Genomic DNA, 69,396 nt, shown 5'->3' with positions numbered 1-69,396 from the left:
ATAGATTTGCCACATGCGGGGACATTGGCACTAGTTTCGGCATTTTTTATTTTTCATGACTTGGTTCGGTATAGCAGTGAGCCCTCCATATAATTAATATAATTATTGAAGATATTTTAACCAACAATGTTACTCTTTACACTCAAGACTATATGCGCATATTGGATGAAATTTGTTCCGTTTTTCCTCTTGAAAACGAAATGAGGGTAAGATTAACAATATAAACAACGTATCTGATTATGTAGTTTCTTAACTTATAATATGTCTTTATTTTTAGGATTATTATTACATTTCAAGAAAAGGAAAGAACAACGCAAGCGGAAAACTTTATGCCAAGTATAGAAACAAGAAGTCCAAAAGAATAAAGCTTTTGATTTCCGAGCCTAGCACAAGCAAAGCAGCAACTCACACATCTCCTAATTTTTGTAACAAAGATGTTCCAGAAATTGATGAATCAGTTGAAAATTCATTGAAAGCTTCCTTACTAAGAGAATGTAATGATTGGGGATCGATCTGCGAAAAATGGAAAAGATCTTTTAACATACGGCAAAGAGATATAAAAAATTTAAGTAGCCATACATTTCTCCTAGAATGGCCGAAGTTGTCCGATGCAAGAGCTTCAGAATTGGTAAGTAGCCATGAGCTATTTATTTGTATATGGATACTAATGTTTCGTTTTAGGTCAACATTGATTTCGATATTATGTATCCACAGAAAGGCAATCTTCTACTTTCTAAATGGGACCAATTTAAGAAAAAAATTTACAATTATTATGGGAAAAATATTCATAACGAACATTGCAAACAACTCTTCGCAAATGTTTTGACGGCAAGCAGCATAGGTAAATTTTAATTCCTGATTTATCATAAACATTAAAAGTAATATTTATTTTATATTTCGGTTGCAGATGCTCAAGATTATATATACGCAATACTGTTGAATTCAGTTTTACCATCACCTGCTAGGTTTAAATGTGGAAACGGTAAATTACGAAAAAAAGTAACAATAGTCGATTCGCAGGAAAGTTTCGTACTGCGACTACCGACAATTAACGATTATAAAAGGCAAATTGATACTGTCACTGAAAAGTATTACAATGCTGGATTAACTATACAGCCATTTATAATTGTGGAGGGTTTGTCCGATTTCAATATAAAAGGTTTTTATGTTTTTTTTAACCACAATTTGTTAAAATTTCAATCGTTCCTCGAATGTTTAGATACATGTTTTAAAATTTTTCATGCACTTTCTTTAAAATATCCAAATGCCTGCCAAATTCCATGGATTTTTATCCAAAAATATTTTTATGAAATTAATACTGTATATGATATAAAATCAGTTAATTTGACTTCACTTATTAATTTCTGCAACAATATTTAAAGTTCGATTCAAAATGTATATTTGCTTTCGTTGCCGTAAGCATTTTGATAAGGCAAATCTTTTAATAGCTCATTTGAAAACAGACCATTTAATGTCAACTAAATTTTTAAAAGTACAATGCGTTCAGGACAACTGTAAGCAAACATTTACAAAATTTACGTCATTCAGAATTCATTTAGAAAAACTTCACAAGAATCACACAAAAGCTCCACCAATGGCTAAAGCCATTAATGTGCCAGTTGAAATGTCATCATCAAATGAAAATGATTACACAAACAGTGAAACTGTTATTAACAACAATACAATAGAAAAGGATTTAGATGTTATGAAAAAGAAAACCTTATATCTGTCTTTACAATTACATGGTCAAAGCTATATGCCTAGAAATCATGTTATAGAAATACAACATTCTGTTTCAATTCTGCTTTCATCCATTTCAAGTACAATTGAAAAATATATAACTGATCATCCAAATTATGAAGACTTAAGGTACTTACTAAACTTTTGTAAAAATCCTTTCGAAGAAACTAGAACGGAATATAGACTTTTAAAAATTTTAAAAGAACTAAACTTTTATGATGATCCAAAGGTTTATGTAATTAGCAATCAAGTCTCGGAAATTGTTATCAGCGGAAATCCCAGTTTAGGTCCAAAGTTATCCAATATTTATATAATGCCACTGAAATTCATGATAAGTGCCCTTTTTAAAATTCCAAATCTCTTAGATTTGACATTAGAAAACTCCAAAAAATTCCTAAATTCACCTGTTTTACAAAATTTTACAAACGGTGAGTTATATAAAACTAAATTATTAAAATATCAGTACAATTTAGTTATTCCCTATGTCCTTTACATGGATGATTTTCAAATTAATAATCCTCTTGGAACCCATACATTTTCCATATGTGGTTGTTATATTAGCTTTCCTTCAATGCCACAGCACTTGTTGTCAAAACTTGATTATATATTAACTGCTGCGTTTATACCATCAAAGGATTTAAAAGAACGTGGAAATGAAGTTTCATTTCACAATCTTGTAGAGGAGTTAAAAATTCTAGAAGAAGGGGTTGAAATTTGTGTTCAACAAAGTGTTCAGAAGGTGCATTTTATTTTAGGTGTAATTATTGGAGATAATTTAGCAGTTAATAGTATTTTAGGCTACGTGCAATCATTTAACTCTAAAAGATTTTGCCGGGTATGTAGAAGAAAAAAGTCCCAAATGCAATCCGACGCAATTCAGCATTTAGATGGTTTAAGAAACCAAGAGAATTACAACTCAGATGTATTGGAAAATAATTTTCAAGAAACAGGTATTAAAAACAAGTGTATCTTCGAATCTTTACCAAATTTTAACGTCACTGAAAATTTTTGTTTTGATATTATGCATGACATTTTCGAGGGCATTTGTGTCTACGATATGTCTAATGTAATTCTCGGGCTGATTCAAGAAAATATTGTTACGTTAGATTGTATTAACAGCAGAAAATCTTTATTCCAATTTGGAGAAATTGAAGTGGGAAATAAATCTGGACCACTAGATTTATGTAGATTGAAAAACTATAACTTAAAAATGACAGCTAGTGAAACTATGTGTTTTACTCATTTTTTACCTTTTATGGTAGGTGATTTAATTCCTTTCTCCAACGATCACTGGAAAGTGTTTATAATATTATTACAAATAATCGATTTACTTTTAAGACCAAGTTATATAGGAGACGATTTAATAAAATTGGAAGAATTAATTAGAGATCACCATTCACTTTATATAACATTATACGGTTCGTTAAAACCGAAACACCACTTTCTTGTCCACTATCCCACTGCTATCCGAAAATGTGGTCCCCTTAAATATCTCTGGAGCATGAGATTCGAAGCTAAACACAAGGAAGCAAAAGCCTATTTAGGAAATACTACATCAAGAGTAAATCCCTGTCGTTCATTATCTATTAAGTCTGGATTGAAATTTTCCAATTTTTTATTAAAACACGAAGATAACTTAGAACCAAATGTTATCATTAATACGCATACCATCGAAGATTTGGCAAAAGAGGAATATTGTTACAAAAAACGTAAGCCAGTTTTAAATTACCAAAATTGCAAAGTGTCTGATGACATTTTTTTTAAGGGAACTAGGTATAAAAAAAACTATTATTTAGCAACAAATAATGCCGCAATTGAACTTTTCAAAATTAAACATTTAATAATTGAAAATGAAAATGTTTACATTTTATGTAACCAAGTAAAAGTTAAAAACTTTGATTATCATTTACAATCGTATGAAGTTGGTTCTCTGAATGAGGATACAATTTTTTTAATACCAATTTTAGATTTTATTACTTACCCATTTCACTTATATCCTATGAATAATGGAAAAGTTTATTTCAGATTTAAGTTAATTTAATTTGTTTCTATACATTGAATATATGTAATTCGAATTGTTTTGTTAAATCAAATATGTATTTATATTGAATTTATGTAATTGGTTTCGTTAAATAAAATACTTTTCAAAAAATTTCGTTTCTTCTACTAAGGGTATAAAATGGAAAAGGAACGGATATCAAAAAATGACCACCATTGATTTCAATCTGACAACGGGCGTTGACAATCCGACAACGGAGCGTTGACAATCTGACAACGAAGCGTTGACGATCTGACAACGAAGCGTTGACAATCTGACAACGGGGCGTGCTCGAAATGACCACGTATGTGCTCATTTCATGCACATCTGTTGTTGAAATCGTTGCCAAAATCTCGGTGTCAAAATGACAACGGCGTGCTCATTTTGACACCAAACGTGGTTGATACACTATCATACACGGATGTGGTCATTTCATACACGGATGTTGTCATTTTTTCTCTGGGTGTACTCATTTGTTATTTTATTTATAACACAAAAATTAATTATGCTGCACATCAGACATTTTGGGTGGACAGGTTGCAAAAATCTTACAGCGTGTGTGCAACTGTCATTCATTGCCAGTTAACATGTTACAACAATTACGAGTAAATATATTGGAAGTGACAAGTTCATTGTATTATAGCAAAGTAAAATTATAGCAACCTGATCTAGATGGAAATGAAATCGAAATGATGTGCAGTTCAAAACGATGACTAAGTGAAAAGGAGAGGGAAACCCCATAATTTTGTAAGTATGTAGGTGTGGGTTTTCTTCAAGAAAATTGCAAATTCTTCTGAAAATTTTTAATAACGCACAGCAAAATAAGTTGGGATTATAGAAATAAAATTTCGTTTTCGCCATGAGGGGTTTTGCCATTTGCCAACGCACGGTGTTACTAAAGCCCTGCAAAAATACTCATTACGAATCGGCTTACCCATTCATTATGTTAATAAGGGGTGCCACATGCATTAGTAGTTATAAACAAGTAAAAACAAGTGAAAAACAGTAAATTCGGCCGGGCCGAAACTTTAATACCCTCCACCATTTGGAAGGAATTGGGAAATTTTCAAAGAAAAAAAAAGAAATAAATAAATAAATAAATAAAATAAAATCCATTAAAAATTCTGTTAAAACCTTAAAAATACCGAATATCGGAAGGTGCCGATATATGGGGGATATACGATATTGTTGACCTATAAAGACAATTCTATTTCAGGGGGTAAAGTACCCACAAAGAACTCTATGTGTAGAATTTCAGACAATTCCATTGAAAAATCTGGCTGAAATCAGCAAAATACCGAAAATTTGGGGGGTACCGTTATATGGGAGCTATACGGTATCGTGGACCGATATAGCCCATCCTCGAACTTGACCTGCCTGAAGACAAAAGACAGATCTGTGCAAAATTTTAGCTTCCTATTTTTATTCGTTTTGACTGTAGCGTGATTACAACAGACGGACGGACTGGTCTAAATCGTCTTAGAATTTTACGCTGATCAAGAATATATATACTTTGTTGGGTCTACAATTATTATTTCGATGAGTTACAAACGGAATGACGAACTTAATATACCCTCCATACTATGGTGGGTGTAAAAACATTAAGTTCGGCCGGGCGAACTTTTAATACCTTCCACCCTTGCGTAAAGAAAATATTTTTATTTTATATAAAAATATCTGAATTCAAACGTGTTCCACTTTAAACTACAAATACCAGCCAGAACGTTTGTATAATGCGGCTAAACTTTTCAAAAAGCCATAAAGTGGGTGATGGGGACCATACCAAAAACTCTATATACAATTTTATACTTTAAGGATTGTCATCTACAAAATCTTCTTAAATACCAAATTTGAAACAATTTCGTGGGTAAATGTAACTAGTATTATAAAAATACCGAATATCGGTGCGAATATGTCCGCTATAGGAAAACGTGGACCTAAATATGAAATTTTCTGCTACCGGAGCTATAACGCATTATGAACTATAAATAACACTTTTTAGACAAATCCCTGAAAAATGGTGGTAAAAATAATCAACATACCTAATATCAGGAGGTACCATTATTTGGGGGCTATACGAAAACCTGGATCTTTATATACTTTGTTCCGCCACCGGAGCTAGAACCCATTGCGAACTACAAATACCAATATTTCATCAAAATACCGAATATCGGATGGTACTGTTATATGGGGGCTATACCAAAACGCGGACCTATATATACTATGTTCCGACATCGGAGCTACAAATCCCAATTTTAAGACAAATCCGTGAAAAAATGTGGCAAAAATCATCAAAATACCGAATATTGGGAGGTAACGTTATATGGCGAGGGCCGATATATCTCTTTTCAATATCAACCATCCTAGACACAATACAAATTGTTCTGCAAATTTTGAAGCTCTATGTCAAATAGTGTGACAGACGGACATCGTTATATCGACTTAGAATTGTATGCTGATTATGGATATATATACTTTATGGGGTCTACCCGGAATATTTAGGGATGTTACAAACGGAATGATAGAGTTAATTTACCCTCCTTTTCAAGTTGGAGGGTATAAAAATGGTTCGATCTTTACCATCTTTGTAAGAGATCTTTTTTTGATGGACATATTGACCAAATCTGAATGGAATCGGATGTTAATTTCGCTCTTTATGCATTTCATGGATATTCAAAATGTTGACCCTTGAGGGGGAGGTACCAAAAGGAATGGTCCGATCTCTGTCATCTTTATAACAGATATTGTGTTAATGGATATATTGAGATGTGCCAAGTCTGAATGGAATCGGGTTTTAATTTCGCTCTTTATGAGTTTCATGGATATTCAAAAATTTTACCCTATGTGGGGGAGATGCCAGAACGAGTGGACCGCTATATTCCAACTTCACACCCGACCCTGTGTTAATAAAAATATTGTAATGTGTGTAATTTGAAGACAAACGGACTCTGACATGCTATTTTATAAAAGATATAATTATTCCAAATTATAACCCTTTGTGAGAGAGGTACTTGATGAGGTGGACCGATGTTGTACATTTTCGCACCTGACTTAGCACTGATGAAAATATTAGGATTTGCAAAGTTGAAGCAAAATCGGATTATCCTTTCACTTTCGATAATAGAGCTATCGAGGGCACCAGCCAGACAGATGGATGAACGGACACCCCTAGATCGAATCCAAATATCCTGTTTCAAAGAGACCTAGGGTCTAAAACCATTATTTCGACAAGGAATGTCTTGGCCGTATTAAATGATATATACCCTCTGTAGCCATATGACTGAAAGTATCAAAATCTGGCTTAAATCATCAAAATACCGAATATCGGAGGAGGATGTGATTGAATAACAATACAAATCCAAGTACCGAATTTTAAGCAATTTCGTTTGAAAATATGGCCTATGTGGACAATGTTCTGTCATAGTGGGTAGAATCCATTATGAGTTGTAACTGCCGAATTTTATGCCAATACGTTAGAAACTGAGGCTAAAATGATCAAAATGCTGAATATGAAGATGCACCGTTATATAGGGGCTATAGGAAAATATTGGACCCATATATACCATTTTCTGTTATGGGAAACATAATCTATTATGAACTACAAATACCGAATTTTATGCTTTTCCGTTAGAAACTGTGGCTAAAATCCCCAGAATTCCGAATATCGGTAGGTACAGTTATATGGGGCCATACAAAACCACTTTTATGTACAATTTTCTGTGGCAGTAATTAGAACTCATTATGAACTCCAAATACCGAATTTAAAGCTATTCCACTGGAAACTAAGGCTTAAATCATAAAAACAGCCAATATGGGGAGGTAAACAATGTTCTACCATGGGTAGAACTACAAACTCTAAATACTGAATACCAAACTATACCATTAGAAAGTGTGACTGATATCATCAGAATCCCGAATATGTTGAGGTAATATTATATGGGGGGCTATAGGAAAAAAATGGACATCTATAGAGAATGTTCCGCCACGGAAGATAGAACTCATTATGAACTCCAAATACCGAATTTTAACCAATTTCGCTAGAAACTGTGGCTAAAATCTTCAAAATACCGAATATGGAGAGTTAAATTTATATCGAGGCTATACAAAGACGCTCATGTTCAAACTTGACTGGCCATTCGCACTCTAGCGCGATTGCACTAGACAAAGAGACGGACGAACGGACATGAAACTGAGTTAGAATTCTACGCTAAAATGATTATTTCGATGTGATACAAACAAATATACCCTCCATGACATACCTTCCGCACCATATATGTCTAGGATCTGTGCAATTCTGAAGAAATTGCATCGACGAGCATTGAAGTTTTGCCTGATGGCCACAGGTGTTATTAAGGGGTGATAAAAGGCGTGATTTTTGGAAATTTGTTTTTTAAGGATATGAGAAATAAGGTATGTCATTTTATTGGTATAGGATGGACGAATCGAACTAGAAACATGGCACTACAACTGGCATTGGAATGTAAGACTTTGTACTGTACTATAATTTGACTTTAAGCACTATATACGAATAGATCTGGAATTCTAAAATTTAGTACTAGGGACAACCTTTGCGTGTAGTGTTGAGATGAAGAGGTTATCTTTGAATTTAATACTAAAACTTTGCCAGCTGCAGAAACATAAAAGCACAAATGTTTTAACTGAACATTTAAATGTAATACGTAGTCTCCATCACTGTGCTTAGTTGGGCTTACTATGTGGTTTTCTTAAAAAACGTCCAAAATGCCACATTTTAAGCAGAACCGAAACTTCATTCATTCATTGCATTTCACATATGCTTTATCGCAATAAATTTGAAATAATTACGACTTATCAACCTACGACCTTGTAAGCCATCCACCCCAAATATGCCTGATTAGTGGGTAAGCGCGTGGCATATTAGAGAGAATGTACGATAATAATCTACCCGGCATTCTTTTAACGCTGCGAATTTTGGATCATTGGGAAAGAGAAATAAATAAACAAAAATGTTAGGTCACCCGGCGAATTTTGTGTTTACATCCGGTGAAGTTGAATGATTTTTGTTGCTGTTGTTTTTTTTTTTAATATAAATTAAGTACAAATTTGTATACCCTCAGTCATATGTTTACAGAGGGTATATATCATTTGAAACATCCAAAATGTGTCACAACCAAAAACTTTTTTAGATCTCTTGGAGACACTATCCGACTGGAAATAATTTGGGACAGTGTAAACTTGGGTGTAATTCGAAGATAAGTGAGGAGGTAAAGCTTGTACATGTGAATAATTCTTTTGTGTCTCGTATCATCGCTCGTTACCGTGATACTGGTAGCGTAGCCCGACGTCAAGGAAGTGGGTGGAAGAAAACAGCAACATCAGCAGAAATGGTTCGGAAAGTAAAGAAGCGACTTGATCGAAACCCGCATCGCAGTGGCCGAAAAATGGCTCGTGAGCTAAACATATCGCAATATTCAATTCGACAAGTATTGAAAAATGAACTCGGGGTAAAACCATTGAAATTCCAAAAAGTGTAAAAACTTACACCGCAATAGAAAGAAAATAGACTCAAAAGAGCTAAAGAGTTGCTTCGCTTGGCCGAAAGTGGTGAACTGCCGAATTGGGTTTTCTCCGATGAGAAAACATTCGTTGTCCAGCAGTTTATAAACAAACAAAATGATCGTGTTTACTTGCCAAAGAGGTCAGCTGAAAATGTGCACCTTCGGTTGGCCAACAGAGCTCAAGCGCCGGCCATGGTGATGGTGTGTGCCGACACTTCCTTCTGGTACCTCCCACACAAATGCTAACAATTTTAAAATAATAACAAGTAAGCAAAGGCTACAGTCGAGCGGGGCCGACCGTTGAATACCCTCCAACACTATAATAAGTGATACAGTTTATATAGGCGAGATACTCGAAAGAATTGACAAATAATAAAAGAAAACCATCAGGTTTCGTTCTCTAATTTTCGAATAATAGGAACTTAAACTAATTTGCTCATTTCCAATTTATTGGTAGATGTTGCACATAAATGGTCTTCCCAGATCTGGAACCAATATTTCCCAAAGATCTATAATCTCTTAACATTTATTATTGGTTTTTGACTGAAACGCATCTATATGAGATACAGACATTTGACTATATTCTTCCACGAAATCATCGTTAACGAAATAGTCAGAAGTGCGTCTTTCCTGTATTTGTGAATTCTCCAAAAAGTCACTGGAATGGACATTTTCGTATTTTGTCTACAAAAGTTGTGCGTGAGGGTCGGGCGATAATTACGACCTGCCGACAATTTTGCATTTTTTGGTCCATTTCAACCCCTAAATATATGGCGATCATCTCCAAACAGAGTAGGCTTCTATTCTGACCCTCATCTTATCCCCATGCAAAATTTCGTAAGGATCGGGCCATAAATGCGATCTGTATATGATATCCTGATATCCTAAATACTTAGTTTTGTTAGCTGTAGAAATATTACCAAATGTTTAATTCAAATGCCAAAAATATGACAAAATTGAAAAAATATGAGAAAATTTTACAGAATCAATATTTTCATCTTAAGAGAGATATTTTTATGCGTTTTTTTAGACGTTTTTTCTTTCCTGCCAAGAGGCCATTCTGAATTAATGAGAACTGTTGAAATCAGTTCAGCCGTTCTCGACATATAAGAGATCTTTCAAGCATATCTTCTTTGATTGACATATATATCACACATATTTTGCTACATATCCGATTTGTTGGATGTTAACATCAATGTAAAGGTCAGAAGTAACCTTGTGATGGCTTTGTGATTTCGCCGGGATTTAAAATATTCACGGTTTAATGAAAAATTTCGAATTTTTCCAACACAAAAGATATGGTATATTTTACCCGCTAAATATTATCCGATGACCACCCAAATTGGTAGGCTTCTTCCCTGCCCTAAACTCTAAAATTTTCTCATTTTTTTCAATTTTGTCATATTTTTGGCATATTTTGAATTAAATATTTGGTAATATTTTTACAGCTAACAAAACTAAGTAGTTGGGATATCAGGATATCATATACAGATCGCATTTATGGTCCGATCCTAACGAAATTTTGCATGGGGATCAGATGAGGGTCAGAATAGAAGCCTACTCTTTTTGGAGATGATCGCCATATATTTAGGGGTTGAAATGGACCAAAAAAACTGCAAAATTTTCCGCAGGTCGTAATTATTGCCCGATCCTCACGCATATTTGAATGGGGGTTACCGGGAATTGCAAAAGCCAAGCAGTTTTGGATGGCCATCCAAAAATATTCAACTTGTAAAATAGTTTGCCAACTTTTGTAGACAAAATACGAAAATGTCCATTCCAGTGACTTTTTGGAGAATTCACAAATACAGGAAAGACGCACTTCTGACTATTTCGTTAAGGCTGATTTCGTTGAAGAATATAGTCAAATGTCTGTATCTCACATAGATGCGTTTCAGTCAAAAACCAATAGTAAATGTTAATCTTTTGCTACTTCTGAGAGATTGTAGGTCTTTGGGAAATATTGGTTCCATATCTAGGAAGACCATTTACGTGCAACATCTACCAATAAATTGGAAATGAGCAAATGAGTTAAAGTTGCTATTATTCGAATATTAGAGAACGAAACCTGATGGTTTTCTTTTATTATTTGTCACAATATCTTTTGGAATTCTTTCGAGTATCTCGCCTATATAAACTGTATCACTTATTATAGTGTTGGAGGGTATTCAACGGTCGGCCCCGCTCGACTGTAACCTTTGCTTACTTGTTTTACTTAAATTAGTATAGCCCCCATATAACGGTACCTCCGGATATTCGGCTCTTTGTTGATTTTAGCGATATTATTCATCGAAATTTTTTCGAATTTGGTATTTGAAATGAATACAACAGCCTATGACAGAAAATTGTCTGTGCAGGTCCACGTCTTCGTATAGCCCCCATATAACTGTACTTTCCGATATTCGGTATTTTGTTGATTGTAGCGACATTATTAACCGGAATTCTTTCAAATTTGGTATTTGATGTTCGTGGTGGATACTACAGCCCATGACAGAAAATTGTCTATGCTGGTCCAGGTCTTCGCACATCTCCGATATAACAGTACCTCCCTATATACGATATTTTGATGATTTTAGCTACATTATTCACCTTTTATTTCAAGTTTCGAATTTGAATATGGTATTGGTATTGATATTGGTATACGTCGTATAGACCCCAATATAACGGCTATATTCGGTATTTTTAAAATTTTAACAGATTTTTTTTTTTTTTTTGAAAAATTCCAAATTCTTTCTAAATAGTGGGAGTATTCAAAGTTCGGCCCGGCCGAACTTACTGCTTTTTAACTTTTTTTTTTGTTACGGGAGTCTACTAAACACGCATAGGGGTGCAGGATAAGTCGGCCCGCCCGACTTTTCTTGTTTTTTTTTTTTTTTTTGAAAAGTTTTCCCCTCTTTGAATCAATAATTTATTGCAAAACTCACACAGATTAGAAAATTAGGGGTTTAGGGTTTCAGGGAAAATGTATCACTACATGGGGACTTCAGAAAAATACAACTTTTTTACTTTTCTTTGAATCTTCATAGCTACTGAGTCACTAACATGTCATATTTTCAAAAATGTACAAATATCTGTTCATATCTTAATAAAATACCAAAGAGGTTAGACAATTCGATGACATTGTCAACCTCTAATGATTAGTATGAAACACAAACCAAATATTTTTCAATGATGTGAAATTTATTTGAAAAAAAATCCAATTGCGTAGAAACAATGCGAACATTTCAAATTCTTTATTTCAAAAAAAAAAAAAAATAAAATAATAATAATAAACATTTTACTAGGAATTTTGTAAAGTACCTGCCTGTCATTTGTGATGGACTGACTAAGTGATGGCTTAATAATGACAAGTTTATTGAGATAATATTTTTTTTAAATACCAACATCTCGAACAATAAATAAACAAAATAATTAATGGCCATTAAAATAGGAAGAGGGTAGGTGAACGGCTTGCACAATGAGTAATTTAAAGAAACATTGTTGAACATAAATCAAAACTAGTTTCTGAATTATTGACATAATGAACCCACGAGTAGTGATACATGCCGTGGAATTTGTTACACTTTCGAGATTGCACACACACACACACACACGCCCGCACTCAGATGACAAATCGCATGGAATTCCTGGTTAAGTCTCATGGGGAAGACCTTGAAATTTTTCCATTTTCCTTTCTACGACTGTGACACAACACTTTCTTCCACAGAAGAATAAAAATGACTTGATTAAAATTAAAAATTCCAAATATAGCAGTTCCGGCGTAAAACGCTGACGATTTCGATGTCGTTTTCCCAAAACATCCAAATCATATAGTTTGGAATTTTACGTTCGTTCGGTCATTCGTCCGCCGTCTATTAGTCATGCCTAGAATTGAATGATACAATTTTCAAGATGTTCTGTTTCTGTATTTTTTTGTTGTGCGAAATACGACATTGAAACAATGTGCGGTCTCAATTGATTGCCATTTTATTTTGAGCCTTTTTACTATTACGGTCACATCCGATGGGTGGATAAAAAACGAATGCATTTGTTGCTACGTGGAAGCCATGTCTTTTTTCAAATATTGGCAACAGAAGTAGAATTTTTCAGTTTAGTTTAAATTAAATGAAATATTTCATGCACGCTACCAAACTAAAGACTTAAGCAACAAGCGTAAGTAAATACTACCTTAACACAAGCTTTTTATGCCCTCCACCATACAAACTATGGAAGATATATTAACTTTGTCATACCTTTCGTAACACCCCGAAATACTTATGTTATCTGGAATCTTAAAATTTGATATCGAGGTCCCTGTTGTTATCCGGAATTGAGATATGGATATGGTTTTGGAAATAATATAATTATACGAAATGGTAATTATATAAAAAGTACGAAATGGTACTAAATTTGGTAATTGGGGAAATTATAGAGCTGGATTACCAAACTTTGATATTGAGATCTCTGTATTGAGATATGGAGATCGTTTTGAAAATGTGTACTTAAGTGTACGAAAAATAACTAAATGTTACATTATGGGTATTGAGTGAAGAGATGGAGCTAAAATCCCGAAATTTTTATATGGATGTCACGGATGGTGTCTGTAATTGATGAATGAAGTTGTTTTTGAAAATTCATACTATGAGCGTAGGAGTGGAAAATGCCACAAAATATACCGTTGGTTCTTGGGATACAGTTAGAATTCTGAAATTTGGTATCGAGTTCACTGCTAGTGTCTAGGGCGGAAAAAGAAGGTGGTTTTGGTAATGTATAGTATAACTGTACGAAAAGTATGGTAATAAGTTTGAAATAGGGTCTGACAATAGAACTGGAGTTCTGAAATTTGGCATTGAGGTTTCAGTTGGTTTTGTGAAAAAGTGGTGGATTTGGGAATTGTGGGAATTTGCAAAACAAAAAACCTTTGGTACATTCATCTTACACTCCATCAGTGACCTCATTTCAAATTTAATAGTTCTAGCTCTATGATACCATATTTAGTACTTTACGTACCGTTCTAGTTCGGATTTCCAAAATACACACAAAATTTCTTAGTACACGCCTACGCACCAAGCTGACCCTTGTGTGAAAATTTCAAGATTCTAGCTTCAGCTTTGATTCTCGGTCAGCCAGTCAGTTATTTCATTACTCTTTCATACACATATATAGATAAAATGGAATAACTCAGTCTACTCTTTCTGTTCCTCCCCACAAAACTTCAGAACTTATAAAATATATGCACATAAATCATATACAGGGTGAGAAAAAAAAAAACTGCAACTAACTTCAAACTGCTGACAGCTCATTATATTGTTTACAAGCGTAAAAAAGTATTTTGGTGAGAATCTTCCAGAAAAAAAAGTTATTCGTGGTGAAATTTAAGCGTGATAGTGTGATTTCTTCATATTTGGCTGGAAAACTACAAGTGGCTATCGTTAGAGCACTCCAGCATTTAAATGTAAATAATATATACTGGTAGAGTAGCCCGACGTTAAAGAAGTGGACGGAAGAAAACAGCAACATCAGCAGAAATAGTTCAAAAAGCAAAGAAGCGACTTGATCGAAACCCGCATTGCAGTGGTAAAAAAAATGGCTCGTGAGCTGAACATATCACAATATTCCATTCGGCAAATATTGACAAATGAGTTCGGGGTAAAGCCATTGAAATTCCAAAAAGTGCAAGAACTTACACCGCAACAGAAAGAGAATGGACTCAAAAGAGGAAAAGCCTGTCGAATATGGTTTTCTCCGTTGAGAAAACATTGCCAAAGAGGTCAGCTGAAAATGTGCACCTTCGGTTGACCACCAGAACTCAAGCGCCGGCCATGGTAATGGTGTAGCCGCTCGTGTTAATTGACCGTGGCATAAGAAGAGATACCGAATATTATCGCGAAAATATTCTGGAGGGTGTATTAGAGCTTTGGGCACGCAAACATTTTGACCGCAGACCTTGGACATTCCAACAAGACTCAGCACCATCGCACTCAGCACGCGCCGCACAAGAATGGTTACAAAATGAGGTCCCTCGCTTCATTTCCAGCGTACAATCGCCACCAAAAGGTTGGCACTAAAAAATACCGAAGTGTCGATCACCTCAAGCAAGCGCTTCGCCGGGAATGGGCCAAAATACCGCTGAACAACATTCGGGCAGCGTGTGACGGTTTCATTGGCCAAAGGCTATAATTCGTGCCAAATGGGACCAATTCGAACAAATTTAAACGTGTTCTAAAATTTGATGCTATTTCCGACATTTTATGCTTTCATTCAATAAAATTAAAAAAATAAAAATTATGGCGTTTGGCTTTGTTGCAGTTTTTTTATTTCACACTGTATAGTGAATGAATTAGTCTGGCACATCCCAATTTTATATCAGACTTGCGTCAGATGCGAAATAGAAAATATTGGTCCACTCTTTCTGTACCTGCCCCATTAAACGACAAGATTTTGGATGAGCATAACACAAGTCAAAATATATTTAAATAAACATACATACGTTGAGGGATATATATGTCGGCTAAACCGATGTCTGTCTATTGAAATCACGATACGGTCCACATTATTTGACGTAGAGCTTCAATATTTGGCAGACCAATTTGAATTGTGTCTAGGATGCTGGGTATTGAAAATATATGAGATACTAGCTGGCCCGGTCCGCGTTGCCTCCCGGTACTTTGAGGCTGTAATGTATATTTTTTTCTCCGAAAATTGAAAATTTTATGCGATTATCCCCTTAGCAACAATTAAAAAAAAAATGGCCAACACCCTGAAAATAGCTTAAGTCATATGATGGTTATACCAAAAAGCGATCATTTTTGCAAGGATGGTTTCTTCTCAAATTACCAATACCAATACCGAAATTAGTATGTATGGTATGGTTAAAATGTAAAGTATACATGAAATCGGGTTTAAAAAAACGGCAAAATGGATTTAAGGTGTCTTGAAAGTTAAGGAAGAATTTCTTAAAGAATAGAAATCCCTTTCCTACTAAATGTCCAATTCGATTTACTATTTACGCCCTTTATGTTCGGTATTTCATTTATTGCAGTCCCAATGATTATACCCTACACCACAAGGTGGTCAGGGTATTATGTCTTTGTGCATTTGTTTGTAACAGGCAAAAGGAAACGAGATAGACCCATAGTTCCTTTTGATGATCTGCATAGAATCACTTTCTGAGTTGATTTATGCATGTCAGTCCGTCTGTCCGTCCGTCCGTCTGTCCATGTATTCTTGTGAACAAAATGCAGGTCGCATTTATTATCCGATTGAGATTAAATTTTGCAAACAACATTTGTTTGGCCCAAGGACGAACCCTATTGAAATTGGAGATAATCGGTAAAAATTTAGATATAGCTCCCATATATATTCGTCCGATTTGCCTTTTATTGTGCACCAAACGCGTAATATCAGCCCGAATAGTATGGAATGCCAAATTTTATGGAAATCGGTTCAGATATAGCTATAGCTCCCATATATATTGTTCATCCGATTTGTTATTTTTGTCCTCCGCAGCCGTAATATGCACTCCGTAACAACAATATTTGGGGAAATATACCAAATGCAGCCCAGAAATACCTTTGCTAAATTTTATCGAGATCGGTTCAGATTTGGATATAGTTCCCATATATATTTTTATCCGATTTCAAATTAATTTCGCACCAAATGGGCAATACAAGTCCGAATTTAAAAGATACAAATGCTTCGGCATATTTAGTCCTTTGAATTTTAAATTATAATTATAATCATAGCGTGTATGATTGAATTCTCCCATAAAACTTTTAATTATTAAGTGGAGCTCAACTAAGCAAAGTGGTGTAGGGTATCATAAAATCGGCCCCGCCCGACTTTAGGACTTTCTTTACTGGTTTTTTACTGCAAATGTTTAAAGGTCATAGCGAAGTTTGTCAATAGAATGTACTACAATTTTAAAAATCGATTCCATTGAATTTTTTTTTCGATTTTTTTCCAATTTTAGAATTTTTGCAATCAGTTAGTCTCTTTTTATACCCTACAACACTATGTGTTGGGGGTATTATAAGTTTGATTGGCACAAAAATTATGTTACACCTCGAAATATTGGTTTCCCAAATAGGAAAGTATATATGGATCTTACTCTCTCGCCGAGCTGAGTCGATCTAGCTATGTGTGTCCGTCCTTCTATCCGTCTGTCCATGTTAATTTGTAATCACTCTACAGGTCGCAATTATGGCCTGATCTTCACGAAATTTAGAGGTGTGGCTAGAGCCAGAGTAGAAGCCTATTGCTTTTGGAGGTGATCTCTTAATATTTGGGGGTTGAAATGTACCAAAAACTGAACAATTTTCTGACTTTGCAGTTGCTCTACAGGTCGCAATTATAGACCAATCGAAACGGAAGTTAGCATGGGCCTAGAGCTTAGGGCTGGGCAGAAGCCTTCCAATTTTGGTCATCGGCTTATATTTAGTGCGTGAAATAGACCATTACATTTGTGTTAAATAAAAGTGTCAAATTTTCCATTAAACCGCGAATATTTGTGATCCCGGCGAAATCACAAATAGACGAACAGGTCAATTCTGCCCGTTACATAGATGTCAATAGTAAATACATCGGATATATATAGCGAAATATATACAATACAATGTATACACCAAGGAAGGGGATGTTAGCTAGAATGCTTATATCTCAAGAATGGCTGGACCGATTTTGACAAATTTTGTCAATTCAGAATGCCCTCTTTGCATAAAAGTATAACATTTTTTTCAATTTGACTTATATTATTGTATTGCATAATTTGTCACATTATTTCACTTTACAACACAGGTTGGGGTTTTTTGTATACAGATTACAATTATCGTCCGATCCTCACGAAAATTTTCACAGGTGTAGGCTCAGAAGGACTAGGCCTGTTGTTTTCAAAAATGTCCGCAATATATAAGGGATTGAAATGGACCAACAATTCTGTTTTGCAGCCGTTATAAAGGTCACAAATAGAAACCAAATGACATGAAATCTGCATGAAGTTAAAGTTTAGAACAGCGGGTAGAATGGGCCACTACTTTTGTGTGAAAAAAATACCAACATTTTCATTCTAACGAAATGCTGAAAATAACTTACAGGCGAACTCCAAAATACACATAAGGCGAACTTCTGGCTATTTTATGCTGATTTCGTTGACGAATATAGCCAAATATCGTAGACAAGCAAATCATATAAATGATTTTAATGTTTTTTTACTTCTTACAACATATTTTGAGGCGCTACGCACAAACATAATATATATTAATGTATTCATAGTATGAATAATATAAACTAATGTATGTGTATTATATAGCATTTTAAAGTTTAAAAATTGTTGGGTGCGCTTAAAAACCCACTACTAAAATCTTAATTATAAAAAAATCACTTTTCATATGACACAATGCCTTTACGAATATTCATTTTGACAAGAGACGTTGTCTAAGGCATAATTTCGAAAAATTTGTAAGAATATGAATACAGAAAGATATCTTCTTAATTTTATCATGGCCTTTTGCTATAAATTTAAATCTACCATTTACAATTGACACGTTTTATTATTATTTAAATACAAAGGGAATAAAATAAAAAAAAAATATAAAAAATGTGAAGTTCTTAATATAGTTGTATTGTAAATATTCCTATAAATGCGTTTACATATGTATATGGATTTGGATATGTACAAAATGATGATATTGGCTATTAAACAAATGACTATTTTTTGAGATAAAACAATAATTGTTTTCTTCAATATCACATCGTTTCGATTTGTTCCACAATCCAATCCATCCAATGTTGGGTGCTAATATAAATTCCTGGCACCTTGCCGCAGCCATGGCCATAGGAGACGACACCAATCAAGTAATAACGGGTAACACCCTTGTATAACTATAGGCGACAAGAAGAAGAAAATATGTTTACAATCAATCATTTCAAAAAATCTTAAACAAATACTTACTTCAGGTATCATCAGTGGACCACCAGAATCGCCTTGGCATGTGTCGGTTCCGCCCACCGTGTAACCTGCACAAATTATGGCATTGCCATAATCTTCATCGGGCACACTTGGCGCCAATCTTTTGTAGATCTGACGACAGACATCGTTCTCCAATACCGGCAACTGTGCCTCTTTCAATACCTGCGAAGAAGTTCCACTCTGTTCCGTATTACCCCAGCCGGCAACAAATGGCATACTATTGACATAGGATTTGGAACGTAGCTGTACGGAATTGGGCATACAAATGGGAGCGATAAGATCTAAAATAGGAAAAAATATATAAATTAGTATTTTTTGATATTTATTATTAATCTATAAATTTTTACGTCATAGCACGCGAAGAGAGTAGCAAACTTTGATCAGTTACGAAAGAAATGGTTCGAAAAGTAAAGAAGCGACTTGATGAAAACCCCCGTCCTAGGGATCGAAAAATGGCACATGAGCTGAACATTTCACAATATTTCAATTGGAAAATATTGAAAAATGAGGGTAAATCGGGATAAAGCCATTGAAATTCCAAAAAGTGCAGGAACTTACACCGCAACAGAAAGAAAATAGACTCAAAAGAGCGAAAGACTTGCTTCGCTTGGCCGAAAGTGGTGAACTGCCGTGTTTGGTTTTCTCCGATTAGAAAACATTCATTGTCCAGCAGTTTGTAAACAAACAACATGATCGTGTTTACTTGCCAAAGAGGTCAGCTAAAAATGTGCACTTTCAGTTGGCCACCAGGACTCAAGCGCCGGCCATGGTGATGGTGTGGGCCGCCATAACAGCCGATGGTCGCTCTCTGCTCGTATTAATTGACCGTGGCATCAGAATAAATGCCAAATATTATTGCGAAAATATTTTGGAGGGTGTATTAAAGCCAGCACCATCGCACTCAGCACGAGCCACCCAAGAATGATTACAAAATGAGGTACTTCGCTTCATTTCCAGCGCACAATGGCCATTAAAATCTCCGGATACCAATCTGTTGGACTATTGTGGCTGGAGTATTTTGGAAAACAAGGTTGGCACTAAAAAATATCAAAGTGTCGATCACCTCAAGCAAGCGCTTCACCGGAAATTTGCCAAAATACCGCAGAGCAAGATACGGGCAGCGTGTGATGGTTTCATTGGCCGTTTGAAGGCCATAATTCGTGCCAAAGGTGATCAAATCGAACAAATCTAAACTTGTTCTAAAAATTGATGCTATTTCCGACCTTTTCGCTTTCATTCAAAAAAAAAAAAAAAATAAATAAAAAAATGTAAAAATTATGGCGTTTGACTTTGTTGCAGTTTTTTTATCTCACCCTGTATATTCATTATCAGCATAAAATTCCAAGTGGATTTAACGATGTCAGTCTGTCCATCTGTCCGTTTGATGCAGAGGTTACAAATTTGGCAGAAGAATTTGGATTGTGTCTAGGATGGGTGGTATTGAAAATGAGTTATATTGGTCTACGTTTTGATATAGTCGCCGTATAACGGTACCTGCCAATATTCGGTATTTTTTTTGATGATTTTCGCCACATTTTTTCACGGATTTGTCTAAAAATTAGTATTTGTAGTTCGCAATGTATTTGTAGTTCGCAATGGATTGGCGGAACATAGTATATATGTATGTCCACGTATAGTCCCCATATAACGGCACTTCCCGATATTCGGTATTTTGTCACATTTTTTTTCACGGACTTGTCTAAAAATTGTTATTTGTAGTTCTTAATGGGTTCTAGCTCCTGTGGCGGAACATAGTTTACATAGGTCCACGTTTTCGTATATCCCCCACATAATGGTACCTCCAGATATTCGGTATTTTGATGATTTTTGCCACATTTTTCCACGGATTTTTCTAAAAATTTGTATTTGTAGTTCGTAATGGGTTATAGCTCCGGCGATAGAACTTTGAATATTTAGGTCCACGTTTTCCTATAGCGCACATACCCACCGATATTCGGTATTTCGATAATCCTAGTCACATTTACCCACGAAATTGTTTCAAATCAAGGTTTGGTAGATAAAAATCCTTGAAGTATAAAATTGTCTATAGAGGGTTCCCGTTTTGATATGGCCCTTAAACGACAGGCTCACATACATTATGGTTTTTTTGAAAAGTTTAACACCATTATCCAAACGGTCTTAGTGGTATATGAAGTTTAATACAATGTATATATGCAAAGGAAGGGGATGTTAGCTAGAATGCTTATATCTCAAGAATGGCTGGACCGATTTTGACAAATTTTTGTCAATTCAGAATAAAAGAATAAAATCTAAAAAAATCGCATAAAAAGATGCCAATAATGATGTTAGTACAGATTTTGTAGTATTTTGTGATTTTTATACCCTCCACCATACTATGGAGGGTATATTAACTTTGTCATTCCGTTTGTAACTCCTCGAAATACTCATATCAGACCCAACAAAGTATATATATTCTTGATCAGCGTAAAATTCTAAGTCGAATTAGCGATGTCCGTCTGTCTGTCTGTCTGTCCGTCTGTCTGTTGTAATCACGCTATCTTTCGAATGAATTGAGATAGATGACTAAAATTTTGCACACATGTTTATTTTTCCAGTAGGCAGGTTAAGTCCGTAAATGGGCCATGTAGGTCTACGTTTTCATATAGCCACCATATAACGGTACCTCCCGATATTCGGTATTTTGATCAGTTTAGCGACATTATTCACGGGAATTGTTTCAAATTTGGTATTTGAAGTTCAAAATGGATACTACACCCTAAGACAGAAAATTGTCTGTGCTGGTCCACGTCTTCATATAGCCCCCCCCCCCCCCCCATATAACGGTACCTCCCTATATTCGGTATTTTGATGATTTTAGCGACATTATTCATCGGAATTGTTTCAAAATTGGTATTTAAAGTTCGTAATGAGAACTACAGTCTGTGACAAAAAATTGTCTGTGCGGGTTCAGGTCTCCGTATAGGCCCCATATATCAGTACCTTCCTATATTCGGTATTTTGACGATTTTAGGTACAATACCCACCGAAATTGTTTGAGATGTGGTATTTGAAGTTCGTAATGGATGCTACAGCCTGTGACAGAAAATTGTCTATGTTGGTCCAGGTCTTCGCACAGCTCCAATTTAACGGCACCTCCTTATATACGATATTTTGATGATTTTAGCTACATTATTCACCGTTTATTGCAAGTTTCGAATTTGAATATGGTAATGGCTTATGACAAACAATGCCTATGTATGTCCACGTCGTATAGACCCCAAAATAACGGCTGTATTCGGTATTTTAAAATTTTAACAGAATTTTTTAAGGATTTTATTTTTTAAAAATTTCCAGATTCGTTGCAAATGGTGGAGGGTATTTAAAGTTCGGCCCGGCTGAACTTACTGCTTTTTAACTTGTTTTTATTTGTATACCCTCCACCATACTATGGAGGGTATATTAACTTTGTCATTCCGTTTGTAACTCCTCGAAATACTCATGTCAGACCCAAAAAAGTATATATATTCTTGATCAGCGTAAAATTTTAAGTCGATTTAGCGATGTCCGTCTGTCTGTCTGTCGGTCCGTCTGTCTGTCCGTCTGTCTGTCTGTTGTAATCACGCTATCTTTCGAATGAATTGTGATAGATGGCTAAAATTCACACATGTTTATTTTTCCAGTAGGCAGGTTAAGTTCGTAAATGGGCCATGTAGGTCCACGTTTTCATATAGCCCCCATATAACGGTACCTCCCTCTATTCGGTATTTTGATGATTTTAGCGACATTATTTACGGGAATTGTTTCAAATTTGGTATTTGAAGTTCAAAATGTATACTACACCCTAAGATGGAAAACTGTCTATGCAGGTCCACGTCTTCGTATAGCCCCCATATAACGGTACCTCCCGATATTCGGTATTTTGATGATTTTAGCAACATTATTCACGGGAATTGTTTCAAATTTGGTATTTGAAGTTCAAGGTGGATACTACACCCTAAGACAGAAAATTGTCTGTGCAGGTCCACGTCTTCATATAGCCCCCATATAACGGTACCTCCCTATATTCGGTATTTTGATGATTTTAGCGACATTATTCACCGGAATTGTTTCAAAATTGGTATTTGAAGTTCGTTATGGGAACTACAGTCTGTTACAGAAAATTGTCTGTGCGGGTCCAGGTCTTCGTATAGGCCCCATATATCAGTACCTCCATATATTCGGTATTTTGACGATTTTAGGTACAATACCCACCAAAATTGTTTGAGATGTGGTATTTGAAGTTCGTAATGGATGCTACAGCCTGGGACAGAAAATTGCCTATGCTGGTCCAGGTCTTCGCACAGCTCCAATTTAACGGCACCTCCTTATAATATCGTATATAAGGGTAAGGAATTGATGATTTTAGCTACATTATTCACCGTTTATTTCAAGTTTCGAATTTGAATATGGTAATGGCTTATGACAAACAATGCCTATGTATGTCCAAGTCGTATAGACCCCAATATAACGGCTATATTCGGTATTTTTAAAATTTTAACAAAATTTTTTAAGGATTTTATTTTTTAAAAATGTCCAAATTCGTTGCAAATGGTGGAGGGTATTAAAAGTTCGGCCCGGCCGAACTTACTGCTTTTTAACTTGTTTCCTATTATTTATGGCATGCGATTTTTATACCCTCCACCATACATAGTATGGAGGGTATATTAAGTTCGTCATTCCGTTTCTAACTCATCGAAATAATAATTTTAGACCCAACAAAGTATATATATTCTTGATCAGCGTAAAATTCTAAGACGATTTAGCCCTTTCCGTCCGTCCGTCCGTCTGCTGTAATCACGCTATAGTCAAAACGAATTAAGATAGGAAGCTAAAATTTTGCACAGATCTGTCTTTTGTGTGCAGGCAGGTCAAGTTCGAAGATGGGCTATATCGGCGATATCGTACAGCTCCCATATAACGGTACCCCCCGATATTGGGTATTTTGATGATTTTGGCCACATTTTTCAATGGAATTGTCTGAAATTCTACACAAGAAGTTGCTTGTGAGTACTTTATCCCCTGGAAGATAATTGCCTATATAGGTGCACGATATCGTATATCCCCAATAAAACGGTACCCCCCGATAGTTGGTATTTTGATGATTTTAGCTACATTTTTCAATGGAATTGTCTGAAATTCTACACAAGGAGTTCTGTGTGAGTACTTTACCCCCAGAAATAGATTTGTCTATATAGGTTCACAATATCATATAACCCCCCAATATATCGGCACTTCCGATATTCGGTATTTTTAAGATTTTAATAGAATTTTTAATGGATTTTAGTTTTTTGAAATTTTCCTAATTCGTTCAAATTGGTGGAAGGTATTAAAAATTCGGCCCGGCCGACCGAACTGTTTTTTTACTTGTTTTAATTTGACTTATAATATTGAAGTATACATTTTGTGATATTTTTTTACCTTACAACACAAGTTGGGGTTAGTATATACAGATTGCAGTTATTGTCCGATCCTCGCGAAAATTTTCACATGGGTGGCGTTAGGCTCAGAATGACTAGGCGTTTTGTTTTCAAAGATGTACGCAATATATTTTGGGGTTGAGATGGACCCACAACTAAAAATGTTCCTGATTTTTGAAGCCGTTATAAAGGTAACAAATATAAACTAAAGGACACAAAATCTCACATGAAGTTAGTGTTTAAAACAGCGGGTTGAATGGACCACTACTTTTGTGTGAAAAAATACCAACATTATTTACAGATAATATCCGAAATACACAAAAGGCGAACTTCAGGCTTTTTTATGCTGATTTCGTTGACGAATATATCCAAATATCGTTGAGAAGAAAATCATATATATGAGTCTAAATTTGGAGATACAGAGGGGCTTCTTGTTTTTGGAGATGATCGAAAAGTATTTAGGGGTTGAGGAGAAAACAGAAAACATTTCCAGATCACACAATTGAAGCCAATCGACACGTCTGTGAAGAGAGTTAAGGACAGGGAAGAAGTCTAGCATTTTGGATGACCATTGGATTATATTTTGCTGTAAAATGGACCACAACAACGAACAGCACGACGGAGAGCGTAAATATTGGGCAAATGGCCGTGGTCAAAATAAAAAGGCTAATATCTGGGCTGTACTCCGTGACATAATTTTAAAAGCGAAATCTTCAAAAAAAATGGATTTGGACATAAAGGGGCTTCTAACATATTGTAGTGTTGTAGGGTACCACATGGTCGGCCCCGCACGTCTATAGCCTTTGCTTACTTGTTTTTTATTTTAACTCAATGTAAATTCCAATAAACATTACTCCAACACTTAATACTACATACACATACACACATACATATCTACATACATACCTGAAAATTGTACAACTGTTTCCAATAGCAAGATCGCCAAATCTGATCTTCGGTTTTTACCAAATTGGGGATGCTTTGAATGCTAATTACACGCCATGGTCGTCATCGTCATCATTATCATCGATTAATTGGCGGTGAAAATAATGCAAATATAGAATAAAATAATAATTTAATTTTGTGCACAAAAAATGTATATCATTAAATTATTTAAAATGCACAAATGCGCACAACAACAACAATGCATACATTTACAATCTGTCCAGAATTGCAAACATTGTATTCAGATCACTGCAAGTCATTCAAAATAAATGATGAATGCAAAATTGCCTATGAGTGAAAATTTCGTCACTTGATGCGGACCTATTAAGACAAATCGATCTCTGGGTGTAAAGTACTCACAAGGAACTCCTTGTGTGGATTTTCTGATAATTCCATTGGAAAAAGTCAAACTACTGAATATCGGGGGGAACCGTTATATGGGGGATATACGATATTGCGGACCAATATAGACAATTCCCTTTCAGGGGGTAAAGTGCTCACAAAGAACTCCTTGAGTGGATTTTCAGACAATACGATTTGAAAATGTGGCTAAAATCATCAAAATACCGAATATCGGGGGTACCGTTATATGGGTGCTATACGATATCATTAAACTATATAAAGAATTCTCTGTCGGGGGGTAAAGAGCTCACAAAAAATCCCTTGTGTACAATTTACGTTGAAAAATGTGGCTAAAATCATCAAAATACCGTTATATGGGGGCTACACGATATCGTGGACCTATATAGATAATTCCCTGCCGAGGTATAAAGTACCCACAAGGAACTCCTTGTGTGGATTTTCAGACAATTCCGTTGAAAAATGTGGGTAAAGTTATCAAAATACCGAATATCGGGGGTACCGTTATATGGGGGATATCGTGGACCTATATAGACAATTCTCTCTCAGGGGGTAAAATATTCACAAGGAACTACTTGTGTTAATATTCAGACAATTCCATTGAAAAATGTGGCTAATATCTTCAAAATACCGAATATCGGAGGGTACCGTTATATGAGGGCTATACGACATCGTGGACCGATATAGCCCATCTTCGAACTTGACCTGCCGGCAGACAAGTCTGCTACTGACCAATATATCCCATCTTCACATCAGATTTTGCGTTAGTAAAAATATTGAAATGTGCACAAGCTGGGCAAAATTTTATGATTCTTTCTTGTTCTATAAAGTAAATTATTTTCGGGCCGAAGTTGCTTGACCGATCTTAGTTTTGATTATAATATTACAATGTACCAAGTTTGGACCAAATCGGATACTCCCTTCGAGAGTTATAGTGCGCACCAACCAGACAGACTGACGGACGGACGTACACCCCTAGATCGACTACAAATGTCATGAAACGGATTTAGTCCAAAGAGACCTAGGCTCAAAGACCGTTAGTTCGATAAGGCCAAACGTCCGTATCAAACGATATAAAGGGGCGAATATAGCCATATGTCTTAGGGTATAGAACCACTTTACAAAGTGAGATGAAAAAACTTCAACCAATTTCAGACTGCTGTCATTTCTAAGCCACTCGTCCGTTATTCGCGATGGAATTCAAGCGTGATAGTGTGATTTCTCTATATTTGGCTGGAAAACCACAAGTGGCTATCGTTAGAGCACTCCAGCATTTAACTGTGAATAAATCTTTTGTGTCCCGTACCATCGCTCGGAAGAAAACAGCAACATCTGCAGAAATAGTTCGAAAAGTAAAGAAGCGACTTGATCGAAACCCGCGTCGCAGTGTCCGAAAAATGGCTCGTGAGCTGAACATATCGCAATATTCCATTCGGCAAATATTGAAAAATGACGGTAAATCGGGGTAAAGCCATTAAAATTCCAAAAAGTGCAATAACTTACACCGCAACAGAAAGAAAATAGACTCAAAGAGCTAGAGTTGTTTCGCTTGGCCGAAAGTGGTGAACTGTCAAATTTGGTTTTCTCCGACGAGAAAACATTCGTTGTCCAGCAGTTTGTAAAAAACAAAATTATCGTGTTTACTTGCAAAGAGGTCAGCTGAAAATTTGCACCTTCGGATGGCCACCAGAAATCAAGCGCCGGCCATAGTGATGGTGTGGACCGCCATAACAGCCGACGGTTAGAATAAATGCCGAATATTATCGCGAACATATTCTGGAGGGTGTATTAATGTCTTTAAAGCCACCTAAACATTTTGACCGCAAACTTTGGACTTTCCAACAGGACTAACTATTTCGATTAGTTACAAACGGAATTACGAAGTTTATATACCCCCTATACTAGGTATGGTGGATGTTATAAAAATCGATAACAAATCCATGATCTGAAAATCCATTAGAAAAAGTCGACTTTGAGTTTTTACAACAAGCGAATGTCGACTTATACTCTGGGAATATTCAAAAAATATTCAAACGTCGATTGATCGAAAATCGACTTATGTATCCCCAGGCTCGTTGTTTTACAGGGACCTCGGTTCCTTATTTGGACCGTAGTCCAAGTATTGACTGTGAATTAGAGGTAGTCAAAAACTGTCGTGGTTGCTAGTTCCAACCTCCTTGTCAGTAGCGACGACCAAAAAAACTACAGTCGAAAATCCATACAGTAAGCGGCCGAACTTATGACTTGACTTGCTGGTAGAATACACACATGTGCAAAACGTTAGTCTTCCATCTCAATTGGTTCGCAAGACAGCGTGATTGCATCATACAGAGGGTTGAACAGACAGACAGACGGACATAGGCAAATTGACTTCGAATTTTACGCTGATCAAGAATATATCTACATAGTTGGGTCGAACATCAGTATTTCGAGGTGTTACAAACGGAATGGTAGTTGGCTGGAAATAGATTCATTTAAAATATTGTCTATCTGACGCAGAGTGAAAATTTTGCGCTATATCCCTGAGATGGCAGCGTTTGAGGAAATAAAAACGAAATTACTTAATAACTAATAGCCTTCTTTTTAAACTTACCTTTACGACTTTAACGTCCAAATATGTGGTTTCTGTGTCCGTAGACAAATCGAATTCGCCCAACCTTACAAAAGATCTAGAAGCAAGCGAAGAAAATAAAACAATTACAACTTTTTATACAAAAACAAAATAATAATAAATAAATAAAAGAAACTGGTATAGGAGCAGCCAAGCTGGGCCGAACTTTTTATACCCTCCACTATGCAGAAGCAACTTGAAAAATTAAAAAACAAATCCCTCGAAAAATACCGCTCAAATGAAAACTTTTATATTGGAGCTATACGAAGACATGGTGCTGTGTAAGTAATTTTTTGTGGTAGACTGTAGTAACGATTCCGAACGCAAAATACGAAATTTGACGCAATTTCGGTGTCGCGAAAATCCTGGAAATACCGAATATCTCGGGGTAGCGTAATATGGGTGCTACAACGCTACCCCTATCTCACCTATAAACATGTTGAGATGAAAAAACTGCAAACTATTTTAGACTGCTGTCATTTCTAAGCCACTCGTCCGACAGCTGTTAAAATTATTCCAGTGACAGCTTATTATATTGTTTACAAGCGTACAAGAGCATTTTGGTGAGGATTTTCCAGAAAAAAACTTATTCGTGATGGAAATCAAGCGTGATAGTGTGATTTCTTTAATATTTAGCTGGAAAACCACAAGTGGCTACCGTTATCGTGAATAAATCTTTTGTGTCTCGTACCATCGCTCGTTACCGTGATACTGGTACCATAGCCCGACGTCAAGGAAGTGGACGGAAAAAAACAGCAACATCAGCAGAAATGGTTCGAAAAGTAAAGAAGCGACTTGATCGAAACTCGCGTCGCAGTGCCCGAAAAATGGCTCGTGAGCAATATTCCATTCGGCAAATATTGAGAAATGAGCTCGGTGTAAAGCCATTGAAATTCCAAAAAGTGCAAGAACTTCCACCACAACAGAAAGAAAAAAGACTCAAAGGAGCTAAAGAGTTGCTTAACTTGGCCGAAAGTGGTGAACAGCCGAAATTGGTTTTCTCCGATGAGAAAAAATTCTTTGTTTAGCATTTTGTAAACAAACACATTCGGTTGGCCACCAGAACTCAAGCGCCGGCCATTGTAATGGTGTGGGCCGCCATAACAGCCGATGGTCGCTCTCCGCTCGTGCTAATCGACCGTGGCATCAGAATAAATGCCGAATATTATGGCGAAAATATTCTGGAGGGTATATAAAAGCCTCAGGCACGCAAACATTTTGGCCGCAGACCTTGGACTCAGCACTCGCCATCCCAAAATGGTTACAAAATGAGGTTCCACGCTTCATTTTCAGCGCACAATGGCCACCAAAATCTCCGGATACAAAGTGTCGATCACCTCAAGCAAGCGCTTTGCCGGGAATGGGCCAAAATACCGCAGAGCAACATTCGGGCAGCGTGTGACGGTTTCATTCGTGTCAAAGGTATTCTAAAATTTGATGCTATTTCCGACATTTTTGCTCTCATTCAAAAAATTTAAAAAAAAGATGTAAAAATTATAGCGCTTGACTTTGTTGCAGATTTTTTTTTATCTCACCCTGTACACAATCCTCTTCCAGGGGATAAAGTACCCAGATAGAACTCCTTTTGTTGATTTTCAGACTATTCCATTGAAAATGTGGCAAAAATCTTCAAAATACCTAATGTCGGGCGACGCCATTGTATGGGGGCTATACGATATCGTGGACCTATATAGAAAATTATCTTTCAGGGGGTAAAGTACTCACAGAGAACTCCTTATGTAGAATTTCAGACAGTGCAATGAAAAATGTGACTGAAATTATCAAAATACCGAATGTCAGGAGGTAGTGTTATATGGGGGCTATACGATATCGTGGACCTATTTAGACAGGGGGTTAGATACTCAGAAGGAACTTCTTGTGTGGATTTGAAGCCAATTCCATTGAAAAATGTCGCTAAAATCATAAAAATATCAAATATCGCCGGGCACCATTGTATGGGGGCTACACGATATCGTGGATCTATATTCGGGGTTAAACTACTCACAGAAAACTTCTTGCGTAGAATTTCAGACAATTCCTTTAAAAAATTATATAGCTTATCTTCGAACTTGACCTGCTTGCAGACAAAATACAGATCGGTACAAAATTTTAGCTTTCAATCTTTATTCGTTTTGACTCTAGCGTGATTACAACAACGGACGGACGGACGGACCGGTCTAAATCGTCTTAGAAGTGTACGCTGATCTAGAATATATATACTTTGTTGGGTCTAAAATTATTATTTCGCTGAGTTACAAACGGAGTGACGAACTTAATATACCCTCCATACTATGTATGGTGGAGGGTATAAAAACGACGTAATATGACATAAGAGATTTTTTTCCTGGAATTTTTACTATCACACCAATATGCATTTTCTTTTTGCGTAATCGAAACAAATAAATTTAATCAGCGTTTGCTCTCCTCCCTTTTGATACTCACAAATCATGCCGTATGCAGTGGGCCGCCGTTATCACATGTCGATTAGAGATTAAAGTTCCACCACATTTAAACGGTCGGGTACTGTAGGGATCATAGCCGATTAGGGCCATCCATGGCCAGGCACCGATTTGACTTTCATCGCCGCCCACAATTTTCGGTGCCGTCTGATTGACTAGACCACAGCCATCGGCTTCGCTGGGTAGTGAATGTGAATTGGAATTGGCCATTTGACGACGATTCAAATTCTTGCTGTTTGTTGTTGTAGCCTCCGAATCATTGTCGGTAGGGCAGCAGACCATGGTACTTTCATTGCCGCAACGATCATGAGATGTTCTTAGATTTGCTTTGATTTCTTCATTATTTGGATCTCTTTGCAATTGTTGTAAAAGCCGGGGGCACTCTCTCAAAGCTAAAAAGGAAGAAAAAATGAAGGAAGCAGGGTAAATAATTGGAAATGTGTTATAAAAAGCTAAACCGTATTTATACTCTAAGCCAATGGCGGTATATTTATTATATATGGACTTGCGTTATGATTATTCAAAATGTTGACCCATTACTTACACTTTTCATACCCTACACCACACTGTGGTCAGGCTTTTATGTCTTTGTGTTATAGGGAAGGAATAGTTCGACAGTTCCTTCTGAGGATTTGCATTCTGAGTCGATTTATGTATGTCCGTCCGTCCGTTTGTCAGTCTATGTTCTTTTTTTTTTGTAAAGTACACGTCGCATTTATTTTGGTCCAAGGACGAACCCTATTGAAAATGAGATAATCGGTCAAAATTTAGATATGGCTCTCATATATATATTTGCCCGATTTGCCTTTTATTGTGCCCCAAATGTGTAATATTAGCCAAAATAAAATGGAATTTTGCGCACATAACCAAATTGAACCTAGACACAAGTATGCCGAATTTGGTGGAAATCGGTTCAGATATAGCTATTCCTCCTATAAATATTCTTCATTCGATTTTTTAAATCTATCCTCCACAGCCCTAACAAGCAAACCCGTAACAACAATATTCGGAGAAATTTTTCAAATACATTTCAGAAATATTTTTGCCAGATTTTACCGAGATCGGTTCAGATTTGAATATAGCTCCAATACAGGGAGATGTGGAAAAACTGCAACCATCTTCAGACTGTTGTCATTTCTAAGCCACTCGTCCGACAGCCGTTAAAATTATTACAGTGACAGCTTAATAAATTGTTTACGAGTGTACAAAAGTATTTTGGTGAGAATTTTCCAGAAAAAAGTTATTCGTGATTGAATCCAAGCGTGATAGTGTGATTTCTTTATATTTGGCTGGAAAACCGCAAGTGGCAATCGTTAGAGAGCTCCAACATTTAACTGTGAATAAATCTTTTGTGTCTTGTACCATCGCTCGTTACCGTGATACTTGTATCGTAGCCCGACGTCAAGGAAGTGGACGAAAGAAAACAGCAACATCAGCAGAAATAGTTCAAAAAGTAAGGAAGCGACTTGATCAAAAGCCGCATCGCAGTGGCCGAAAAATGGCTCGTGAGCTGAACATATCGCAATATTCCATTCGGCAAATATTGAAAAAATGAACTCGGGGACAAGCTATTGAAATTCCAAAAAGTGCAAGAACTTACACCACAACAGAAAGAAATTAGACTCAAAAGAGCTAAAGAGTTGCTTCGCTTGGCCGAAAGTGGTGAACTGCCGAATTTGCTTTTCTCCGATGAGAAAACATTCATTGTCCAGCAGTTTGTAAACAAACAAAATGATCGTGTTTACTTGTCAAAGAGATCAGCTGAAAATTTTCACCTTCGGTTGGCCAGAACCGGACCAGAACTCGCCTGTCATGGTGATGGTGTGGGCCGCCATAATAGCCGATGGTCGTTCTCCGCTCGTATAAATCGACCGTGGCATCAGAACAAATGCCGAATATTTCGCGAAAATATTCTGGAGGGTGTAAAGCCTTGGACACGCAAACATTTTGGCCGCAGACCTTGGACATTCCAACAGGACTCAGCACGCGCCACCCAAGAATGGTAACAAAATGAGGTTCCTCGCTTCCTTTCTAGCGCACAATGGCCACAAATTTTCCGGATACCAATCCGTTGGACTATTGTGTCTGCAGTATTTTGGAAAGCAAGGTTGGTACTAAAAAATACCAAAGTGTCGATCACCTCAAGCTAGCGCTTCGCCGGGAATGGCCCAAAATACCGCAGAGCAACATTTGGGCAGGGTGCGACGGTTTCATTGGCCGTTTGAAGGTCATAATTCGTGCCAAAGGTGACCAATTCTAACAAATCTAAACTTATTCTAAAACTTAATGATTCTTCCGACATTTTTTGCTTTCATTTAATAAAAATAAACAAGTTTAAAAGCAGTAAGTTCGGCCGGCCGAACTTTGAATTCCCTCCACCATTTGGAACGAATTTGTAGATTTTCAAAAAAAAATCATTAAAAATTCTGTCAAAATCTTAAAAATACCGATCACAGACATTATATTGGGGTCTATACGACGTGGACCTACATAGGCTTTGTTTGTCATAAGCCATTACCATATTCAAATTCGAAACTTGAAATAAAAGGTGAATAATGTAACTAAAATCATCAATATACCGTATATAGGGTGGTATCGTTGTATTGAAGCTATACCAAGACCTGGACCTGCATAGACAATTTTCTGTCACAGGCTGTAGCTTCCATTACGAATTTCAAATACGATGAGTATTGTACCTAAAATCGTCAAAATACCGAATATAGGGAGGTACTGATATATAGGGTCTATACGAAGACTGGACCTGCATAGACAATTTTCTGTCACTGACTGTAGTTCCCATTACGAACACTAAATACGTAATTTGAAACTACTCATTATATGGGGGCTATACTAAGTCCTGGACCTGCATACAACAATTTTTGTCATAGGCTGTAGTACCCATTACGAACTTCAAATACGAAATAATTCCGGCAAATAATGTCACTTAAATCATCAAAATACCGAAAATAGGGAGATACCATTATATGGGGGCTATTCGAAGTTTTGTATGGTCCTGCATACAAAAATTTTTATCATAGGTTGTTGAACCCATTACGAACTTCAAACACGAAATTTGAAATAATTCCTGTAAATTATGTCGCTAAAATCATGAAAATACCGAACATCGGCAGGTTCTTTTATATGGAGGCTATACAAAAACGTTTACCGATATGGCCCTTTTACGAATTTAACCTGTCTACTGGTGAACTATGTATGCATGCAAAATTTTAGCCTTCTATCTCAATTCGTTCGAAAGATAGCGTGATTACAACAGACAGTCAGACAGACAGACAGACAGACAGACAGACAGACAGACAGACAGACAGGCGGACATCGCTAGATCGTCTTAGAATTTTACGCTGATCCAGAATATAAATAGACTTTGTAGGGTCTATTATGAACATTTCGAGGAGTTACAAACGGAATGACAAAGTTAATATACCCTCCATAAAATGGTGGAAGGTAAAGAAATTGTGACCCTTTTGTGGGCTGCCTTCCCTTTGAGGTACCAGAAGGTGTGGGCCGATATACTTCATCTTCATGCCAGATGCTACTTTTGTAGAAATATTGGGATGTGTAAATTGGAGGATAATTGGGTGCTCATTTTATTTTTTGGTTATTTGCGTTTTGGGTATTCAAATTTTTTTGCGGATTGTGGGAGAGGTACCAGAAGGTACCATTCTGTCGTCCATACCATCTTGGATTTAAATCCAGTCAACGACTTGTTTTGTCGGTCTATTTATCCAATGTAATTTACTTAGTAAAGGCTAGTTTACGTATCGTGTTAGAATCATATGTAAAGTGGCGTTTTCTAAGTTTATATTTAGCAAGTTTAAAGCATACTTTTAGGCGTTCATAAAAAATTTTAAAATATATGTATTACATGGTCTCAAAATTCTATTCCAGAGCATTTCCGTGTACATACAATCGATAAAAAATCGATGTATATATTTCGCTATATATATCCGATAAATTTACTATCGGCATCTAAGTAACGTTCAGAAGTGACCTATTCATCTATTTGTGATTTAGCCGGGTTTAAAAATATTCGTGGTTTAATGGAAAATTTCGCTTTTATTTAAGACAAATGTTATGGTCTATTTCACTCACTAAATATTATCCGATGACCATCCAAATTGGCCCTAAGCTCTAGCCCCATGCAAACTGACTTCGATTGCTCTATAATTGCGACCTGTAGAGAAACTGTAAAATCAGAAAATTTGTGGTCCATTTCAACCCCTTAAATATTATGCGCTCATCTCCAAAAGCAATAGGCTTTTATTCTGACCATAACCCCACCTCCATGCAAAATTTCGTGAGGATCGGGCCATAATTCCGACCTGTAGAGTGATTACACATTAACATGGACAGACGGACGGACATATATAGCTAGATCGACTCAGCTCGGCGAGATTGGAAGATCCATATACACTTTCCTATGTGGGAAACCAATATTTCGAGGTGTTACATAATTTTTGGCCCAATCAAACTTATAATACCCACCACACATAGTGTGGTAGGATATAAAAATACCCAACTATCGAATGTGGTCACTCTCAACATTTTAAGCTCCCGGGATGCAGATAAATATACTTATGGCTTTTACAAAACGTTACACTCTAATCAACAATTAATTACTTCGCCGTTGAATAAAACTGCATTATTAAATATTCAAAAAATCGCTACTTACGTTTACAAAGTCCGGATGTTGATGCCGTTGTTAGACACAACACATTGGGAGAATTGCTGTTCCTATTTGCAGTTTCGGTGTCCACTTTAGATGTTGACGCTTCAGTAGTCGTCGTCGAGGTTGTTGTTGTTGTAGTTGTTGTCACTCTACCATCCCTCATTTGGGTATCCGATGGTGAGCCATTGATTGGGGTCATTACCACATGTTTGCAACAAAGCTGCACAAAATATTCCATTACTAACAACAACAACGACAAACAAAAAACTACACATCTTCCATACTCACAATTGGATACTGGTCATAGGTCATGCGATTGCCACAACGTCTTTGCAATTCGGAGGAGTACTGTTTGGCCGAATTTGTGTCCAAACGTTGGAATAAAGTCAACACCTCTGGACAATATTTCAGAGAGACACACGAGCCCATATCACCCAGGGGTGTTTGGCAAAAGTTACCACCATAGCCATTGGAAGGGTTGGCGCCACCAATAAAACCCCGATGACCCCAACAAGTGTCCAGACAGCAGCAGCAGCAAAGGAAACAGGCAATAAACCAGGGAATGCAGTTCTTCAGGAACATTTCGCAGTTAATTATTTTTAATTCTTTTTTTTTTTTTCTCAAATCGTTTAACCGTTTCTCTGGTCAACCGTCAACCAACTAAATAAATTCCCAACAGCCAACTACCAATGTCGTCGAACTGGTGTCTGATGCGATTTTAACCCCGGAGAGTGATTTAATAGAAATATTGTTTTTTTATTATTTGCAAAAATCGTGTTGATTATATATTACATACGACCAACCCTCCTCCTCCTCCTCAAAACGAACTTGCTGTTTTATTTGAATTTGTTAGATTCTAGTAAAATGGCAAAAACAACAACAACAACAACAACGCTGAAACAAAATGATGCACATATGAAATGGCTAAATGTCATTATCACATAATCTCTACTTTAATGGGTTGTGCGGATTTTTTACCGGTTTTTTTTTGGTGGGTAACTTTTAATCGCTGATAACACCGTTTATATTATTATGATTTCCAGTTCAAATGTTTTAAAATAAAATACACCGAGAACAATTATCGGTTGGGGTAGGGAACAACCTTGTGACTCAAAACGGGAGTTAGATAAGATTATACTTTCGTGCACGTGTAGTACACATTTCCAGAGACAACTCTTGTGAAAAATACTCTGTACATGCTTTTGAGAGCGGTTGAGGCGCCGGGAAAATCTAGCAATCTATATTAAAACAGTAAAAAAAATAAAATCTAAAATCTAAAATCTTGAAATTTTGGGTGAGGGTCACTCTTGGTCCGAAGGGGTCAGATAAGGCTGGGTGTTTGGAAATTTGTACTAGGTCAGTACGAAAAGTATAACTAGTTAAAAAGCAGTAAATTCGGCCGGGCCGAACTTTGAATACCCTCCTACATTTGAAACGAATTTAGAAATTTTCAAAAAATAAAATTCTTAAAAAATTCTGTTAAAATTTTAAAAATACCAAATATATCCGTAAATATTGGGGTCTATACGACGTGGACCTACATAGGCATTGTTTGTCATAAGCCATTACCATATTCAAATTCGAAACTTGAAATAAACAGTGAATAATATAGCTCAAATCATCAAAATATCGTATATAGGCAGGTACCGTTATATCGGAGCTGTGCGAAGACCTGCACCTGCAAAGACAATTTTCTGTCACAGGCTATAGCATCCATTACGAACTTCAAATACCACATCTCAAAACAATTTCGATGGGTATTGTACATAAAATCAAAATACCGAATATAGGGAGGTACTGATATATGTGGGCTATATGAAAACGTGGACCTGTATAGATAATTTTCTGTCACAGACTGTAGTTCTCATAACGAACTCCAAATACGTAATTTAAGACAATTCCGACGAATAATTCCGCTAAAGTCATCAAAATACCGAATATTGGGAGGTACCGTTATATGGGGGCTATAAGAAGACGTGAACCTGCCCAAACAACTTTCTGTCTTAGGGTGTAGTATCCATTTCGAACTTCAAATACCAAATTTGAAAGAATTCCGGTGAATATTGTCTCTAAAATCATCAAAATGCCGAACATCGGGAGGTACCGTTATATAGGGGCTATAAGAAGCCGTGGACCTGCACAGACAGTTTTCTGTCTTGGGATGTAGTATCCATTTCGAACTTCAAATACCAAATTTGAAACAATTCCGGTGAATATTGTCGCTAAAATCATCAAAATACCGAATATCGGGAGGTACCGTTATATGGGGGATATACGAAGATGTGAACATGCACAGACAATTTTCTGTCTTAGGGTGTAGTACCGATTTCGAACTTCAAATACCAAATTTGAAACAATTCCGGTAAATAATGTCGCTAAAATCATCAAAATACCGAATATCGGGAGGTACCGTTATATAGGGGCTATAAGAAGCCGTGGACCTGCACAAACAATTTTCTGCCTTGGGATGTAGTATCCATTTCGAACTTCAAATAGCAAATTTGAAACAATTCCGGTATTGTTATTGTGTTACAAACGGAATGGCAAAGTTAATATACCCTCCATAGTATGGTGGAGGGTATAAAAATATACTAAATATGGAACCCTGTGTATTTTATGAAGCAGTACAGCTAGAACTCCGAAATTTGGTATAAGGTTCACTGATGGAGTGAGTGATTGATGTACCAAAGGGATTTTGGAAATTTGCATTATACGTGTACGAAAAGTACATACAATGCAATAGTAATCTTTGTTCCAAATTTTAGGAATCCAACCCTATTGGTTTTCCCAAAATTTAAATTGAACCAAATTTAGTACCATTTAGAAAACATAAGTACGAACGTTCAAAACTACCTACATTTCTCAGTCCTAGAATGCAATGCTAATATTATTTCAAAATGTCAGAATTATAACTCTATCGGATCATCACAATTCCAATTTGTACCAAATTTTGTAAATCATACATTCCAATAGAAATCTTATTTCCAAATTTCAGGATTACAACTCTATTGGAACTCCCAAAAGTTTAATTGTACCAAATTTAGTACCATCTAGTAGACATAAGTAGGAATTTCCAAGACTACATACAGTCCTTAGTACTAAAATGCAATACTAATATTATTTCAAAATTTCAGAATTCTAGCTCTATCGGTTCACCAAAATCGAAATTGTACTAAATTTAGTACATTTAGTACTTTTCTTGAACATAAGTACAAATTTCGAAATCTTCCTCCATATCCCAATCCTATACTCCGCCTATAACGTTTATCTCAAATTTCAGGATTCCAGCTCCATCCGTTCCTCCAAATTTAAATTGTACTAAATTTTAGTACCGTCTAGTACTTTTCGTGTATATGAGAACACATTTCCAAAACTACCTCCTTACATCGACCCTACTCCTCAACTTTGATTGTCATTCCAAATTTCAAGTTTTTAGTTCTAACCATTGACATGATACGAAATGGTACCAAATGTTGTACATTTTAGTACTTTTCGTACACTTAAAGTGCGAATTTCCGAAAAACCCTGTAGTACATGTGACATACACTTTATTAGTGACCCTCATTCCAAATTTGATAGTTCTAGATCTACTGCTTCCGCTAATACAAAGGTAACCATATTTAGTACCTTTTAAAACTTTTCGTACCTATAACCGTACTTGAAATTTTAACGAGGGCCAGTCTTGTTGCGTAGGCGTGTGATAAGGCTGGGTTTTTGGAAATTAGTACTAAAAGGGTACGCAAAGTACTAAGGGGGAAAACGGAATGAACTAGAATTCGAAAATTTGGAATGAGAGTCACTGCTGGAGAGCAGGATAGATGTACCAATGGGTTTTTGGAAATTCGAACTTTGAAGTTACTCCTAATAAAAATAGTACGATTTGGTACTATGTGAACGGATAAAGCTAAAAACTTGAAATTTGGTATGCATGGAGGGGGTTTGGAAATGTGTACTAAGAGTGCGAACTGTACTAAATGGTACTTATGAAGCTGGAATTTTGTAATGGGGCCTCTGTTGGTGTTGGGTTTGTGATAACGAGGTGGTTTTAGAAATATGTACTTCAAATAAACGAAAAATACTAAATAGTACTATATTTGGTACAATATTTGGTTTGAAATTTTGTATTAAGGTCGCTGTTCATCTGTAGACTTGACGTATGGAAATGTGTACTATAATTGTACGAAAAAAACTAAACTGTACTAAGTTTGGTATTGGGTGAAGGATCTGGTATCTTGGATTGAGATATTTAGGTGGGTTTTGGAAATGTATACTATAATTGTATGACAAGTATTAATTGGTACTAAATTTGGTATTGGGTGAAGGAATAGATGTGAAATCCTCAAATTTGATATTAAGGTCTTGATTTGATTTTGAGCTCTATGTTGGTATCTGGGATTGAGATATTCATGTTGGTTGTACGAAATGTACGAAAAGTACCAAATGGTACTAAATTTGGTTGTGGTTGAAGGGATAGAGATAAAATTCTGTAATGTCATATAACTGTTGGTTTCTAGGTTTAAGATATGGAACAGTTTTTCAAATGAGTACTTTAATTAAACGAAAAGTACTAAATGTTACTAAATTTGGTATTGATTGAATTTATAGAGCTGGAATCCCGAAATTTGATATTAAAGTCTATGGTGTTGAGATCAGGTGAAGGTTTTGCAAATGTGTACTATTATTGATCGAAAAGTACTAAATGGTACTAATTTTGAATCGCATTCCGTATATGGGATGGAAAGATGTAGATTGTTTTGGATATCCGTACTTAAAGTTATAAAATTGACGAATTGGGTGAAGAGATAGAGCTGATATCCCGAAATTTAAATAAAACAAGTTAAAAAGCAGTAAGTTTGGCCGGACCGAACTTTGAATGCCCTCCACTATTTTGAAGGAATTTGGAAATTTTCAAAAACAAAAAAAAAAATCCGTTAAAAAAGTTTTGGTAAAATCTTAAAAATACGGCCGTTATATTGTCATAAGCCATTGTCATAAGCCATTACCTAATTAAGCTTGTAGTACGAACTTTAAGCACGACATCTCAAACAATTTCGGTGAGTATTGTACCCAAAATCGTCAAAATACCGAATATAGGGAGGTACTGATATATAGGACCTATACGAAGTCCTGGACCTGCAAAGACAATTTTCTTTCACAGACTGTAGTATCTATTACGAACTTCAAATGCCAAATTTGAAACAATTTCGGTGAAAAATGTCGCTAAAATCATCAAAATACCAAATATAGGGAGGTACAGTTATATTGGGGCTATACGAAGACGTGGACCAGCACATACAATTTTTTGTCTTAGGCTGAAGTATCCATTACAAACTTCAAATACCAAATTTGAAAGAATTCTGATGAAAATTGTCGCTAAAATCATCAAAATACCGAATATCGGGAGGTACCGTTATATGGGGGCTATACCAAAACGTGGATCACATGGCCCATTTTCAATACCAAAACTCCTTAAACATAATATACTTTTGAGTAAAATGTTATCAATCTACTTCAATTTTTTCTAGCGTGACTACAACAGGCAGACAGACAGACAGGCAGAGGGGCATTGCTAAATCGACATAGAATTTTACGCTCATCCAGAATACATATACTTTGTTGGGTCTATTATGCGTATTTCGAGGAGTTACAAACGGAATGACAACATTAGAATAGTGGAGGATACAAGAATCTACTAGTTTTGCAATTTTCTTCGATATCACAAAGGGAAAATCGGTTAACGTAGTTAAAACGTGGACATTCTTGCAATCCTGGAACAGACCAATAGTGTGTAATCGGGACTTCACCTATAACTTTTTTCCGGCCGAATTTAAAAAAGTAAAGTTTATTTGCCAACTGCTGCGAATTTTCCAAATCCCCAGAACAAAAAAAAAACAACAACCACAACTTCATAAATGTCAATATTAATTACATTTATTTGAATACACGTGTGGGCTTCTTCTCTCTCTCGCTCTCTTTCCCTCTCTAAAATTTAGATCATACTTTGTTTTATCCATGGCATGTAGACAGCAACTCTTGTGTAGACTCCGGGAAAGCCAGTGCGCGCACATTCGTAGCCATACGAAACGGTGCCCAGCAAAAAGTAACGATACGAAGAGCCAACCAACTGTAAAGAGACATGAAACAACGAATTACTATCAAATTTTCCCAAACATGAATCGGATGATTCATTGCTGAATTTGAGCAACTCCATGCAGCATCAATGTATGGAGATGCTCTCAAACATGTGTTTGGGTGTTTGGGTGTGTGTGTGTTCATACAAACCTGTGGCATCATCAACGGACCGCCGGAATCCCCCTGACAAGCATCCACATGGGAATTTCCAGCACAAATAACCTAGAAAAAGAAATCAAAATTATGGCATGTGTTTGTTGTCGTTGCTGTGCTTCTGAATGGCAAACCTTATCGCTGAACTGCACGAAATTAAAAATGGTGCGATAACTTTGCTCACACGACTGTCGGCTCACAATTGGCACTTGAACATCCATCAGAACGTTGGAGGTAATGCCCTGGTGTTTATTTGCACCCCAACCGGCAACAAATGGATTCATGCCAACAAAATCTTGAGTGAGAAATGCTGAAGATTCCGGCAAGCAAATGGGTGCTATGTAGTCTAAATGGAAGAGGAGAGGGGAGAATGGGTGATTATTTTTAAGTTTTGGTGTATGTATATTCGCTTTCTTTGATCGTTGCGTTTTTCAAAATCTCGAACCCCCTGTGGGAAGGTGCCAATAGAAATTGTCCGATCTATACCATTTTTATACCCTCCACGATTCTATGGAGGGTATATTAACTTTGTCATTCCGTTTGTAACTCCTCGAAATATTCATAATAGACCCTACAAAGTATATATATTCTGGATCAGCGTAAAATTCTAAGACGATCTAGCGATGGTCTGTCTGTCTGTCCGTCTGTCTGTTGTAATCACGCTATCTTTTGAACGAATTGAGATAGAAGGCTAAAATTTTGCATGAATGCATAGTTTACCAGTAGGTAGGTTAAGTTCGTAAATGGGCCATATCGGTCCACGTTTTCGTATAGCCCCCATATAACGACACCTCCCGATATTCAGTATTTTGATGATTTTAGCGACATTATTTACCGGAATTATTTCAAATTTCGTATTTTAGGTTCGTAATAGGTACTACAGCCTATGACAAAAATTTTGGTATGCAGGTCCAAGTCTTCCTATAGCCCCCATATAACGGTACCTTCCGATATTCGGTATTTTCATGATTTTAGCGACATTATTCACCGGAATCGTTTTAAATTTCGTACTGGAAGATTCTAATGGGTACTACAACCTATGGCAAAAAATTTCGTATGCAGGTGTGCGTCTTCGTATAGTCCCCATATAACGGTTTTCATTTAAGTGTAGTTTTCAGATTTTTTTATACCCTCAGCCATATGGCTACAGAGGGTATATATCATTTGATACGGTCAAAACGTGCCTAGTCGAAATAACGGTTTTAGACCCTAGGTCTCTTTCGACAAATCCGTTTCAGAACATTTGGAGTCGATCTAGCGATGTCCGTCCGTCCGTCTGTCTGTCTGTCGCAAGATAACTCTCGAAGGGAGTATCCGATTTGGTCCAAACTTGGTACATCGTAATATTTTTGTCAAACTTAGATCGAGTTCGGAAATGGGCAATATCGGTCCACTTCTTCTGGTACCTCCCCCACAAAAGTTCGAAATTTTCAAAAAAATTAGTTTTTGCACATAGAGAAACGGTAATCCGATTTTGCTCCAACTTTGCAAATCTTAATATTTGCGTCAGTGCTAGGTCAAGTGTGAAAATGGACAATATCGGTCCACTCCATCAAGTACCTCCCCCACAAATGGTCAAAATTTTGAATAATTACATCTCTTGTAAAATGTGATATAAGAGTCCGGTTGTCTTCAAATTCAATCACACATTCCAATATTTAATGTAACCCATGGTCTGGTGTTAAGATGGAATATATCGGTCCACTCCTTCTGGTACCTCCCACACAAATGATCGAGATTTTCAAAAAAATATAATCGCTCACAGAAAGAGAATCGATAATCCGATTTTGTTCCAACTTTGCAAATCCTGATATTTACGTCAGTTCTAGATCAGGTGCAAAAATGGATAATATCGGTTCACTCCATCAAGTACCTCCCCCACAAAAGGTCGAAATTTTGAATATCCATCAAGCTCTTAAAACACTAAATTAACATCCGATTCCATTCAGAATTAGCACGTCTCAATATTTTTATAAACGCAAGATCTTTTATAAAGATGGTAGAAATCGGACCATTGGTTCTGGTACCTCCCACACAAAGGATGACTGTTTTGAATAATCAAAACGAGGAAAGAATCCGAAATAAACATCCGGTTCTCTTCATATTACACACGTCCCATTATTTCTACTAACTCAAGATCTGGTGTGAAGATGGGATATATCGGTCCACTCCTTCTGGTACCTCCCCCACAAAGGAAAATTTTGAGTATCCACGAAGCTCATAAAACGCAAAATTAACATCCGATTTTATTCAGACTTGGAGCTTCTCAATATTTTCATCAACACAAGATCTGCAACTTGTAATTGTCATAACTTACGAAACAAGTCGGTGATTCTTAACAACTTTGCTGTATCTGAATATTTCTCTTAACCAGTATTCTGGTATGAATATGTAATTTGTCGGAATTTATGATTTCGCATAAAATTGGATACGAATGTTCAATTTCCTTCAAATTTTGCACATACCAATATATTTTATCTGTATTAGATGAAGTATACTTCGGTCCGCTATATCTGTTACCTGACGCATATTTCCGAAAATGTGCACCTATCTCATATAAAGTACAAGAAGTAGGCGATATAGTCCAAATCTGTCACGTTCATAACTCAAGGCTGGGGGTATACATCTGTCGGCAAAACCGAATGATACTATTTTACTTGTTTTCAAGTTCCTTCGAAATGGTGGAGGGTATTAAAAGTTCGGTCCGGTTTTAGGTTTTTTTACTTGCTACAACAGATATTGTGTTGATGAAAATATTGAGATTTAGCAAGACTGAATGGAATCGGATATTAATTTTACGTTTCACGTGAGTCTCACGCATATTCAAAATTTTGACCCTTTGTGGGGATGGTACCAGAAGGAGTGGTCCGATATATTCCATCTTCACAGCAGATATAGTTTTAGTAGAAATAATTGGATGTGTGAAATATAAAGAGAACCGGATGCTTACTTTGGATTTTATTATCGTTTTGGCTATTCAAAACATTGACCCTTTGTGGGGAGGGGGAGGAATGGTCCAATCTCTACCATCTTCATGATCTGCAACGTTTTTATAGAAATATTGAGATGTGCCAAGTCCGAATGGAATCGGATATTACTTTCACGTTTTATGAGCCTCATGGATATTCAAAACGTTGATCCTTTGTGGTAGAGGTACCAGAAGGAGTGGACCCATCTTCACAGCAGATCTTGTGTTAGTGTAATTAATGGTATGTGTGAAATATAAAGAAAAGTGGATGCTTATATCGGATTTTATAATCCTTTTCGTTAATCAAATTGTTGACCCCTTGTGGGGGAGGTACCAGAAGGAGTTTACCAATATATTCCATCTTAAACCAAATCTTGGGTTGAGGAAAATATTGTAATGCGTGTGAATTGAATGCAATCGGACTATTACATGACATTTTATAAGAGTTATAATTATTCAACATTTTGACGCTTTGTGGGGGAAGTACTTAATGGAGTGTACCGATATTGTCCATTTTCGCATCTGACCGAGAACAGATGCAAAGGTTATGATATGCAAAGTTGGAGCAAAATTGGATTTACCTTTCTCTTTCTGTGTAGTAATTGAAAATGTTGACCGTTTGTGGGGATGGTACCAGTAGAAGCGGACCGATATTGCCTATCTTCGAACTCGATTTAAGTTTGATAATAAAAATAGGATATACCAAGTTTGGATCAAATCGGATACGCCCTTCGAGAGTTATCGTGTGCACCAGCCAGACAAACTGACGGACGGTCGGTCGGACATAGCTAGATCAACTGAATCGGATTTGTCAAAAGATACCTAGGGTTTGAAACCGTTATATCGATGAGCCACGTTTTGACCGTATCAAATGATATATACCCTCTCTAGCCATAAGGCTGAAGATATAAAAATTCCGTCTATGTTGATGAACTAGATATAGAGTCTTAAGTCTTGGAACTTTTCTGGATGCTGTGGAACTGCAGGAGTTACTATAGTTTATTGACAGAGACCAATAAAATAAAGATGCCCAATGAAGAATTCCTTTGCAAAATCTGCTAAAGGCAGAAAACACTAAAAGGTCCCCTATTCACAGAAGACCCTCTAGCGATTTCCTATACCCTGAAGACTTTCCTGATTGATTTTTCGATTCGTTTTCCTAATACCTCATGAAAGCATTATATTTTATAAAAAAAAAACCCAGAAGATTTTCTAATTATATCTATAACGCTCAGACGAAATTGCTGAAGTTAGTATCTTAAAATTTTGCACTAGAGTTTGTCTTGGTGCGTAAGGGTGTTGTAAATATGGACTTTTGTAAATGTGGATACGAAAAGTACTTAAATATACTACAAACGGAATGAGCTGGAGTTCTGAAATTTGGAATGAGAGTCACAGATAGAGTGCTGGATAGATGTACAAAAGGGTTTTTAGAAATTCGAACTTTAAGGTTTCGAAAAGATACAAAATCGTGCCATTTGGTGTTTTGTGAACACTTAAAATTTGGTATGAGAATCAAGGTTGGAAATGTGGTGTTAGAAATGGGTACTAAGTATGGGAACTGTACTAAATTGTAATAAATTTGCAACAGTTTGGTTTAGGATGAACGGATGAAGCTCGAATTTTGAAATTTTGTATTTGGCCCAAATTGGTGGCAATTTTGTGATAAAGAGGTGGTTTTGGAACTGTGTACTACAAGTTCACCAAAAGTACTAAATAGTACTGTATTTGGTAAAATTTGGTATTGGGTAAACAGAGATGCTCGAATTTTTGTATTAAAGTCTCTGTTCATGTGTAGCCTTGGTATATGTAATAGTTTTTGGCAGTGTGTATTATAATTGAGTACTAAATGGTAATAAATTTGGTCTTGATTGAAGGTATAGAGATAGAAATATGCAATTTGATATTAAAACAAGTTAAAAAGTATCAGTCGGTATTGCCGCCAGAGATATACCCTCAGCCTATGTTCGATTATCTAAATATATTTTGACTAGTGTTAAGGTTATTCAAACGTTTGACCCTCTATGGAGCAGATCCCGAAGGAATGGGCCAAAAGATGATATAAATATTTCGACAGATGTGCCAAGTCTAAATGGAATCGGATGTTAATTTGGCGATTTATGAGCTTTATGGGTACTCAAAATTTCAATATTTTGTGGGGGAGGTACTTGATGGAGTGGACCGATATTGTCAATTTTCACACCTGTCCTAGCACTGACGGAAAATATTAGGATTCGCAAAGTCGGAGCAAATTCGGATTAGCCTTTCTTTTTCTGTGCAAAAAATTTGTTTTTTTTTTTTTTTGAAAATTTCGACCTTTTGTGGGGGAGGTACCAGAAGGAGTGGGCCGATATTGTTCATCTTAACACAACACCTTGGGTTCATATAAATATTGGGATGTGTGAAATTTGAAGACAGTCGGATTCTTACATAACATTTTATGAGAGTTGTAATTATTCAAAATTTTGACCATTTGTGGGGGAGGTATTTGATGGAGTGGACCGATATAGCCCATTTTCACACCTGACCTAGCACTGACGCAAATATTAGGATTTGCAAAGTTGGAGCAAATTTGGATTATCCTTTTTCTTCCTGTGCAAAAAATATATTTTTTGAAAATTTCGACCTTTTGTGGGGGAGGTACCAGAAGGAGTGGACCGATATTGTTCATCTTAACACCAGACCTTGGGTTAATATAAATATTGGGATGTGTGAAATTTGAAGACAATCGGACTCTTACATAACATTTTATGAGAGTTATAATTATTCAAAATTTTGACCATTTGTGGGGGAGGTACTTGATGGAGTGGACCGATATTGCCCATTTTCACACCTGACCTAGCACTGACGCAAATATTAGGATTTGCAAAGTTGGAGCAAATTCAGATTATCCTTTCTCTTCCTGTGCAAAAAATATATTTTTTGAAAATTTCGACCTTTTGTGGGGGAGGTACCAGAAGGAGTGGACCGATATTGCCCATCTCCGAACTCGATCTAAGTTTGACAAAAATATTACGTTGTAGCCAATTTGGACCAAATCGGATACTCCCTTCGAGAGTTATCGTGCGCACCAGCCAGCCAGACAGACAGACAGACAGACGGACGGACGGACGGACGGACGGACATCGCTAGATCGACTCCAAATGTTCTGAAACGGATTTGGTCCAAAGAGACCTAGGGTCTAAAACCGTTATTTCGACTAGGCACGTTTTGGCCGTATCAAATGATATATACCCTCTGTAGCCATATGGCTGAGGGTATAATTACTGATTATATCTATGCTTGAGATTTTGTCTTGATTGAAGGTATAGAGATAGAAATGTGAAATTTGATATTAAAATTACTGCTTATATCTATGCTTGAGATTTGGCGGTCATTTGGGAATCCGTTCTATATTTGTATAAAAAGTAGCAAATTTGATATTGGGTGAAGGTAGAGCTAAAATCCTGAAATTTGATATTGAGGTTTCCGTTGGTATTTTGATTTGAGATATGGATCTAGTTTTGAAAATGTGTACAGTAATTGTACAAAAAGTACTATATTTGATATTGGGTGCGGGAATAGATCTGAAATCTTGAAATTTTATATGAATCTCACTGTTGGTGTTTGTGGTTGAGAGAAGTAGCTGGTTTTGGATATGCGTACTATAATTGTACTGAATGGTACTAAATTTGGTAATGTTTTTAGATAAGGAAGTGTATTTGGAAATGTGTACGAAAGTACTAAATGATACTAATTTTGGTATAAAGTATAGGAAAAGACCTAGTGCGAATAGTAGTAAATTGTACTACATTTTGTATAAAGTGTAGGAATGGAGATGAATTTATGAAGTTTTCTAAAAGGGTCACTGTGGGTTTGACAATGGACATACATAATTTGGTATAAAGTTTATGAATAAGACTAAAACTATAAATATTTTGCATGAGGACATAAATATTTCCCATTTCTCCTACATTATAGCCGGCATTGACTAGTATATATACAACTAGTAAGTGTCCGCAACTTTTTCGGAGAAAATACCAACATATACTTTTAGAAACTTTTTACCTTTTGCATCAAAAAGTCTTCAAAATCGTTAATTTTGAAGTTTAACGAGGAGGATGTTAGTAAAACTATTGCACAGTGAAACCTCATCCAATTTATATTTCCAAAACTATATTAACGTTTCCATATGTAAGCCCTATATATCAACAGTAATATCAATATCAAATTTTGAGAAAATATCAGTTCTATCCCTTGACCCTGAACAAGTTAGTACTTTTGTAGCACACATTTGCAAAACCACCACCATGTTATAGAACACATGCCCAAAAATCACCTGAATATCTCAACTCCAGACTAACATTACTAACATAGACTATTATATAAAATTTGAGGATTCCAGCCCTATCTCTTCACCCAATACCAAATTTATTACCATTTAGTAATGTTTTGAACAAATATAGGACGGATTTCCAAACCACAGCCAAATCTCAAACACAGTTAATCTAAATATTGTTAATCTAAATATCAAATTTCAGAGATTTATCTCTATCCCTACACTCAATACCAAATATAGTACCTTTCAGTACTTTTCGTACAAGTATAGTACACACTTCCAAAACCACTTCCATATTTCCAGGCTACACATAAATACCGACCCTAATACTTAATTTCAAACTGCAAGCACTATCTGTTCACCCAATACCGAATTGTACCAAATATAGTACTATTTAGTACTTTCCGTGCACTTGTAGTACACATTTCCGAAACCACCTCCATATGTCCAAGCTACACATGAACAGCGACCCCAATACCAAATTAAAAGCACTGGTCACTCAATACAAACATGTATCATTCATAGTACTATTTAGTACTTTTCGTTGCACTTGTAGTACATTTTCAAAATCACCTTTTTATCACAAACCTACGACCAACAGGCATCCCAATACAACATTTCAAAATTCAAGTTTCAACCGTTCACTCTAAATCTATCTGTCTATCCATCATTTAGTACAATTCCACGTTTAGCTCACATTTCCAAAACCACCTTCATATATCAACTAACCTTGAAACTCATACCAAATTGTAAGTTTTTAGCTCGATCCGTTCACATTTTGTTCATCTATCCTGCATTTTGTTCATCTATCCTGCACTCTATCCCAGAATCCCAACTTACTTGTCATCACAACATTGGGCGCCACTTCAATCAGTGCAATATCATTTGCTATAGTTCTCAAATCGAATTCCTCATGGACTTTAGTGCGTTTGATGCTATAATCAACGGCATTAGCTTCCGCTGGATTGGAAAGATCGTGGGCGCCCAAGCGGACCAATATTAAATTCGTATTTATGCAATGGGCCGAGGTGAGAACGTATTTCGAAGATACCAAACTGCCGCCACATAAATATTTCATTGTACCGGGAGAGAGCTCATCACGATAGCCCAAGGCTGCCATCCAGGGATAGGCTCCTGCAAAACAAAAAAAAAAATGAATGAAATATATATAAACCCTTTTGCAGGGGTTTTAAAGCAATAACTAACCTCTCTTGGCTTCCGTTCCACCCACAACACGATTTGTATTTCCTCGACTAATGCCACAGGTTTCAACAGCAGCTTGTGTTGGCGGTGCCTGGGTAGTGGTGAGTACAATTGCTCCACCAGGCTGTGGTATCGGTTGATAGACATTCTGTCCTGGTGCTGCTGTGGTGGATGTTGTCAGAATTATTGGTCCCACCGGTTGCGGTATGGGCTGATACACATTTGTACCCCCATTATTTGCAGGTGGCATTGGCTGATACACCGTGGACGGTGGAGTTGGGGCTGCTGGTGGCATTGTATTAACAGAATTTTGCCCTGGTGTTTGGAAAACAAAGGGATTTGTATTTGAAGTACCGGGATAGACCATTGGAGGTGTTGCAGTTGTTGAAGTCTGAATGTTTGAATTGTAATTTGCCAGAGGTGCAAACAGAAATACATTAGCGGGTGGAGTTGTCGTGGATGTTGTCCCGAAAAGCATCATAATTGGTGATTTGACAGGTGTTGGTGTTGTACGAGGTGTTCCACAGCAAATCTGAATAGAAATGGGAATGTGAAAAAATATACATTGAACTAAAGGCCTATCACTTATAGCTGTTGCTACTTCCACTTTAGGACTTTTATTTCTGTCAACCCTGAGTGGTCTGTGAAATTTGGAGAGCATGGAACTCTTATTTCACATTTTATATGAGAGACGATTATTCAAAATTTTGACGCTTTGTTGGGGAGGTCCCTGAAGGAGTGAACAGATACAGGGAGAGATGAAGAAACTCCAACCAACTTCAGACTGCTGTCATTTCAAAGCCAATCGTCCGACAGTTGTTTCAATTATTCCAGTGACAACTCATTATATTGTTTACAAGCGTACAAAAGCATTTTGGTGAGAATTTTCCCAGAAAAAAAGTTATGCGTGATGGAATTCAAGCGTGATAGTGTGATTTCTTTATATTTGGCTGGAAAACCAAAAGTGGCTATCGTCAGAGCACTCCAGCATTCAAATGTAAATAAATCTTTTGGGTCTCGTACCACTGCTCGTTACCGATACTGCGATACTGGTAGCATAGCCCGACGCCAAGGAAGTGGTCGGAAGAAAACAGCAACATCAGCAGAAATGGTTCGAAAAGTAAAGAAGAGGCTTGCTCGAAATACGCGTCGCAGAGGCCGAAAAATGGTTAGTGAGCTGAACATATCGCAATATTTTCTTCGGCAAATATTGAAAAATGAGCTCGGGGTAAAGCCATTGAAATTCCAAAAAGTGCAAGAACTTACACCGCAACAGAAAAAAAGACTCAAAAGAGCTAAAGAGTTGCTTTGCTTGGCCGAAAGTGGTGAACTGCCGAATTTGGTTTTCTCCGATCAGAAAACATTCGTTGTCCAGCAGTTTGTAAACAAACAAAATGATCGTGTTTACCTGCCAAAGAGGTCAGCTGAAACTGTGCACCTTCGGTTGCCACCAGAACTCAAGCGCAGCCCATGGCGATGGTATGGGCCGCCATAACAGCCGATTGTCGCTTTTCGCTCGTATTAATCGTCCGTGAAATCAGAATAAATGCCGAATATTATCGCGAAAATATTCTGGAGGGTGTATTAAAGCATTGGGCACGCAAACATTTTGGGCGCAGATCTTGGGCATTCCAACAGGACTCAGCACCATCGCACTCAGTAATCGCCACCCAAGAATGGTAACAAAATGAGGTTCCTAGCTTCAAAAAAAAATCTCCGGATACCAATCCGTTGGACTATTGTGTCTAGAGTATTTTGGAAAGCAAGGTTGGCATTAAAAAATACCAAGGTGTCGATCACCTCAAGCAAGCGCTTCGCCGGGGATGGGCCAAAATATCGCAGAGCAACATTCGGCCAGCGTGTGACGGTCTCATTGACCGTTTGAAGGCCATAATTCGTGCCAAGGTGACCAATTTGAGCAAATCTTATTCTAAAATTTGATGCTATTTCCGACATTTTATGCTTTCGTTCAATAAAATTTTAAAAAATGTAAAAATTATGGCGTTTTGCAGTTTTCGTATCTCACTCTTTGTTGCATTTTTTTCATCTCACCCTGTATATTCATGATCAGGATAAAATTCTAAGTCGATTTAGCGATGTCCGTCTGCTTGTCTGTCTGTCTTTTGGAATCACGATATAGCCCACATTATTTGACGCAGAGCTTCAAAATTTGGCAGAACAATTTGTATTGTATCTAGGATGGCTGGTATTGAAAATGACGGTCCACGTTTTGTTATAGCCCCCATATAACGATACCTCCTGATATTCAGTATTTTAATGATTTTATAACATTTTTCCTCGGATTTGCATAAAAATTAGTATTTGTAATTCGTAATGATTTCTAGCGTCCGTGCCGGAACATAGTGTATACAGGTTCAAGTTTTGGTATATCCCCTTATAACGGTACCTCCCGATTTTCGGCGTTTTGATGATTTTTGACACATTTTCAACGGTTTTGTCCAAAAATTGGTATTTGTAGTCCGTAATATATTTTCGCTCCTATGGCGGAACATAGTATGTATACGTCCACGTTTTCGTATAGCCCCCACATCATGGTACCTCCCCATATTCAGTCTTTTGATTAATTTTGCCACCTTTTTTTTTACGGTTTTTCCTAAAAATTGATATTTGAAGTTCATAATGAGTTCTAGCTCCGGTGGCAGAATATTGAATATTTAGGTCCACGTTTTCCTATAGCGCACATATAACGATACCCATCGATATTCGATATTTTGATAATCCTAGTCACAATTTACCCAAGAAATTGTTTCAAATTTGGTAGATGAGAATCCTTGAAGTATAAAATGGTCTATAGAGGTTTCCGATTTGGTATGGCCCCCAAATAATGGCCTCACCCACATTATGGTTTTTTGAAAAATTTAACACCATTATCCAAACGGTCTTATTATTATTATTTGTAGTTTAGAGTAGAACACGTTTGAATTCAGATACCTTTCTACAAAAATGTTTTCTTTGCCCAAAGGTTCGGTCCGGCCTAATTTAATGTTTTTTTACTTGTTTTCAATTCCCTTGAAAATTCCCCCCATTTCGACTTACCATAAAATGCATGCCATTAAAACCACAAATGGAATTACTCATAAAAGTTTGGAAATCTGTTGCATACGATGTCTTGCGAACTTCATCGTAATATTCCTGAACCATATCCGGACACTTGGCAAGCGTAACACATTTGCCGGCACGTAAACGGGAATCAACACAATCCTGGGCTAAAAATAAATAAATTTAGGCAAAACTCAAATTATATTCCCGAAAAAAGTTGGTTTCAATATCCCCACCTAGATTTGGAGGCTTTGCCACCTTGGTGGGATTTTTGGTAGAGTTTTCTATGATTTCTTCACGATTTAAGTTCATTTCTTCACGATTTGATGGTTGGCCCAATAAAAGAGCCATTAATGACATGAGATGTAAATACATGGGAGAGCTAATGGCGATGATGATCAATAATTTACACAACTCAATTGAGATTTAATTTTTTTAAAGGACTAGTCTTTTATTTAAATTATTTTTTTTATAAAATTTCTTTTAATAAATAACGAGTTTTTTATTTCGACAATAAAACACTGCACATTTTTTTTTCTGTTGGATCCTTAATTTTCAACATAACGCCGTCTTCGCCTTTTGCTATTTGCCGCTGGCAAATGGGAAAATATCATCATTTCCGAACCGGAACCCGCACTCGAAGTTTGTGCCTTTGCCGCTGCTGCTGCTGATCGTAACTCTAAACTTTGTGTGTCCAACATTTCCACCAAATGTTCACTTGTCATCGGCTGACCGGATGTTTGTTGTTCATTCATTTGTTGTTGTAGAGCCATTAATTGGTCACTGGTCATTAACTGGTCGGTCATCAAGGTTTGGGTTGGTTGCTGACTGGCGGCAGCATTGCTGGAATGACTGATGGTCAGTTGACTCATCATGACTGGCTGACTGGCTGGTGCAATGGGTTGGCTCATCATGGCCATTTGTTGTTGTTGCTGCTGCTGCTGCTGCTGCTGCTGCTGCTGTTGGGCAGACATTTGTTGTCGTGGATCTATACAAGGACAATAGGGGATGGGCCGATCTCCATTCGCCAAACATACCAAAGGCACGGCAGGACATGGTGGCAGTGTGGTGACAGGTGGCATTGCAGATGTCGGTGGTGTTGGCTGATATGTGGGAATGGTGGTGTAGGGTGGTATAAATGTAGGTGGTATTGGTGACCCCGGTGGCGGTGGATACACCGGACAAATTCCCTTGATGTTGGCCAAATACGAAAGAAATGGCCAGAAATAGATTTTCAAACAGAAATCGTCAAACAGCATTTTGGCACTGAAATTAAATGTGAACTCCATGTTGATGCTTCACCACGGCAATGGTCACTCGTTGGCTCGCCCGCTAGTTGTCACGTATTTGATGGTGAGGCGTTTGATTTACAACTAAGCCTTGAACTGGAGCCGAACAATTGAAATGAATGTGGCGCTGAATGGATGACAGCTGTAATTATGAATTGAATAACGAAGCGGTAGAACGACCGAACTAAAATTGGACAATTGACACAATTCTAAGTCGAAATAGCAATTATTAAAACGCACTGGAAAATGCATAATTACGCTTACATAAATATATTCGCTCGCCTACCACAACACCGCCATGGGCGTAAATTGAACACTTTCTATGACCCCAAAGGTGAGAGCAATTTTAATTATTTATTTCCCACTGGAATAAATTTTAAAATTATTTAATTGCCGTTTTAGGTATTCTAAAAAGCAAGATCAGCCAAGGGATGCATTGAATACCCAATCTACATATCTCGTATCTACGCCTCTGACTTTTTTTTTTGAAAAATTGGTGTTTTTGTGTTTTCACTTTCAGTTGTTTTAACTTTTTGCAATCCATATAATTTATAATTATTTCACGCTTTATAACAATTTTTTTTATTCTTTAACAATTTCTTAACAATTGAGTGGGTCGTAAATAAATATGTATGTATGTGTCGGCAATAATATTTTACACAAATCTCGCCCAACATTCAATCTATTTTCAAATATTCGAAGTATTTCACGACGCCACACACATCGACAAAAACCCCACAATGGCATACATACATATGTATGTACTTGTCCCAGCGAACCGAACTGCTCAAGTTCCTTCTAACTTGAAATCGAAAATCGGATGAAACTTCCATTATCGGATGCGTATTCGGTCCGACTTCTGACCGAAAGTTATAGAGAATGGTTGACGTGTTGTCGGACCAAAGGGCCGGATGAAAGTCTAAAGTTTAAGCCGACTTTCGAACCGAATTCGCAAGAATATTCGGAAGGGAAATTAGAGTTGTCGGACCGAACTGGAAAGTAAAATCGTACGCATTTCTGATGTTTTGCTGACTTTCTAACAGTTTTCGGACCGAATTCGGAAGAATCGTCTATTCATATACATTTTCTGGAAAAAATATTACCATCTGGTTCTAATATGGATTTGGTTTCACAATATAATAGCAATACGACTCATCTAAATCGGATGCTAGTTCTATGCTATTAACGCTATTCTATGCTATTAACGACTGATATTTCATTTTTTCCTATTGACAAAATAGCATACATTTAGATGGGTATTAAATTGGAATGGACTGCGGATTGCTGGGTTACCACTCAAGCAGAAGAGAAAAAATCACTCAGAGAAATTTCTCAGAATTCGGACCTACGTCGGTTCGACGAGTCAGAAAAACTTCAGACTTTGAGCAGACATTTGGTTCGCTGGATTCTTGCCCCCCAATTCAAATCGAAATTCCTATGAAACGTTCAATTTTGGATACATATTCGGCTCGACTTCTGATCGAAAGTTATTTGGAGTGGTTGACGTGTTGTTGAACCGAAGTGTCTGTTGAAAAGATGTTCCTGTTGGGCGGTCGTCTGTATATTCCATTCTAATTAATTGACGGCCTCATTCCCAAACATGATGCCAAGATTCTTCTTTCCCATATCCTTAAACTCTCCATTTGAACCGAGGATATGTCAGCCCAAGTGAAAAGGGAAGGAATACCTTGAATCACCAACCTTGATCGTAGGGATATATCTCCGGAAGATCTTTGCTGTAGGCAGTGGCTGGCCTTTGTAAACCACAGATACACACTTTCCAACGTTGAGGTCATTTGTTTAAGTAATTGTGGATAGTATTCAAGTACGCATTCAATCTTCTTTCCACTGTGATTCCGAAGCGACCTCGTAGCGCCAATAAGATGTCATTGACCTAAATTAGCAGTAATCCTCCTACAGGTGGTCCAGGGATGTCGCTGACAAACATGTTGTATAAGACCGGTCTCAGCAGTTTTCAGACAGTTTGTCATCAACTCTAATCCGAAAGACTCTATCCTGGGGGAAGCTTGCTACCATGCGTCAGGTTTGTCCAAATCAAATCCAAACGATTACATTTTGTATAATATGCCATTTGCCATACCGTATCAAAGGTTCCAAGCCAAGCCAAGACCAATTGTAATTGTACCCAGTTCGGACTTGAAGCCATCCCTGACGTATGTTTTAAAGACTGCTACGCCATGGATTGTAGAGTGTTTTGATCTATATTTGAATTGGCAATCCTTTGGTATCCTCCTCTCTTCGATGGGAAATAGGAGATGTTCAAGAAGCTTTACAAAGGGTGACATCAGGGATATCGGTCTACTGGGTGCGATAAAAGAACTGCAACAAAGTCAAACGCCATAAATTTTACATTTTGTTTTAATTTATTGAATGAAATCAAAACATGTCGGAAATAGCTTCAAATTTTAGAATAAGTTTTGATTTGTTCGAATTGGTCACGTTTGACAGGAATTATGGCCTTCAAACGGCCAAAGAAACCGTCACACGCAGCCCGAATGTTGCTCTACGGTATTTTGGCTCATTCCCGGCGAAGCGCTAGTTTGAAGTGATCGACACTTTGGTAGTTTTTAGTGCCAAACTTGCTATCCGGAAATTTTTTTTGGCTATTGTGCGCTGGAAATGAAGCAAGGAACCTAATTTTGTAACGATTTTTAGGTGGCTCGTGCTGAGTGCAATGATGCTGAGTCCTGTTGGAATGTCCAAGATTTGCGGCCAAAATGTCTGCGTGCCCAAGGCTTTAATACACCATCCAGAATATTTTCGCGATAATATTCGGCATTTATTTTGATGCCACGATCTATTAATACGAGCTGAGAGCGACAATCGGCTTTTATGGCGGCCCACACCATCACCATGGCCGGCGCTTAAGTTCTGAGTTTATTTTCTTTCTGTTGCGGTGCAAGTTCTTGTACTTATTGGAATTTCAATGGCTTTACCCCGAGCTCATTTTCAATATTTGCCGAATGGAATATTGCGATGTTGCTGATTTCTTCCGTCCACTTCCTTGACGTCGGGCTACGCTACCAGTATCACGGTAACGAGCGATGGTACGAGCCACTTGTAGTTTTCCAGCGAAATATTAAGAATTCAAACTATAACGCTTGAATTCCATTACAAATAACTTGTTTCTGGAAAATGCTCACCAAAATTGTAGAGGTATTTTCTTGTAAACAATATAATGATCTGTCACTGGAATAATTTTAACAGCTCTTGGACAAGTGGCTTAGAAATGACAGCAGTCTGAAATTGGTCGGAGTTTTTTCATCTCACCCTGTAGAGGTCTTGTTATAATTGATCCGACCATGTCTGGATCAACAAATCCATTTTCATCGGTGTGCATTCATGGTAGAGCCATCTGTTTTGAATTCGTTGCCGAATTCAACAAAGGGCATGTGATTTTCAATTTCTTCCACTGTTGTATCGACAAGGTTACCGAAGGTATTCTTTATTATTTTCTCGGACTGATGATTATCCTGTATATGGTCGGCCAGAATCTCAACTTTTTGTGTGTTATCCGAGGTAATCACTCAACTATTTGTTACTATTCCTTTTATTGACTACCGAAATGCCAGGCCAGCGGCATTATTATTCTATTTCATGAATAATAATAATTTGCTTGATAATTATACTTAAGTTCCTGTCTTTTCCTCTCGGCGATGAATCTGTGGATGTTGGGTGGAAGATCTCTAAGCAAATAACTCCTGACTTCCCGGGTTGGCACGTTGTTTTCGATCTAAATATAGTGCTTTACATTTTTCTCTGCTATGGTAACATTTCTCTCCACAGAGAGAGAGAGAGAGAGAGAGAAAGAGAGGGAGAGAAAGGGAAGAGAGAAACACACTGCATTTTATTTCCTGTTTTGCAAATGTTACCAAACAAGCAGAAGAGAAAACAAACATAAAATCCCTCAGACAAATTGGGAGGATTGGGATAATCGTCGGACATATATCGGTCAAACGCTTCAAACAAAACTTCAGACTTTGAACAAATGTGTCAGACTTGTGACATTTGGTTCGCTGGGTGTTATCCAAGTTCTGGTCGAGTAGGTGTCAGCAATTATGTTTTCGACTACAATTTCACATCGATCAACCACTTCGCCGCCGGATAAGCAGTGATAATCACTAATTTAATTAGAAAAGCAGGCAATGACATTTCAAATATTTAAATCAGTTATAATCTGTGAAATGATTTCTATTACATTTGATAATTGATTTGTCATTGGCCGTTGAGCTTTTTATTGGTTGACCGTAGCTGTCAGATTACATGCAAGCAACAAATAATTATTCTATTTCACGCCTGATATTTTGGGAAAGGAGACTAAAAATAGATTGCAGACCTTTCTTTAATGGGTTTTTACAGCCACAATTCAGTGTATTTAAATTGTCAATTCCATTGCGGATAAATCAAATGTAAAATTCAGTAGCTTTAATTTGACGTATAGGCCATAGAATTGACAATTGAAATCCACTTGACTAGTTATATTTAAATACTACAAATTGCCCGCTATTTCGTCATCAAAAAGTTCACCTCAATTTTCAAAATTCCAGCTCTATCCTAAGACCCAATGCCAAATTTATAATCATACTTTTCGAACAGTATAACTACCTCCATATCAAAATTTAGGATTCCAGTACTAACCCTTTGCCCTAGCTCTTTGATTTCCCCCTTTACCAAATGTAGTACCGTTTAGTACAATTATAGTCTCAACTACAGACACTCCAGTTCCAATTCTATCCCTTAACCCAATACCAAATTATGTAGCATTTAGTACTTTTAGTACTACGCATTTTTATACCTTACCCATATGGCTACAGAGGGTATATATCATTTGATACGGTCAAAACGTGCCTAGTCGAAATAACCGTTTTAGACCCTAGGTCTCTTTGGTCCACAAATGGTCAAAATTTTGAATAATTATAACTCTTATAAAATATGATGTAAGAGTCCGATTGTTTTCAAATTTCACTCATCCCAATATTTATATTAACCCGAGGTCTGGTGTTAAGATGGAATATATCGGTCCACTACTTCTGGTACCTCCCACACACAAGTTCGAAATTTTCAAAAAAAAAAACACAAAATATTTTTTTCTGCACAGAAAGAGAAAGGATAATCCGATTTTGCTCCAACATTGCAAATCCTAATATTTGCATCAGTTCTAGGTCAGGTGCAAAAATGGATAATATCGGTCCACTCCATCTAGTGCCTCCCCCATAAAAGGTAAACATTTTTAGTAATTATATGTCATTTTTAATAATGTGATGTAAGAATCTAATTGTCTTAAAATTTCACACATTCCAATATTTTTATTAACCCAAGATCTGGTGTTAAGATGGAATATACCTGTCCAATCCTACCGTACCTCCCGCACAAAAGGTCGAAATTTTGAATATCCATTAAGCTCATTAAATACGAAATTAACATCCGATTCCATTCAGACTTGGCACATCTGTATATTTCTATCAATACAGGATCTGTTAAAAAATGGTAGAAATCGGACCATTCCTTCTGGTACCTAACCCACAAAGGGTCAAAGTTTTGAATAACAAAAACGTTTTTAAAAAAAAATCGAAATAAGCCTCAGGCTCTCTTTATATTTCACACATTCCATTATTTCCACTAACAAAAGATCTGTTGTGAAGATGGAATATATCGGTCCACTCGTTTTGGTACCTCCACCAAAAAGGCTCAAAATTTTGAATATTCATGAAGCTCATGAAAAGCGAAATTGACTTCCGATTCCATTCAAGACTTGGTACATCCCAATAATTTTCAAACAATTATAGAATACATTTTCAATCCCACTTCCACATCTTAACCACGGACACCAACAACTATCTGCTCACCCAATAAAAAGAAATTATGGCGTTTGACTTTGTTGCAGTTTTTTATACCCTCCACCATACTATGGAGGGTATATTAACTTTGTCATTCCGTTTGTAATTCCTCGAAATACTGATATCAAACCCAACAAAGTATATATATTCTTGATCAGCGTAAAATTCTAAGTCGATTTAGCGATGTCCGTCTGTCTGTCTGTCTGTCCGTCTGTTGTAATCACGCTATCTTTCGAATGAATTGAGATAGATGGCTAAAATTTTGCACACATGTTTATTTTTCCAGTAGGCAGGTTAAGTTCGTTAATGGGCCATGTAGGTCCACGTTTTCATATAGCCCCCATATAACGGTACCTCTCTATATTCGATATTTTGATGATTTTAGCGATATTATTCACGGGAATTGTTTCAAATTTGGTATTTGAAGTTCAAAATGGATACTACACCCTAAGACGGAAAATTGTCTGTGCAGATCCACGTCTTCGTATAGCCCCGATATAACGGTACCTCCCGATATTCGGTTTTTCGATGATTGTAGCGTCATTATTCACGGGAATTGTTTCAAATTTGGTATTTGAAGTTCGTTATAGGAACTACAGTCTGTGACAGAAAATTGTCTGTGCGGGTCCAGGTCTTCGTATAGGCCCCATATATCAGTGCCTCCCTATATTCGGTATTTTGACGATTTTAGGTACAATACCCACTGAAGTTGTTTGAGATGTGGTATTTGAAGTTCGTAATAGATGCTACAGCCTGTGACAGAAAATTGTCTATGCTGGTCCAGGTCTTCGCACAGCTCCAATTTAACGGCACCTCCTTATATACGATATTTTGATGATTTTAGCTACGTTATTCGCCGTTTATTTCAAGTTTCGAATTTGCTTAATGGCTTATGACAAACAATGCCTATGTATGTCCACGTCGTATAGACTCCAATATAAGGCTATATTCGGTATTTTTAAAATTTTAACAGAATTTTTTAAGGATTTTATTTTTTAGAAATTTCCAAATTCGTTCAAAATGGTGGAGGTTATTAAAAGTTCGGCCCGGCCGAACTTACTGCTTTTTAACTTGTTTTATCTCACCCTATACATTCCAACATTGATTTTCATACCAAATTTCAAGTCTTTAGCTTTATCCGTTCACATAGTTAAAATTGGTATTAATTTATAAGTTTAATACCATTTTATATCTTTTCGTATCCTTTAAGTTCGAATTACCAAAAACCCTTTGGCACATCTATCCTGCACTCCATCAGTGACTTATTCCACATTTCATTCTATGCAAAATCATAAATTCCATATTTATCTCAGGTTTCTGATTGAGAGAAATATTAAGATACGGCAAGTTGTAAAGTATCGCTGTCTTGTTATGAGAGATAAAGTTATGACAGATAAAAGTATTGAAAATTATGATCCTTTGTGGGTGAGGTATCAGAAGGGGTTCTCACATATAAATCATCTTCACAACAGATCTTGTGTTAGCAAAAATGTTTCTATGTGTGAAATTTGAAGATAGTTGGATGCTTATTTCGCTTTCCTGGAGCGTTTTGTTTTTCAAAATCTTCAACCCTATGTGGGGGAGGTGCTAGAAGAAATTGTCCGATCTCTACCATCTTTATAACGGATCTTGTGTTAATGAAACTATTGAGATATACCGAGTCTGAATGAAATTGGATGCTAATTTCGCATTTTATGAGCTTTTATTTAAAACTTTGACACTTTGTGGGGAAGGTACAAGAAGGAGTTGAACGATATATTCCATATTTATACCAGACCTTGGGTTAATGAATGTATTGTGATGTGTGCAATTCTCAGACTATCGGAATCTTGCATCATATTTTATAAGAGTTATAATTATTTAAAATGTTGAAACTTTGTGGGGGAGATACCAGAAGGAATCGACCGATATTGCCCATCTCCGAACTCGATTTTCGACAATAATATTACGATGTACCAAATTTGGATCGAATGGGATATTCCCTTTGAGAGTTATCGTGCGCTCCAGCCAGACAAACAGACGTCCTGAAAGGGATTAGGTCCAAAGAGACCAAGGGTCTAAAACCGTTACTTCGACTAGGCACGTTTTGGCCGTATCAAATGACATGACTCCCTCTAGAGCCATATAGCTGAGGGTATAATTACAAATTTTTTGCATTTTTATACCCTCAGCAATATGGCTAGTTATCGATATGGTATAGCCCCCATATAACGGTACCTCCCGATATTCGATATTTTCTTAGTTTTAGCCACATTTTTTAATGGAATTTGTCTCAAAATCCACACAAGGGGTTCCTTCAGAGTATACTACCCTTGGAAGAGACTTGTCTATATGGGTCCACGACATCGTATATCCCCCATATAAAGGTACATCACGATAATCGGTATTATGACGATTTTAGCGACATTTTTCAATGGAATTTTCTCAAAATCCTCACCAGCAGTTTATTTTGAGTATTTTACCCCCTGGAAGAGAATAGGTCCATGATATCGTATAGCCCTAATATAACGGTACCCTCCGATATTCGGTATTTTGGGCGAATTTTTTTCTAATTTCGTATTTAAAGTTTGAAGCTCATAATGAATGCAGCAACCTATGATGGAAAATTGTCTATGCAGGTCCACGTCTTCGTATAGCCCACATCTCCCTTTATTCGGTATTTGGGTGACATTAGCAACATTATTCACCGGAATTATCTCAAATTTGATGATATAAACGACATTATTCAACCGAATTATTTCATATTTCGTATTTGAAGTTTAGAATCGCTAGTACAGCCTATGACAGAAAATTGTCTGTGTCTATATGTCTTCGTATAGCCCTCCCGATATTCGGTACTTTAATGATTTTAGCTACATTTTTCACCGATTTTTTTCCAATTTCACATTTGAATATTTTAATGGCTTATGACAAAAGTTGCCTATGCAGGTCCACGTCATCGTATAGACCCTAATATAACGGCTATATTCGTATTTTTAAGATTTTAACAGAATTTTTAACGGATTTTATTTGTTTGGAAATTGCCAAATTTCTTTCCAAATGGAAGTTATTCAAAGTTCGGCCCGATCGAACTTCCAGCTTTTTTACTTGTTTGTCTTACACCACACTTTACTACAGGTTATTATGTTTTTGTGCAATTTTTTCTAACATGCAGAAGGAAACGAAATCATTTGTTTACCCAAGGATAAACTCTACTAAAATTGGCGGGAAACCGAACATATTTAGGTATAGCTCAAATGTATATTACCGGTTTTTTTGTTCACGAAATGGACGTCCAAACAGAACCTAAAAGCAGGTACATCAAATTTGGTAAAAATTGGTCTAGATATAGCTCCAATATATGCCACATTTGATACGAGAGGTCACAAATAGATTTTATTGACTTGAGTATTTATCTTCGCTGGCATTTCTTTACATTTAACAAATTTGTATAACATCGCCATGGAAATTCCAGACATGTAATCAAAAATATAAATATCTATTTAATTGTTTACCAACTATTTCACTCACATTTCACATTTTTCACTTTGCACACTACCAATAGCAATATAATCAAGAATTTCGAAATTCGGTCCACCACAACTTTTTGTAACTTATGCATTTTTTAGCCGAAGAAAAATCCAAATTTCTTTCTTTCTTTTTTCGAACCTTAAACGTCCACCACTGAGATAACGTCAAAACTTATTGAACCGCCAACCAACAAAACTAAACAAAAATTAATAGCGGCCAAGTTTCAGACGATCTGTCGAAAATATTCTCACACAGAGAGTGGTGGAAAAAAAGACCAAATAACTGAAAAGTTGTTAAATGATTTAATTATTGTTATAAGCAATTTCATATTTAATTGATTTTTAAATTAAAATCTGACAAAAAAAAAACCGTAAAATGCTGTGAAGCATTTTGATTCATCCACCCGCACTGTAGAAATGTGTAAATGAAAAATGTGTTGAATCACATACACACACACACACACATAAACACATAGCTAGAGTCACAATAAATGATGGCAATTTGATTTTATTTTTCACAAAGTGAATTGACCTTAAACAAGTAAAAAAGCTGTAAGTTCGGCCGGACCGAACTTTAAATACCCTCCACCATTTGGAACGACAACAGACAATTGTCTATCATAGGTTCGTAGTATCCACTATGAATTTCAAATACCACATTTTAAACGATTCCGGTGAATAATGTCGCTTAAATCATCAAAATACCGAATATCGGGAGGTGCCGTTATATGGTGGCTATACCAAAACTTGGACCTACATAGCCCATTTTCAATACCAAAAGACCTGCAGACATAATATACATACGTGTAAAATTGTAATAAACCTACTTCATTCCGTTCGGAAGCTAGAGTGACTTCCACAGACGGATAGATGGATGGACATCGCTAAATCGACATAGAATTTTATGCTGATCAAAAACATATGTACCTTGTGGGGCCTATAATGTATATTTCGAGGTGTTACAAACGGAAGGACAGACTCAGTATACCCTCCATACTATGGTGGAGTGCATAAAAACGCTTTGAAATATTTTATAGGGTTATTCGGTAAGGGGGGACTCTCGTCTAATAAATACACAAAAAGCTAAATATGGCGAAAACTCAATATTTAAGGAGTTATGGCCATTTCAAAATATTCAATAATTCATGCCTGAAAAAGTGATCTCAAATAATAGCTAAAAACGCCGAAAACTCAATATTTAAGGAGTTATGGCCATTTTAAAATTCTTATTAATTCACACTTAAAAAAGTGATCACAAATAATAGTTAAAAACGCCGAAAACTCAATATTTAAGGAGTTATGGCCATTTTAAAATACTTGTTAATTCACACATCAAAAAGTGATCACAAATAATAGCTAAAAACGCCGAAAACTCAATATTTAAGGAGTTATGGCCATTTTAAAATATTGATTAATTCACACTTAAAAAAGTGATCACAAATAATAGCTAAAAACGCCGAAAACTCAATATTTAAGGGGTTATGGCCATTTTAAAATATTGATTAATTCACCCTTAAACAAGTGATCATAAATAATAACTAAGAACGCCGAAAACTCAATATTTAAGGAGTTATGGCCATTTTAAAATATTGAATAATTCACACTTAAAAAAGTGATCACAAATAATTGCTAAAAACGCCGAAAACTCAATATTTAAGGAGTTATGGCCATTTTAAAATATTGATTAATTCCCACTTAAAAAAGTGATCACAAATAATAGCTAAAAACGCCGAAAACTCAATATTTAAGGAGTTATGGCCATTTTAAAATATAGATTAATTCACCCTTAAACAAGTGATCACAAATAATAGCTGAAAACGCCGAAAACTCAATATTTAAGGGGTTATGGCCATTTTAAAATATTGATTAATTCACCCTTAAACAAGTGATCATAAATAATAACTAAGAACGCCGAAAACTCAATATTTAAGGAGTTATGGCCATTTTAAAATATTGAATAATTCACACTTAAAAAAGTGATCACAAATAATTGCTAAAAACGCCGAAAACTCAATATTTAAGGAGTTATGGCCATTTTAAAATTCTTATTAATTCCCAATTAAAAAAAAAAGTGATCACAAATAATAGCTAAAAACGCCGAAAACTCAACATTTAAGGAGTTATGGCCATTTTAAAATATTGATTAATTCCCACTTAAAAAAGTGATCACAAATAATAGCTAAAAACGCCGAAAACTCAATATTTAAGGAGTTATGGCCATTTTAAAATATAGATTAATTCACCCTTAAACAAGTGATCACAAATAATAGCTAAAAACGCCGAAAACTCAATATTTAAGGAGTTATGGCCATTTTAAAGTTTAAGGAGTTATGGCCATTTTAAAATTCTTATTAATTCACACTTAAAAAAGTGATAGCTAGAAACGCCGAAAACTCAATATTGAAGGAGTTATGGCCATTTTAAAACTCAATATTGAAGGAGTTATGGCCATTTTAAAATTCTTATTAATTCACACTTAAAAAAGTGATCTCAAATAAAAGCTAAAAACGCCGAAAACACAATATTTAAGGAGTTATGGCCTTTTTAAAATTCTTATTAATTCACACTTAAAAAAGTGATCTGAAATAATAGCTAAAAACGCCGAAAACTCAATATTTAAGGAGTTATGGCCATTTTAAAATTCTTATTAATTCACACTTAAAAAAGTGATCACAAATAATAGCTAAAAATGCCGAAAACTCAATATTTAATGAGTTATGGCCATTTTAAAATATTGATTAATTCACACTTAAAAAAGTGATCACAAATAATAGCTAAAAACGCCGAAAACTCAATATTTAAGGAGTTGTGGCCATTTTAAAGTTTAAGGAGTTATGGCCATTTTAAAATTCTTATTAATTCACACTTAAAAAAGTGATAGCTAGAAACGCCGAAAACTCAATATTGAAGGAGTTATGGCCATTTTAAAATTCTTATTAATTCACACTTAAAAAAGTGATCACAAATAATAGCTAAAAACGCCGAAAACTCAATATTGAAGGAGTTATGGTCATTTTAAAATTCTTATTAATTCACACTTAAAAAATCAAAGCTAAAAACGCCGAAAACTCAATATTTAAGGAGTTATGGCCTTTTTAAAATTCTTATTAATTCACACTTAAAAAAGTGATCTGAAATAATAGCTAAAAACGCCGAAAACTCAATATTTAAGGAGTTATGGCCATTTTAAAATTCTTATTAATTCACACTTAAAAAGTGATCACAAATAATAGCTAAAAACGCCGAAAACTCAATATTTAAGGAGTTATGGCCATTTTAAAATATTGATTAATTCACACATAAAAAAGTGATCACAAATAATAGCTAAAAACGCCGAAAACTCAACATTTAAGGAGTTATGGCCATTTTAAAATATTGATTAATTCCCACTTAAAAAAGTGATCACAAATAATAGCTAAAAACGCCGAAAACTCAATATTTAAGGAGTTATGGCCATTTTAAAATATTGATTAATTCACCCTTAAACAAGTGATCATAAATAATAACTAAGAACGCCGAAAACTCAATATTTAAGGAGTTATGGCCATTTTAAAATAACAAAAAATAATTAAAATATTGATTAAATCATATTTTAAAATGTGATCACAAATAATAGCTAAAAACGCCGAAAACTCAATATTTAAGGAGTTATGGCCATTTTAACATATGGATTAATTCACCCTTAAACAAGTGATCACAAATAATAGCTAAAAACGCCGAAAACTCAATATTTAAAGAGTTATGGCCATTTTAAAATATTGATTAATTCACCCTTAAACAAGTGATCATAAATAATAACTAAGAACGCCGAAAACTCAATATTTAAGGAGTTATGGCCATTTTAAAATAACAAAAAATAATTAAAATATTGATTAAATCATATTTTAAAATGTGATCACAAATAATAGCTAAAAACGCCGAAAACTCAATATTTAAGGAGTTATGTCCATTTTAAAATGTTGATTAATTCACACTTAAAAAAGTGATCACAAATAATAGCTAAAAACGCCGAAAACTCAATATTTGAGGAGTTATGGCCATTTTAAAATATTGATTAATTCACACTTCAAAAAGTGATCACAAATAATAGCTAAAAACGCCGAAAACTCAATATTTAAGGAGTTATGGTCATTTTAAAATATTGATTAATTCACACTTAAAAAAGTGATCACAAATAATAGCTAAAAACGCCGAAAACTCAATATTTAAGGAGTTATGGCCATTTTAAAATTCTTATGAATTCACACTTAAAAAAGTGATCACAATTAATAGCTAAAAGCGCCGAAAACTCAATATTTGAGGAGTTATGGCCATTTTAAAATATTGATTAATTCACACTTAAAAAAGTGATCACAAATAATAGCTAAAAACGCCGAAAACTCAATATGTAAGGAGTTATGGCAATTTTAAAATTCTTATTAATTCCCACTTAAAAAAGTGATCACAAATAATAGCTAAAAATGCCGAAAACTCAATATTTAAGGAGTTATGGCCATTTTAAAATTCTAATTATTTCCCACTTAAAAAAGTGATCACAAATAATAGCTAAAAACGCAGAAAACTCAATATTTAAGGAGTTATGGCCATTTTAAAATTCTTATTAATTCCCACTTAAAAAAGTGATCACAAATAATAGCTAAAAACGCCGAAAACTCAATATTTAAGGAGTTATGGCCATTTTAAAATTCTTATTAATTCACACTTAAAAAAAGTGATCACAAATAATAGCTAAAAACGCCGAAAACTCAATATTTAAGGAGTTATGGCCATTTTCAAATATTGATTAATTCACACTTAAAAAAGTGATCACAAATAATAGCTAAAAACGCCGAAAACTCAATATGTAAGGAGTTATGGCAATTTTAAAATTCTTATTAATTCCCACTTAAAAAGGTGATCACAAATAATAGCTAAAAACGCCGAAAACTCAATATTTAAGGAGTTATGGCCATTTTAAAATATTGATTAATTCACACTTAAAATGTTATCAGAAAAAATAGCTAAAAACGCCGAAAACTCAATATTTAAGGAGTTATGGCCATTTTAAAATATTGATTAATTCATTTTAAAATTCTTATTAATTCACACTTAAAAAAGTGATCAAAAATAATAGCTAAAAACGCTGAAAACTCAATATTTAAGGAGTTATGGCCATTTTCAAATATT

At 36.1% G+C, this 69,396-nt stretch overlaps 2 protein-coding genes across 2 annotated transcripts; both read right to left on the bottom strand.

Annotated features, from left to right (window-relative positions):
* Positions 1 to 18,822: 18,822 nt before the first annotated feature.
* Positions 18,823 to 64,337, bottom strand: LOC101892880 (uncharacterized). Its single transcript, XM_059131638.1, has 14 exons — positions 64,232 to 64,337; positions 53,572 to 53,741; positions 50,518 to 51,046; positions 50,152 to 50,445; positions 42,160 to 42,371; positions 42,023 to 42,094; positions 41,736 to 41,864; positions 36,029 to 36,379; positions 35,744 to 35,960; positions 31,037 to 31,445; positions 28,577 to 28,652; positions 25,585 to 25,666; positions 19,244 to 19,542; positions 18,823 to 19,173 (listed from the first exon to the last, which is right to left on the bottom strand). Exons 1-14 carry the CDS (start codon positions 64,320 to 64,322, stop codon positions 19,039 to 19,041), a joined length of 3,066 nt encoding a protein of 1,021 aa, XP_058987621.1. The 5' UTR covers positions 64,323 to 64,337; the 3' UTR covers positions 18,823 to 19,038.
* LOC131806896 (probable basic-leucine zipper transcription factor R) lies at positions 54,085 to 55,004 on the bottom strand. Its single transcript, XM_059131759.1, has one exon. The coding sequence runs from the start codon at positions 54,861 to 54,863 to the stop codon at positions 54,123 to 54,125; it is 741 nt and encodes a 246-aa protein (XP_058987742.1). The 5' UTR covers positions 54,864 to 55,004; the 3' UTR covers positions 54,085 to 54,122.
* Positions 64,338 to 69,396: the final 5,059 nt, after the last annotated feature.

The sequence above is a fragment of the Musca domestica genome, unplaced genomic scaffold (assembly GCF_030504385.1).
Source record: "Musca domestica strain aabys unplaced genomic scaffold, Musca_domestica.polishedcontigs.V.1.1 9, whole genome shotgun sequence".
Classification (NCBI taxonomy): domain Eukaryota; kingdom Metazoa; phylum Arthropoda; class Insecta; order Diptera; family Muscidae; genus Musca; species Musca domestica.
The sequence above is the reverse complement of the archived record's forward strand: the minus strand, read 5'-3'. Positions and strand labels throughout refer to the sequence as shown.

Bases quoted from the DNA above. Each gene is read 5' to 3' on its own strand.
- LOC131806896 (XM_059131759.1), bottom strand. From the start codon at position 54,863: ATGGAGTTCACATTTAATTTCAGTGCCAAAATGCTGTTTGACGATTTC.
- LOC101892880 (XM_059131638.1), bottom strand. From the start codon at position 64,322: ATGCATAAGTTACAAAAAGTTGTGGTGGACCGAATTTCGAAATTCTTG. The intron at 51,047-53,571 runs GTAAGTCGAAAT...ATTTCTATTCAG, and splicing joins TTAATGGCATGCATTTTATG to ATTTGCTGTGGAACACCTCG. The intron at 31,446-35,743 runs GTAAGTAGCGAT...CTTCCTTTTTAG, and splicing joins AACATCCGGACTTTGTAAAC to CTTTGAGAGAGTGCCCCCGG.